Genomic DNA, 72,089 nt, shown 5'->3' on the forward strand with positions numbered 1-72,089 from the left:
TTCTCCATTGGCACCTCGGCTATTAATTTATAGTTGTTTTTCTTGTCACGTATAACACATGTTTTATCTTCGAAGAGTAAAGAGTATCCGTGCTCCATCATTTGACCAACACTTAGCAAGTTACTTGCTAAGCTTGGTACTAGAAGAACGTCATTAACAGATCGAGTGGCGTTATTAGTTTGAACAGTAATTGTACCTTTGCCTTTAGTGTCAACAAGCGCTCCATTCCCTAGTTTCACGCGGGACTTTACGGACGTGTTGATACTATCAAATAACTTTTCATCTCCTGTCATGTGGTTGCTGCACCCACTGTCGATCAACCAAGTATCGTCCCTCTGTTTATTTGCGACATGGCAGGCATAGAATAACTGATTTTTGTTCTCCGGTATATCTTCACTTTCTTCCGTGAAGTTAGCTCGATGATTTTGTTTTAAACGACAATCTTTTTCAAGATGCCCAAATCTTTTGCAGTTATTGCATTGTGGCTTTCCTTTGTGAAAACAATCTTTCTCCAAGTGGTTTGTCCTTTTGCAAATACCACATGGAGGGTATCTTTTTCTTTTCGGATCGAACCCGGTTCTGGGTTTTTCTCCTCCTCTCGAATTTTCTTCAAGATTTCTTTTCCCTCCATTGTTTGATTTTTGAGACCGTAATTTGAGTTTAGACTGAAAGGCACTTTCAAGTGAGTTTTCACTACGCCGACTCAGTCTAGCCTCATATGCTTCAAGAGAGCCAATTAGTTCTGGTACCAACAAAGTCTCGATGTCTTTCGACTCTTCGATAGCAGTAATGACATGATCGTATTTTTCGGTCATACTGATAAGTATCTTTTCTACGATCCTTTTGTCAATTATATTATCTCCATAGGCTCTCATTTGATTTACTATTTCTTTGATTCTAGAATAGTAATCTTTAACGGTCTCGGTCTTTTTCATATTTAAATTTTCAAAATCTCGTCGTAGAGTTAGTAGTTTGACTGATCTCACCTTGGCATTTCCTTGAAATTCTTCTTGAAGGATTTTCCACGCCTCTTTGGCTGTCGTAGCTCCCATGATTCGTGGAAAGATAGACGGTGTCAAGGCTTGTTGAATATAGCCTAGAGCAGCAGCATTTCTTACAACATTTTTGTTGTATTTTTCTTGTTCTTCCGCAGACAGAGTTTCGACGTCTTTTGGAGTTGTAAACCCGACTTCGACAATATCCCACAAGCTTTGTGCTTGGAAATATGTCTTCATTCGGATACTCCAAAAATCATAGTTGTCGCCATCAAAGATGGGGACGGAAATATTATATGCACCAACGGTAGTCATGGTGTACTCGAACAAACGCCCAACACGGCTCTTGATACCACTTGTTAGAATTGTTATAGTTTTAGATTAATTGGAACTTGATTAGTTTTAATTTATATGTTATATAAAAGTGATGGGTATTATTTATATGTGATAGATGAGGGGTAGTCTTTGTAAATAAGAGAATATGAAGCAGATTTAGAGAAATGAGTTTTATTGATTTGAGATCTCTTGTGTACATCCATTTGACATCCAACACCTATTTATAGCATACATATGTCGGTGTAATTTTTTCTAGTAATTTCTTAACTAGCTAAATCTAGTTTCTTCTAGCTAGTATTTGTAATTAAATATCTATTACATTAGAAAATATTTAATGTTACTAATTATTTCTAGTATAATCTAGAAAAACATTATATTTTAACATTTTCCGTTACCGGATTCAGAGCGGGGATCATGGGTGGGAGGAACTCTTATCGTCTAGACAAGGATGTATGGTACTTTAAAGTTCAAAACAGTAAGAATAACGACGAACGGCGATCCATTCCTGTCCCCTACAAGACGGATAAACTACGGGAATCTACTATGTTCTATATTACTAATCTACCGGAGAGAACCGATAAGAAAGATTTTTGGCGTTTATGTCAATCCCATGGAGACACGGTCGATTCACGTTTCATATAAGCATTCAAACTTGGATAGGTGATTCGTTCAAACATGAAAATAGAATGGCTAGCGTATTGTCTTCAATCTAGGTAGATGATGTACGTTTGTTTGCTTTTGTTGCACGTTTTGATCGTGGAAAATCTGATGATAATGTTAAGGGGAACAAGGAGAGTGGTTTGCTGAAAAACGGGACTGTGGTGGCCTTTCTTCTTAAAGTATCTTCAATGCATAAGGATGAAGGTTCTTATGCTAGCAGGGTAAAAGGTTTTGGTTCGGTTGGTAGCAAAACAAAAGCTATTCCTTTGGTTACCTTGGAGGAACAACATTTGGCGCAGATTTCTATTCCCTTGGAATCTGTGTTGATCAAGTTTAAGGATGTAGGTACCTTGGGAAGCTTACGCACTGTGTTAAAAGAGGAAGGTTTGTGTATGTTGATCTACAAAACGTAGGTTTTGTTAACTGTCTACTCGTGGAACTTTCGCAGGGGCGAGTTTACATAGACACCCGTGGGGTTACGAGACACCACTAGTTTGAAAATTTTTAGTAGAAAATACCCGTTAAATTGTATAGGTCACCATTAAATTTAATTGGAGGACCCCATATATTTTTCAAATTTATAGATATTTTTTTAATTAAATTGTGTAGGACACTACTAAATTTACCTACTTGGAGCCCATATATCATTCGAATTTGTAATTTTTTAAAGGTAAACTACCACTAAAATAACATTCAAATATCATTAATGCTGAAAAAAATTCGGGACCCCATTAAGTCGTAATTCTAGAATCGTCACTGAACATTCGGTTTTAACTAAATAAGGTGATCCAATTCTCTTTCTTTCTCACATGGCGATTTGAGCGGGAAAAGTTGTTACAAAATTCTTCATCCATTTTTACCATTTTTTTTTAGCAAAGCAAGCCTAAATTGAGAGGCGAGCTTCATTGTAGATTCAATTTTGCTTTTCCTTCATTATTTTTCATGATCTCATGAATTGATCATGTCCACAAAACCTAGAAAATCATCCCGTAAGGGCAAAATTCCTGAAAAATTTGGGGATTCAGTGCATGATCTACATAAAAAGAATATTGAACACAACAAGAAGAATGAATTGAAGTAAATTGATGTATCAATTGAATCAAATGAAGCTTTTGGGGAAGAGAGTACCGTAGTTACAGAATTTGAGATCTGCACTCATGGGGCTCCTGAAAATGACATCAGGAATGTAAGTAAAGGAATTGTTGATACTCTGAATGATCATCAAAGCATGAATTCTCATGCAAATGTTCATACTGCATATAATACTAAAAATACAAAGAAATCTGTTTATGCTAGTATTGTGAAAAATAAAAGGGATAATGATAACAGTGAAGATGTTCTCAATAGTGGTATGGATGTTTGGTATGGAGAATGTATTGGCTAATGAATTCGAGGGGATGGATGATAGTATTTTATCTTAGATCAATGATGATGAATAAAGAGCTTAAGATACCAACATGAAATATTATAGGTATGAGCATTTTAGATAAACAATTTGAAGTGAAGAATTTAATAAAGGATGAAAATTTAGGTATATATGTTATACTGGAAACACATTTAAAAAGGAAAAGTATTCAAAAAGCATGTTCAAATGTTTTTAATAATTGGAAATGGCATTCCAATATTATCCACAGCCCTAATAGTTGTAGAATTATTGTGGGTTGGGATGATAATAAAGTGAATGTGATGTGTATGATCAGTTGTACTAAGTAAGTCATTTTTTGCTTGGTGGAAGTGATTGGCACCTATAGGAAGTTCTACTGTAGTTTTGTTTATGCCTGCAACAAAGGAAAAGAAAGATTCGCATTACGGAAAGAGCATGAAGTGCAGAAAAGAATACCAATAAATCACCATGGTTTCTTATGGGGGATTTTAATGTTACTAGAAGCCTGAATGAACACTCATCTAGTTGCTCTCAACTTACAGAAGACATGCAGGAATTTAATGAGTGTATTAATAAGATTGAGGTGGATGATATAAACAGCTCTGGTTTTCAGTTTACATGGACCAAATCTCTAAAAAAATCCAAATTGTGGGACTCTGAAAAGCTTGACAGAATTATGATTAATGCTGAAGTCATGAACAGTCTTCCTCAAACCCATGGTGTATTCTTACCTTTTATTACATCTGATCATAGTCCTGCTATTCTAATCATTCAAGATAGTATTGTTTGTAAGTCTAAATCATTTAGGTTTATGAATTATATTACTGAAAAGAGTGAATTTTTGCAAGTAGTTGAGAATGGTTAGAATTATTATATGTTGTTGGGTGTGATATGAGCTGTTTACTTAGGAAGCTTAAAGATTTGAAAAAAGATTTGAAGAATTTAAATTGGAAGAATGGGGATACTTTTATTAGAGTCAATAAGATTAAACTTGAGCTGAAAGATATTTAAGCTAAGATTGATGCTGATCCACAGAATTCCAGTCTCAAAGATAGGGCTACTAAGATTCTTAATGAATATGAAGAGGCAAAACAAGAAGAATTCTTGATCCTGTAACAAAAAACAAAGATCAAATGGCTTAATGAAGGTGACAAGAACACTAAATACTTTCACAAGGTATTGAAAAGTAGAAAACAAAAGTCTAGAATTGAGAGCATCTGCAATGATAATGGTGAAGAAATCTATGGTGATGAGGTGGCTGAGCAGATTGTTAACCATTTCAAGAATTTTTTTGGGTAAAGCAGAGAATGTTAAGCCATTTGAAGATTTCGTAAATATATTTTCAGTGACTCTAAATAATAGTGAAGCTGTTGATATGATTAAAGAAGTAACAAATGAGGAAATTAAAGAAGCTTTATTGGATACTGATAGTGAAAAAGCAGCTGGCCTAGATGGGTATACTTCCCATTTTTTTCAAAAAAATCATGGTGTATTGAGGGTAATGATGTTTGCAAGGCTATCAAAGAATTTGTCATGACTGATGAATTACAGGGGGAGTCAACTCTACTTTGATCTCCTTAATTCCAAAGATTGAAACACCTAATAAAGTGTCTGACTTCAGACCAATTGCCTGTTGCAATGTTATTTACAAAACCATTAGCAGAATGTTGGTTAACAGAATGAAAATAGGTCTGGAAAACCTTGTCAGTATTAACCAAAGTGCATTTATACTTGGAAGAGCTATATGGTCACTCAAGAACTTTTAAAAGGTTATAACAAATAGAATGGCCCTAAAAGATGTGCACTTAAGAATGACCTTCAAAATGCATATGATACTGTGAGCTGGAGTTTTTTGGAATATGTTTTAACCAAAATTGGATTTCATGAGAAAATGGTTGGGTAGATCATGAAGTGTGTTACAACTACAAAATTCTCAGTATGTGTTAACAATTAAATCAAATGATACTTTAGTGGAGGAATGGGTTTAAGGCAAGGTGATCCCATTTCACCTTATCTTTGTACTCTTGTTATGGAAGTCCTAAATTAATTTTGGCAGATAATATCAAGAAGAACCCTGAGTTCAAGTATCATGTGGGATGTAAGAGTATGAAACTTACACATATATGTTTTGTTGATGACTTAATGGTTCTATGTCATGGAGACATTAATTCACTCAAAGTCATCAAGCAGGCTTTGAAAGGGGTTAGTCAAGTTTTTGGTCTTTTGCCTAATATGAACAAAAGCATTTTGTTCTTTGAAAGTGTAAACATTGGCCTGCAACAAGAAATCACTCAATTACTTCCTTTTAAAATAGGCAAGTTGCCTGTCAAATACCTTGGTGTGCCTCTATTAGCTAAAACATTGGGAATTGCAGATTGTAAAGAAATCGTTGATAAAATCAGGATGAGAATTGATAACTGGAAGAATAAACACTTATCTTATGCAGGAAGATTGCAACTCATTGCCTCTATTTTATCCTCTATTTACATATGTTGGGCATCTGTATATATATTCCTTCAAAATACTGTGAAGGAGATTGAAAAAAATACTTAAAGGGTTCATATGGTGCCAAGGTGAGTGTGCTAAAGGGAAAGCTAAGGTAGCTTGAAAGATTGTATGTACCCTTAAAAATCAAGGGGGATCGGGTCTGAAACCATTGAAAGAATGGAATGATGTTTTGTAGCAACTCTAGAAGATGATTGAAAGAAGAGACTCATTATTGTTTAATTGGGTGAACATGGTTAAACTTAAAGGAAAAACAATATGGGAGATTGAAAGTAAACAAAGTGACACTTGGGGTTGGAAACATCTCTTGCTCATGAGGGATAGAATTAAGGATCATTTGTATGAAGACAATGGTGGTATGGTCAAATGGATCACTAATAATGGTAAAATGGTTCCTTACAGAACTTGTCAAGTATGGAAGGATCTTAGAGCTGTTAGCCAAATTGTGCCATGATATCATGTTATTTGGTTCTCACAGGAAAATTCTAAGCATGCATTTATTACATGGTTAACCATTTTGATAGGCTTACTGTAGTGACCCGAACTTTTCCATGTTTATATATATTAATTGAGATTGATATTTACATGATTTAATGTTTCCAACATGTTAAGCAATCAAACTTGTTAAGACTTGATTAATTGAAATATGTTTCATATAGACAATTGACCACCCAAGTTGACCGGTGATTCACGAACGTTAAAACTTGTAAAAACTATATGATGACATATATATGGATATATATATATATAGTTAACATGATACTATGATAAGTAAACATATCATTAAGTATATTAACAATGAACTACATATGTAAAAACAAGACTACTAACTTAATGATTTTTAAACGAGACATATATGTAACGATTATCGTTGTAAAGACATTTAATGTATATATATCATATTAAGAGATATTCATACATGATAATATCATGATAATATAATAATTTAAAATCTCATTTGATATTATAAACATTGGGTTAACAACATTTAACAAGATCGTTAACCTAAAGGTTTCAAAACAACACTTACATGTAACGACTAACGATGACTTAACGACTCAGTTAAAATGTATATACATGTAGTGTTTTAATATGTATTTATACACTTTTGAAATACTTCACTACACTTATCAAAATACTTCTACTTAACAAAAATGCTTACAATTACATCCTCGTTCAGTTTCATTAACAATTCTACTCGTATGCACCCGTATTCGTACTCGTACAATACACAGCTTTTAGATGTATGTACTATTGGTATATACACTCCAATGATCAGCTCTTAGCAGCCCATGTGAGTCACCTAACACATGTGGGAACCATCATTTGGCAACTAGCATGAAATATCTCATAAAATTACAAAAATATGAGTAATCATTCATGACTTATTTACATGAAAACAAAATTACATATCCTTTATATCTAATCCATACACCAACGACCAAAAACACCTACAAACACTTTCATTCTTCAATTTTCTTCATCTAATTGATCTCTCTCAAGTTCTATCTTCAAGTTCTAAGTGTTCTTCATAAATTCTACAAGTTCTAGTTACATAAAATCAAGAATACTTTCAAGTTTGCTAGCTCGCTTCCAATCTTGTAAGGTGATCATCCAACCTCAAGAAATCTTTGTTTCTTACAGTAGGTTATCATTCTAATACAAGGTAATAATCATATTCAAACTTTGGTTCAATTTCTATAACTATAACAATCTTATTTCAAGTGATAATCTTACTTGAACTTGTTTTCGTGTCATGATTCTGCTTCAAGAACTTCGAGCCATCCAAGGATCCGTTGAAGCTAGATCTATTTTTCTATTTTCCAGTAGGTTTATCCAAGGAACTTAAGGTAGTAATGATGTTCATAACATCATTCGATTCATACATATAAAGCTATCTTATTCGAAGGTTTAAACTTGTAATCACTAGAACATAGTTTAGTTAATTCTAAACTTGTTTGCAAACAAAAGTTAATCCTTCTAAATTGACTTTTAAAATCAACTAAACACATGTTCTATATCTATATGATATGCTAACTTAATGATTTAAAACCTGAAAACACGAAAAACACCGTAAAACCGGATTTACGCCGTCGTAGTAACACCGCGGGCTGTTTTGGGTTAGTTAATTAAAAACTATAATAAACTTTGATTTAAAAGTTGTTATTCTGAGAAAATGATTTTTATTATGAACATGAAACTATATCCAAAAATTATGGTTAAACTCAAAGTGGAAGTATGTTTTCTAAAATGGTCATCTAGATGTCGTTCTTTCGACTGAAATGACTACCTTTAAAAAAATGACTTGTAACTTATTTTTCAAACTATAAACCTATAATTTTTCTGTTTAGATTCATAAAATAGAGTTCAATATGAAACCATAACAATTTGATTCACTCAAAACGGATTTAAAATGAAGAAGTTATGGGTAAAACAAGATTGGATAATTTTTCTCATTTTAGCTACGTGAAAATTGGTACCAAATCTATTCCAACCATAACTTAATCAACTTGTATTGTATATTATGTAATCTTGAGATACCATAGACACGTATACAATGTTTCGACCTATCATGTCGACACCTCTATATATATTTCGGAACAACCATAGACACTCTATATGTGAATGTTGAAGTTAGCTATACAGGGTTGAGGTTGATTCCAAAATATATATAGTTTGAGTTGTGATCAATACTGAGATACGTATACACTGGGTCGTGGATTGATTCAAGATAATATTTATCGATTTATTTCTGTACATCTAACTGTGGACAACTAGTTGTAGGTTACTAACGAGGACAGCTGACTTAATAAACTTAAAACATCAAAATTGTGACGACCCGGAAATTTCCGACCAAATTTAAACCTAACCTTTATATGTTTCCGACACGATAAGCAGAATTTGTAATGTTGAATCTCAAAAAGTTTGGAACTACATTCATGTAATCAATTACCCTTTGACCGTGTTTGACGATTCACGAACAATTATGTGTATATAGATATGTATATATAATATATAATAACTGAAAACATAAACAAAGTATTTGATATATATGATACTTTACATGAACGTATTTGTTTCGATATATTTATCGACAGAATTAAGAGATAATATCAAATGATTGAATTATCAGATACATTATGATATGATTACGGGCCAATGTTATGAGGTCCACTGTGATTTAAGAAATCTATTCTTTTTGACAATATTCGCAAAATGGTAAAGTGATCTATAAGTAAGAACGTGGAGTGTAAATAACTTAGATGTTGGATATCGACAAGTTAAGTAACTCGACATTTTTCATTAAGATGATTTCACACGTTTATTAAACCTTTGGACTTTATCCCATGCTTCACCAACAGACTGTAATTTAAAAACTTGAAACCTATTATGAATATATATAATTCTACTTTTCTAAAATATTTTATGATATAACGATTTAAATTAATATTAAATATATTTATTCGCGTATTATACGTACATAGTTTTATACTTTTACTATACTTTAACTTTACCTTTACTTTACTTTTACTTTACTTTTACTTTCACTTTAATAATTCACTTTAATAATTCATACTTTAATAATTCATACTTTAATAATTCACTTTAATAATTCATACTTTAATAATTCACTTTAATAATTCATACTTTAATAATTCACTTTAATAATTCAAAAATCTATTATAAATAGAATTCAATAGGTTTCAGTATTTCATAGAAACTTGAAAATATATTTCTCTAAACTCTCTCAATCGAATTACATATATATATTTACTTAGTATTATTTCAAGATATTATTAGTATACATAAAATACTACGACGGAGTTATATTCAGACGATTTCAAAATAAGTTTTCAAACGGGATAGAGCTAAGGAAATTATGGGTTATAGCTATGGAGGTTATGGGTATTGTTATAGGGCATTGCTCGTGAGGTCAACCTAACGTTTATCATTTTCGTTGCGTCTACGTACTTTCCTGCAATATTGAATCACAATATTGATACGTGAGCATTCATATCTTATTTTTTTTATATTCATAGTGTATCCCTGACTAGTGCTCGAGTATATATGATTATGCATGTTTGTATGCTTAGTTTCGTCGTTAAATAGTTTATGATAAATCACGAATTTGATACATATGCTACTGAGATAAGGTATATGATATGCATGTCGTTAAAAAGCTAAAGAAAAATTAATAACTTTTCATTTAGAAATCGTGTGGGTTCGATGAACGGATTAAAAGATATGGCCAACTGAATTATTATTAATTTTAATATTATTATTAAAACTATTATTATAATTGTTATCAGTTGATGTTATTACTAAAATTATCTTTATTACTAAAAATTAATATTTTTATTGAAACTGTCATTTTATTATTTGTATCATTATTATTATTATCAATATTAAAATATTATTTAATCAAATAAATATGCGTACAAAGATATTTTTAACACAAGTAATATAATTACATTAATAATACATACCACTATATTTTTATGATATCAAGTGAATTTTATAAATTTTTATTACTTGAGATATATAAAAGTATATTTTTTATCATATATGAATTTAAATATAAATTTTTATTTATTAATAAATGACTTATATTATTTAGTATAATAAGATCTGATAAATATATTTAAATATATAAAACGACTATATATAAGTTATATAATAAACATGTATAGATTTTGGAAGTCATTTTGGGTCAAGCTGACTTTTGTTGACTTTTGCATGTCGGTCTCGAGCATTAGGATTGCGATACACTACGACTTGACCTAAATTGTTAGACAGATATTGACCAACATATAAATATATATACTTAATATAGGTTCGTGAATCCGAGACAAACCCTGCACTTGTTCAGTTCCGTCATATACATAATTGCTACGAAATACAGTATTGTGAGTTTCATTTGCTCCCTTTTTAATTGCTTTTGCAATATATATTTTTGGGCTGAGAATACATGCGTTGTTTTATAAATGTTTTACGAAATAGACACAAGTACTAAAACTAATTCTACGTGGGTTTAAACCAGAAATATACCCTTAGCTTGGTAACATTAAACTACTTGTCTATGTACGGTAGGCGCGAATCCTAAAGATAGATCTATTGGGCCTGACAAACCCCATCCTGACTATGGGATGCTTTAGTACTTCGAGGTTATATTAAACACACCTGATCTGGTGTACTTAAGAGGGTAAAACATGAACGTTAAGGCTTGTTACCGGGTGCCTACAACTTATAGAATACTTTTATACACTTGCGAGTGTACATATATTTATAAACGGAAATCTTGTGGTCTATTAATATATTGAAATGATTGATATGATAAACCTATGAACTCACCAACCTTTTGGTTGACACTTTTAAGCATGTTTATTCTCAGGTATTAAAGAAATCTTCCGCTGTGCATTAGCTCATTTTAAGGATATTACCTGGAGTCATTCATGACATACTTTGAAAGACGTTGCATTCGAGTCATTGAGTTCATCAAGATTAATATTAAGTCAATTATAGTTGGATGTAATATGAAATGGTATGCATGCCGGCAATTTTTGATGTAAAGAAAGTTTGTCTTTTAAAAACGAATGCAATGTTTGTAAAACGTATCATATAGAGGTCAAATACCTCGCGATGTAATCAACTATTGTGAATCGTTTATAATGTATATGAACGGATCCTTTCAGTTGGTATCAGAGCGGTGGTCTTAGCGAACCAGGTCTTGCATTAGTGTGTCTAACTGATAGTTGTTAAGATGCATTAGTGAGTCTGGACTTCGACCGTGTCTGCATGTCAAAAGTTTTGTTTATCATTTTTAGTCGGAAATCATCTACTTACCATCCTTAGGAAATTACCTGCTTATCATTCTTAGTCTAGACACGTCTTGCTGCATTGATTGCATGAATAGGGTATAGACAAAATTCATATCTTAGCGTATCTGCTAAATCATATCTTATCGTATCTATTACCGTAAACTTTGCCTGACATATTTCGTAAATTCCTCCGTAATCTATGAAATCTTTTGATCTATATATATATATATATATATATATAGATATTCTATGTAGTTAGAATACCACCCGATAGCCGGAAAATCATTTCGTATCAAAAAAATCCTTTATCAAATCGTACGAAATGGAATTCGTCATCAGTTCAAGTTCCTCGGATTCCGAAATGGAATCCCACTCAAGCTCCGAAAGCAGTGTGACTGGAATGGATCAACCAATCAGCCATCATCTATTTTGGATGAATTGGGGATGGGTTCGTAGCCTCCTTAATCATTGGAGACAAGAAGAAGGCGATCCTTTCCATCCACCACATTGCCCTCTTGGCAATGAACCTGAAGCACTTACCGGCGAACCTGTCCGAAACACCATTTTCTCTCTCATTTCCAGAGTATCTCGTCATGATTATATACTACACCAAATTCTAGATCTTATTTATCCGCTCGTCCAAACCGACAATCACCCCGGTGTAATAGAAGAAGTCAACGAGCTTCGCGCTCGGGTAGTGGCTTTGGAGAATATGGTGCAAAGGTTACAAACACCAGCAGCAGCACCAGCAGCATAACCAGTACCACCATCAACAACATCAACAGTACCATTACCACCACCAACAACAACCGCATCACAAACCTCAACTTCACAATCTGTCCCATGAGCATCGACGTCATACGCCATGTAGATACCAAGGAATACCACAACGATGAAGTACTGATTCATAACTTCATTGGGAAAACATTCTACGACGATTATGTAATTTCTAAAGTTTAGAAATTATCTATGCTAGCCTTAACAATAAATCAAATGAGTTTAATTTAATATTAACTCATTAAATCTATATTATATCTGAAGAAATATACACATATATATTTCCATAAAGACTGTAATAAAATTCTTTTGTACAAAATATTAATTGTGAATTTTTTTTAACGGGTAGGTAATACCCGAGAGATATATAAATTCACAATTAATATGTTACATTCTTCAAATCTGATTCAGCAAATCATCCATTATACTCCCTACTTTCACAACAATATACATTCTTTTATAGAAATCAAAACAACCATACTCATTCAAAATCTAATTACATATTCTGATTTTGAAATCTCAGAATTCGATTCAAGATATAACCGAAATCATCACTCTTATATTTCTACATCTTTCAAAACTATACTTTGACTTCAAAACTGTCCTAGAACCTCATTTCTATTCATGGAACTCACAAAAATATTTGTATCATTCAAAATCTTAGAACATCATATGTATATTAACAATTACAATATGTGTTCAAACACTTCGAAATTATTAAAGACATGCGAGATGATGATCCAACCACACATTACCCACTGCCATGCACCTGAAAAGCTCTCGAAACCAAAGTTATAATTTAACACGTATCCGTGTCAGATCCTTTGATATTTATTACCAAATATAATTTTTCAATCTCTTTCCAAAATAGACAGTTTTGTCATAGCTTCAACAAATCACCTTCATTTGTTTATACGAATAAACCTTATTATAACAATTACCCCTTCATCATTGTTACCGGAGAACCTTTCATATCTCGCCACATTGGCAGTAAACTTATCAAAAACTTCATTAACCTTCGACTTAAGCCTCTCCGAAAAGCCACTATACTTATTCATTAAAACCCCATCATGTACTCACCTACATCCTGTAACAATAATTATCACACCAACTACTGGGAATTAGCAATCAGTATTTTGAATTTCGCTACAATTTTACGTCAAAAGTTATATGTATACATATAACGTCTATCTCCTAGACTTACATACTTCGAATGTGAATTTTCTGAAAAACATCCCAAACTATGAACTAGTTCTCCGGAATTGGAAAAATGCCGATGAAGCAGCAAAAACTGTAAACGACTTTAACAGTCAAAAGTTTGATGATAAAGAATAGTATGGTGGTAAAGCTGAGAAAAAGAGAAGGTTTGAAACTGGAAAACGGATTGAGCAGACCATGAAGGAGGCTGTGGACAAATCACAAAGACTAAACCTGCCTTCAAAGGATCCAAATGATTCAAAGTCTACTGAAATAGTTAGCAAACACCTTACTTCTTATTCTAAACCTTCACAGACAAATCTTCTTCATCATCCATCTATGTTAAGAATTCTAAGATATTATCGTATCTTTTATTATAAATATCTTCGATATTCCTGAAGATATTTTCACAACTATTCTTATCCAAAATCTTCTATCTATTCGCAATATCTGCGTTACAACATAAAAAGAAACTGTGTTAGTTTCTAAATTCTGAAGAAAAAAAAAATTCGAATTTAAAATGGAATGTTTTTGAAGTAGTATTGGGAACTGAAGCATGAGTTAGTATAATATAATGACACTTGATCAATGTGATTATATTACAGTAAGTCATACTGAGTTTCTAATGGAACGTGATGATTCACAGAACATACCGTCATCATGTACTATTTACACGACTCTTACATTCTACCCAATTTCCAAACATATTAAGAACATATCATCTTGATAGCTCTATATTTTAGGATATTCTGGTAATTTGCCAAGTCAAGATCGTGCCATTACGATTTTCTTCTTGGAACATTAACTATGTTCATCCAAAAATCATATCTACAAATTCTGGACCATTATCCGCTTGACTTAAGGTCGGGAAGAGAAAACGAAAGCATGAAGCTCCGAAATATAATGGAGAATATAAAGCCCGATAACAACCCCGAAATTACAAACCTTGTATATCAATGCGTATAGCAATATAAAGACACGGGAGGATGAAAAACACAATAACCCCAAGGTAATGGTAGAAGAAAATAACTTCCTCCGGTGGTAGATGAAAAAGAAGAATGACAGATATGAAAGTTAAGAGTATATCAAGAATCAATACTGGATGAAGCATATTAACGAATGCTTTAAAGTATGAATTGGGGAGAAAGACTAGAAGGTGTGAGCTGTGGAAATAAAGAAACGAAGGGGCGGATTTATAGTAAAATATCAGACAGAGAAATCGAGACAGATTATCGCATTTAATCAAATAAGATCCTGATTTCCTTAATCGCCAAAGAACCAAATCTTATTGCAAAGATTTTCTTTAAATTCCATGAATTTCGGAAATCAATCATAACTACGTCATCGGTTAAAACGAATATACGTTTACTCATTTCACTCTCTTGCGATAGCTTCACTTATACTCTTCGCGTAATCAAATTGTTTTATCTATATTACTCAATGATGATAAAACTCTATTCATCAACTCATATTCGTCATGAAAACATTTTTAAAGTTAGCCATGACGACCTCGATCAAATTTCGGGACGAAATTTCTTTAACGGGTAGGTACTGTGACGACCCGGAAATTTCCGACCAAATTTAAACCTAACCTTTATATGTTTCCGACACGATAAGCAGAATTTGTAATGTTGAATCTCAAAAAGTTTGGAACTACATTCATGTAATCAATTACCCTTTGACCGTGTTTGACGATTCACGAACAATTATGTGTATATAGATATGTATATATAATATATAATAACTGAAAACATTAACAAAGTATTTGATATATATGATACTTTACATGAACGTATTTGTTTCGATATATTTATCGACAGAATTAAGAGATAATATCAAATGATTGAATTATCAGATACATTATGATATGATTACGGGCCAATGTTATGAGGTCCACTGTGATTTAAGAAATCTATTCTTTTTGACAATATTCGCAAAATGGTAAAGTGATCTATAAGTAAGAACGTGGAGTGTAAATAACTTAGATGTTGGATATCGACAAGTTAAGTAACTCGACATTTTTCATTAAGATGATTTCACACGTTTATTAAACCTTTGGACTTTATCCCATGCTTCACCAACAGACTGTAATTTAAAAACTTGAAACCTATTATGAATATATATAATTCTACTTTTCTAAAATGTTTTATGATATAACGATTTAAATTAATATTAAATATATTTATTCGCGTATTATACGTACATAGTTTTATACTTTTACTATACTTTAACTTTACCTTTACTTTACTTTTACTTTACTTTTACTTTAACTTTAATAATTCACTTTAATAATTTATACTTTAATAATTCATACTTTAATAATTCACTTTAATAATTCATACTTTAATAATTCACTTTAATAATTCATACTTTAATAATTCACTTTAATAATTCAAAAATCTATTATAAATAGAATTCAATAGGTTTCAGTATTTCATAGAAACTTGAAAATATATTTCTCTAAACTCTCTCAATCGAATTACATATATATATTTACTTAGTATTATTTCAAGATATTATTAGTATACATAAAATACTACGACGGAGTTATATTCAGACGATTTCAAAATAAGTTTTCAAACGGGATAGAGCTAAGGAAATTATGGGTTATAGCTATGGAGGTTATGGGTATTGTTATAGGGCATTGCTCGTGAGGTCAACCTAACGTTTATCATTTTCGTTGCGTCTACGTACTTTCCTGCAATATTGAATCACAATATTGATACGTGAGCATTCATATCTTATTTTTTTTATATTCATAGTGTATCCCTGACTAGTGCTCGAGTATATATGATTATGCATGTTTGTATGCTTAGTTTTGTCGTTAAATAGTTTATGATAAATCACGAATTTGATACATATGCTACTGAGATAAGGTATATGATATGCATGTCGTTAAAAAGCTAAAGAAAAATTAATAACTTTTCATTTAGAAATCGTGTGGGTTCGATGAACGGATTAAAAGATATGGCCAACTGAATTATTATTAATTTTAATATTATTATTAAAACTATTATTATAATTGTTATCAGTTGATGTTATTACTAAAATTATCTTTATTACTAAAAATTAATATTTTTATTGAAACTATCATTTTATTATTTGTATCATTATTATTATTATCAATATTATTTAATCAAATAAATATGCGTACAAAGATATTTTTAACACAAGTAATATAATTACATTAATAATACATACCACTATATTTTTATGATATCAAGTGAATTTTATAAATTTTTATTACTTGAGATATATAAAAGTATATTTTTTATCATATATGAATTTAAATATAAATTTTTATTTATTAATAAATGACTTGTATTATTTAGTATAATAAGATCTGATAAATATATTTAAATATATAAAACGACTATATATAAGTTATATAATAAACATGTATAGATTTTGGAAGTCATTTTGGGTCAAGTTGACTTTTGTTGACTTTTGCATGTCGGTCTCGAGCATTAGGATTGCGATACACTACGACTTGACCTAAATTGTTAGACAGATATTGACCAACATATAAATATATATACTTAATATAGGTTCGTGAATCCGAGACAAACCCTGCACTTGTTCAGTTCCGTCATATACATAATTGCTACGAAATACAGTATTGTGAGTTTCATTTGCTCCCTTTTTAATTGCTTTTGCAATATATATTTTTGGGCTGAGAATACATGCGTTGTTTTATAAATGTTTTACGAAATAGACACAAGTACTAAAACTAATTCTACGTGGGTTTAAACCAGAAATATACCCTTAGCTTGGTAACATTAAACTACTTGTATATGTACGGTAGGCGCGAATCCTAAAGATAGATCTATTGGGCCTGACAAACCCCATCCTGACTATGGGATGCTTTAGTACTTCGAGGTTATATTAAACACACCTGATCTGGTGTACTTAAGAGGGTAAAACATGAACGTTAAGGCTTGTTACCGGGTGCCTACAACTTATAGAATACTTTTATACACTTGCGAGTGTACATATATTTATAAACGGAAATCTTGTGGTCTATTAATATATTGAAATGATTGATATGATAAACCTATGAACTCACCAACCTTTTGGTTGACACTTTTAAGCATGTTTATTCTCAGGTATTAAAGAAATCTTCCGCTGTGCATTAGCTCATTTTAAGGATATTACCTGGAGTCATTCATGACATACTTTGAAAGACGTTGCATTCGAGTCATTGAGTTCATCAAGATTAATATTAAGTCAATTATAGTTGGATGTAATATGAAATGGTATGCATGCCGGCAATTTTTGATGTAAAGAAAGTTTGTCTTTTAAAAACGAATGCAATGTTTGTAAAACGTATCATATAGAGGTCAAATACCTCGCGATGTAATCAACTATTGTGAATCGTTTATAATGTATATGAACGGATCCTTTCAAAAATATATTAAAAGTGTTGTAAATATATTTTGAACATACTTTGATATATATGTATATATTGTTATAGGTTCGTGAATCAACCAGTGGCCAAGTCTTACTTCCCGACGAAGTAAAAATCTGTGAAAGTGAGTTATAGTCCCACTTTTAAAATCTAATATTTTTGGGATGAGAATACATGCAGGTTTTAAAAATGATTTACAAAATAGACACAAGTACGTGAAACTACATTCTATGGTTGAATTATCGAAATCGAATATGCCCCTTTTTATTAAGTCTGGTAATCTAAGAATTAGGGAATAGACACCCTAATTGACGCGAATCCTAAAGATAGATCTATTGGGCCTAACAAACCCCATCCAAAGTATCGGATGCTTTAGTACTTCGAAATTTATATCATATCCGAAGGGTGTCCCGGAATGATGGGGATATTCTTATATATGCATCTTGTTAATGTCGGTTACCAGGTGTTCACCATATGAATGATTTTTATCTCTATGTATGGGATGTGTATTGAAATATGAAATCTTGTGGTCTATTATTATGATTTGATATATATAGGTTAAACCTATAACTCACCAACATTTTTGTTGACGTTTTAAGCATGTTTATTCTCAGGTGATTATTAAGAGCTTCCGCTGTCGCATACTTAAATAAGGACGAGATTTGGAGTCCATGCTTGTATGATATTGTGTAAAAACTGCATTCAAGAAACTTATTTTGTTGTAACATATTTGTATTGTAAACCATTATGTAATGGTCGTGTGTAAACATGATATTTTAGATTATCATTATTTGATAATCTACGTAAAGCTTTTTAAACCTTTATTGATGAAATAAAGGTTATGGTTTGTTTTAAAATGAATGCAGTCTTTGAAAAACGTCTCATATAGAGGTCAAAACGTCGCAACGAAATCAATTAATATGGAACGTTTTTAATCAATAAGAACGGGACATTTCAGTTGGTATCCGAGCGTTAGTCTTAGAGAACCAGAATTTTGCATTAGTGTGTCTTATCGAGTTTGTTAGGATGCATTAGTGAGTCTGGACTTCGACCGTGTTTACTTGAAAAATGATTGCTTAACAAATTTTGTTGCAAACTATATATTTTTAACATGTGAATATTATGTGATATATTAATCTCTTAACGCGTTTGATATTATGTGATAGATGTCTACCTCTAGAACAAGTCCCATTGACTCACCTAATAATAATGAAGAGTTAAATGTAAATTGGAATGATTCGTGGACTGATTCACAAGTTCCCGAAGAGGAACCGGAAGAAGAGTCGGAACCGGAAGAAGAATCGGAACTGGAAGAAGAATCGGAACCGGATGAAGAAATAGAACCGGTGGGGGAAATAATAAAACGGCTAAGTAAAAGAAAATCCTCAACCAACCGACCAAGGTTAATTATGGTCAATGGTGTTTCCGCCAAGGAAGCAAAATATTGGGAGGATTACCAATTCTCCGATGAATCGGATTCCGACGAGAATTCCGATGATGTTATAGAAATTACCCCAAATGAATTTAAAAAGGCAAAAGAAAATAATAAGGGAAAGGGCATAAAAATAGAGAAATCTAATTCCAACCCCGATGAACTTTATATGTATCGTCAACCCCTGAAGTCCTTAAGTTGTAACAATGACCCGGGAACCTCTAAACCACCAGGTTTTTCTAAACCAATGTGGAAAATGACGGCTCGTATTAGGGGAACATCATATATCCCTAGAAACTTGGCAAAACGAACCAAAACCGAAGAAGAAGAAACAAGCGAGTCGGAATAAGATAGTTGTATTCGTGTGGTGTAATATATGTAATATAGTGTGCTTATGCTTTATGATATATGTAAAAATTGCTTGTATTAATAAGTATTTTTTTTTATGAATCTAACTCTTGTCTATTTTACAGTATAAAAATACAAAATGAATAGACAACCTAACATTTTAAGAGACCTACCCGGAGACATGATTGATGAAATCTTGTCTAGAGTCGGTCAGAATTCTTCGGCACAACTATTTAAGGCGAGATCAGTTTGTAAGACATTCGAAGAACGTTCCAAGAATGCCTTGGTTTATAAAAGGCTTTCGTTCGAAAGATGGGGGATATCACATTGGGAAATCCATAAGTTACGATGTGTTTACTTTGACGCATATATTGCGGGGAACCCAAATGCTATTTTACGCAATGGGTTAAGAAATTATTTTGACTCAATATATCCGAATATTGGACTTCGTGATTTAGAAAAAGCGGCTAACATGCAACATAAAGAAGCATGTTAGGCTTACGGATTAGTAATGTTCGCTTCTCACCAAAGTGAGAACAAGAACATCGGGCTACAACTATTAAACAAAACGTTCCCACAAGTGACGGAGTCGGTAATTGGGGTAAGAAATGAGGTTTTTAGATTGTTACGGGACTGTTGGACATTACGTAACCCTCGTCCCTTTGACGACGTTACAACACGCTGTCTTATCAACGGCCATAATGGTTATGTTCCACAAGACCAAGGATGGGAAGTAATCCTAGTAAAACCAGAATGCATGACTTGTTTCTGGACGTATGAATTACGTGTCTTTATTGCCTTTGCTGAACGACTTGTGTACTAGCTAGAATTATCTTCACAACCATCTTGTATCAAATTTATTGTGTGCTATATTTCATGCTATATGTAAAATAAGCGGTATTGTAAGTTTGTAAAATATTGTGTAAAAGTTTGAACGCGAAATATTATTATAATCAGTTTTTCATATAGAATTGTAGTAGTTGAATTGTATATTAGCTACTAAGTATGAACTTAACGGGTAGGTACTACCCGAATTTAAACTTATAAAATGCTAATATGAAGAAAAAGCTTTTATAAATGAGTTCATATTATGCTACGAAATACTATTAACTACTCTTAATATTCTGTATGATTAACTTGTTCCATTTGACTATTTTGAAGGAAATGGCACCGACTACTCGACACACCGTGAATATGAATGAAGAGGAATTCCGTACTTTTCTAGCTTCAAACATAGCCGCAGTACAGGCTGCGCTACATACCAACAATAACCTTGGATCTAGCAGTACAGGAAATCGTGTAGGATGCACCTACAAAGAATTCACTGCCTGCAAACCTTTGGAATTTGATGGAACCGAAGGACCGATCGGATTGAAACGGTGGACCGAGAAGGTTGAATCGGTGTTTGCCATAAGTAAGTGTACTGAAGAGGACAAAGTAAAGTACGCTACGCATACCTTCACAGGTTCTGCGTTAACATGGTGGAATACCTATCTAGAGCAAGTGGGACAAGACGATGCGTACGCACTACCGTGGTCAGCATTCAAGCACTTGATGAACGAGAAGTACCGTCCCAGAACCAAGGTCAATAAGCTCAAGACAGAACTTAGAGGGTTACGAACCCAAGGATTTGATATTACCACGTACGAAAGACGATTCACAGAATTGTGCCTATTGTGTCCGGGAGCATTCGAAGATGAGGAAGAGAAGATCGACGCGTTTGTGAAAGGATTACCGGAAAGAATCCAAGAAGATATAAGTTCACACGAGCCCACCTCCATACAACAGGCATGTAGAATGGCTCACAAACTAGTGAACCAGATTGAAGAAAGAATTAAAGAACAGACTGCTGAAGAGGCCAATGTGAAGCAAGTCAAAAGAAAGTGGGAGGAAAACGGTGATAAGAATCACCAATACAACAACAACAGCAATTACAACAATTATCCCAACAATCGCAACATCAATCGCAACTACAACAAACGGCCCAACAACAACAACAACAACAACAATAACAACAACAACAACTACAACAATCATCCCAACAACAATAATAACCGCAACAACAACAACAATCAGAAGCAGCTATGCCAAAGGTGTGAAAAGTATCACTCAGGGTTCTGCACCAAATTTTGCAACAAGTGTAAAAGAAATGGTCATAGCGCGGCGAAATGTGACGTCTACGGACCAGGGGTTAATAGAACGAAAGAAACAAATGGTGTCGGAACGAGTAATGGCGGAGCAAGTAGTGTCGGAGCAAGTTATGCCAATATAGTTTGTTATAAATGTGGAAAAACGGGCCAAATTATTAGAAATTGCCCGAACCAGGAGAACACGAATGGACAAGGCCGCGGAAGAGTTTTCAATATTAATGCGGCAGAGGCACAGGAAGACCCGGAGCTTGTTACGGGTACGTTTCTTATTGACAATAAATCTGCTTACGTTTTATTTGATTCGGGTGCGGATAGAAGCTATATGAGTAGAGATTTTTGTGCTAAATTAAGTTGTCCATTGACGCCTTTGGATAGTAAATTTTTACTCGAATTAGCAAATGGTAAATTAATTTCAGCAGATAATATATGTCGGAATCGAGAAATTAAACTGGTTAGCGAAACATTTAAGATTGATTTGATACCGGTAGAGTTAGGGATTTTTGATGTGATAATCGGTATGGACTGGTTGAAAGAAGTGAAAGCAGAGATCGTTTGTTACAAAAATGCAATTCGCATTATACGAAAAAAAGGAAAACCCTTAATGGTGTACGGAGAAAAGGGCAACACGAAGCTACATCTTATTAGTAATTTCAAGGCACAAAAACTAATAAGAAAAGGTTTCTATGCTGTTCTAGCACACGTCGAGAAAGTACAAACTGAAGAAAAGAGCATCAATGATGTTTCCATTGCAAAAGAATTTCCCGATGTATTTTCGAAAGAATTACCGGGATTACCCCCACATCGATCCGTTGAATTTCAAATAGATCTTGTACCAGGAGCTACACCAATAGCTCGTGCTCCTTACAGACTCGCACCCAGCGAGATGAAAGAACTGCAAAGCCAATTACAAGAACTTTTAGAGCGTGGTTTCATTCGACCAAGCACATCACCGTGGGGAGCTCCTGTTTTGTTTGTCAAGAAGAAAGATGGTACATTCAGGTTGTGTATCGACTACCGAGAGTTGAACAAACTTACCATCAAGAACCGCTACCCACTACCGAGAATCGACGACTTATTTGATCAACTACAAGGCTCGTCTGTTTATTCAAAGATTGACTTACGTTCCAGGTATCATCAAATGCGGGTAAAAGAAGATGATATTCCAAAGACTGCTTTCAGAACACGTTACGGTCATTACGAGTTTATGGTCATGCCGTTTGGTTTAACTAATGCACCAGCTGTGTTCATGGACCTTATGAACCGAGTGTGTGGACCATACCTTGACAAGTTTGTCATTGTTTTCATTGATGACATACTTATTTACTCAAAGAATGACCAAGAACACGGTGAACATTTGAGAAAGGCGTTAGAAGTATTGAGGAAGGAAGAATTGTACGCTAAGTTTTCAAAGTGTGCATTTTGGTTGGAAGAAGTTCAATTCCTCGGTCACATAGTGAACAAAGAAGGTATTAAGGTGGATCCGGCAAAGATAGAAACTGTTGAAAAGTGGGAAACCCCAAAAACTCCGAAACACATACGCCAGTTTTTAGGACTAGCTGGTTACTACAGAAGGTTCATCCAAGACTTTTCCAGAATAGCAAAACCCTTGACTGCATTAACGCATAAAGGGAAGAAATTTGAATGGAATGATGAACAAGAGAAAGCGTTTCAGTTATTGAAGAAAAATCTAACTACGGCACCTATATTGTCATTGCCTGAAGGGAATGATAATTTTGTGATTTATTGTGACGCATCAAAGCAAGGTCTCGGTTGTGTATTAATGCAACGAACGAAGGTGATTGCTTATGCGTCTAGACAATTGAAGATTCACGAACAAAATTATACGACGCATGATTTGGAATTAGGCGCGGTTGTTTTTGCATTAAAGACTTGGAGGCACTACTTATATGGGGTCAAAAGTATTATATATACCGACCACAAAAGTCTTCAACACATATTTAATCAGAAACAACTGAATATGAGGCAGTGTAGGTGGATTGAATTGTTGAATGATTACGATTTTGAGATTCGTTACCACCCGGGGAAGGCAAATGTGGTAGCCGATGCCTTGAGCAGGAAGGACAGAGAACCCATTCGAGTAAAATCTATGAATATAATGATTCATAATAACCTTACTACTCAAATAAAGGAGGCACAACAAGGAGTTTTAAAAGAGGGAAATTTAAAGGATGAAATACCCAAGGGATCGGAGAAGCATCTTAATATTCGGGAAGACAGAACCCGGTATAGGGCTGAAAGGATTTGGGTACCAAAATTTGGAGATATGAGAGAAATGGTACTTAGAGAAGCTCATAAAACCAGATACTCAATACATCCTGGAACGGGGAAGATGTACAAGGATCTCAAGAAACATTTTTGGTGGCCGGGTATGAAAGCCGATGTTGCTAAATACGTAGGAGAATGTTTGACGTGTTCTAAGGTCAAAGCTGAGCATCAGAAACCATCAGGTCTACTTCAACAACCTGAAATCCCGGAATGGAAATAGGAAAACATTACCATGGATTTCATCACTAAATTGCCAAGGACTGCAAGTGGTTTTGATACTATTTGGGTAATAGTTGATCGTCTCACCAAATCAGCACACTTCCTGCCAATAAGAGAAGATGACAAGATGGAGAAGTTAGCACGACTGTATTTGAAGGAAGTCATCTCCAGACATGGAATACCAATCTCTATTATCTCTGATAGGGATGGCAGATTTATTTCAAGATTCTGGCAGACATTACAGCAAGCATTAGGAACTCGTCTAGACATGAGTACTGCCTATCATCCACAAACTGATGGGCAGAGCGAAAGGATGATACAAACGATTGAAGACATGCTACGAGCATGTGTTATTGATTTCGGAAACAGTTGGGATCGACATCTACCGTTAGCAGAATTTTCCTACAACAACAGCTACCATTCAAGCATTGAGATGGCGCCGTTTGAAGCACTTTATGGTAGAAAGTGCAGGTCTCCGATTTGTTGGAGTGAAGTGGGGGATAGACAGATTACGGGTCCGGAGATTATACAAGAAACTACCGAGAAGATCATCCAAATTCAACAACGGTTGAAAACCGCCCAAAGTCGACAAAAGAGCTACGCTGACATTAAAAGAAAAGATATAGAATTTGAAATTGGAGAGATGGTCATGCTTAAAGTTGCACCTTGGAAAGGCGTTGTTCGATTTGGTAAACGAGGAAAATTAAATCCAAGGTATATTGGACCATTCAAGATTATTGATCGTGTCGGACCAGTAGCTTACCGACTTGAGTTACCTCAACAACTCGCGGCTGTACATAACACTTTTCATGTCTCGAATTTGAAGAAATGTTTTGCTAAAGAAGATCTCACTATTCTGTTAGATGAAATCCAAATCAACGAAAAACTTCAATTCATCGAAGAACCCGTCGAAATAATGGATCGTGAGGTTAAAAAACTTAAGCAAAACAAGATAACAATTGTTAAGGTTCGATGGAATGCTCGTAGAGGACCCGAGTTCACCTGGGAGCATGAAGATCAGATGAAGAAGAAATACCCGCATCTATTTCCAGAAGATTCGTCAACACCTTCAACAGCTTAAAATTTCGGGGCAAAATTTATTTAACGGGTAGGTACTGTAGTGACCCGAACTTTTCCATGTTTATATATATTAATTGAGATTGATATTTACATGATTTAATGTTTCCAACATGTTAAGCAATAAAACTTGTTAAGACTTGATTAATTGAAATATGTTTCATATAGACAATTGACCACCCAAGTTGACCGGTGATTCACGAACGTTAAAACTTGTAAAAACTATATGATGACATATATATGGATATATATATATATATATATATATATATATATATATATATATATATATATATATATATATATATATATATATATATATATATATATATATATATATATATATATATATATATATATATATATATATATATATATATATATATAGTTAACATGATACTATGATAAGTAAACATATCATTAAGTATATTAACAATGAAATACATATGTAAAAACAAGACTACTAACTTAATGATTTTTAAACGAGACATATATGTAACGATTATCGTTGTAAAGACATTTAATGTATATATATCATATTAAGAGATATTCATACATGATAATATCATGATAATATAATAATTTAAAATCTCATTTGATATTATAAACATTGGGTTAACAGCATTTAACAAGATCGTTAACCTAAAGGTTTCAAAACAACACTTACATGTAACGACTAACGATGACTTAACGACTCAGTTAAAATGTATATACATGTAGTGTTTTAATATGTATTTATACACTTTTTAAAGACTTCAATACACTTATCAAAATACTTCTACTTAACAAAAATGCTTACAATTACATCCTCGTTCAGTTCATTAACAATTCTACTCGTATGCACCCGTATTCGTACTCGTACAATACACAGCTTTTAGATGTATGTACTATTGGTATATATACTCCAATGATCAGCTCTTAGTAGCCCATGTGAGTCACCTAACACATGTGGGAACCATCCTTTGGCAACTAGCATGAAATATCTCATAAAATTACAAAAATATGAGTAATCATTCATGACTTATTTACATGAAAACAAAATTACATATCCTTTATATCTAATCCATACACCAACGACCAAAAACACCTACAAACACTTTCATTCTTCAATTTTATTCATCTAATTTATCTCTCTCAAGTTCTATCTTCAAGTTCTAAGTGTTCTTCATAAATTCTACAAGTTCTAGTTACATAAAATCAAGAATACTTTCAAGTTTGCTAGCTCACTTCCAATCTTGTAAGGTGATCATCCAACCTCAAGAAATCTTTGTTTCTTACAGTAGGTTATCATTCTAATACAAGGTAATAATTATATTCAAACTTTGGTTCAATTTCTATAACTATAACAATCTTATTTCAAGTGATAATCTTACTTGAACTTGTTTTCGTGTCATGATTCTGCTTCAAGAACTTCGAGCCATCCAAGGATCCGTTGAAGCTAGATCCATTTTTCTCTTTTCCAGTAGGTTTATCCAAGGAACTTAAGGTAGTAATGATGTTCATAACATCATTCGATTCATACATATAAAGCTATCTTATTCGATGGTTTAAACTTGTAATCACTAGAACATAGTTTAGTTAATTCTAAACTTGTTCGCAAACAAAAGTTAATCCTTCTAACTTGACTTTTAAAATCAACTAAACACATGTTCTATATCTATATGATATGCTAACTTAATGATTTAAAACCTGAAAACACGAAAAACATCGTAAAACCGGATTTACGCCGTCGTAGTAACACCGCGGGCTGTTTTGGGTTAGTTAATTAAAAACTATGATAAACTTTGATTTAAAAGTTGTTATTCTGAGAAAATGATTTTTATTATGAACATGATACTATATCCAAAAATTATGGTTAAACTCAAATTGGAAGTATATTTTCTAAAATGATCATTTAGACGTCGTTCTTTCGACTGAAATGACTACCTTTACGAAAACGACTTGTAACTTATTTTTCCGACTATAAACCTATACTTTTTCTGTTTAGATTCATAAAATAGAGTTCAATATGAAACCATAACAATTTGATTCACTCAAAACGGATTTAAAATGAAGAAGTTATGGGTAAAACAAGATTGGATAATTTTTCTCATTTTAGCTACGTGAAAATTGGTAACAAATCTATTCCAACCATAACTTAATCTTGTATTGTATATTATGTAATCTTGAGATACCATAGACATGTATACAATATTTCGACCTATCATGTCGACACATCTATATATATTTCGGAACAACCATAGACACTCTATATGTGAATGTTGGAGTTAGCTATACAGGGTTGAGGTTGATTCTAAAATATATATAGTTTGAGTTGCGATCAATACTGAGATACGTACACACTGGGTCGTGGATTGATTCAAGATAATATTTATCGATTTATTTCTGTACATCTAACTGTGGACAACTAGTTGTAGGTTACTAACGAGGACAGCTGACTTAATAAACTTAAAACATCAAAATATATTAAAAGTGTTGTAAATATATTTTGAACATACTTTGATATATATGTATATATTGTTATAGGTTCGTGAATCAACCAGTGGCCAAGTCTTACTTCCCGACGAAGTAAAAATCTGTGAAAGTGAGTTATAGTCCCACTTTTAAAATCTAATATTTTTGGGATGAGAATACATGCAGGTTTTATAAATGATTTACAAAATAGACACAAGTACGTGAAACTACATTCTATGGTTGAATTATCGAAATCGAATATGCCCCTTTTTATTAAGTCTGGTAATCTAAGAATTAGGGAACAGACACCCTAATTGACGCGAATCCTAAAGATAGATCTATTGGGCCTAACAAACCCCATCCAAAGTACCGGATGCTTTAGTACTTCGAAATTTATATCATATCCGAAGGGTGTCCCGGAATGATGGGGATATTCTTATATATGCATCTTGTTAATGTCGGTTACCAGGTGTTCACCATATGAATGATTTTTATCTCTAGGTATGGGATGTGTATTGAAATATGAAATCTTGTGGTCTATTATTATGATTTGATATATATATAGGTTAAACCTATAACTCACCAACATTTTTGTTGACGTTTTAAGCATGTTTATTCTCAGGTGATTATTAAGAGCTTCCGCTGTCGCATACTTAAATAAGGACGAGATTTGGAGTCCATGCTTGTATGATATTGTGTAAAAACTGCATTCAAGAAACTTATTTTGTTGTAACATATTTGTATTGTAAACCATTATGTAATGGTCGTGTGTAAACAGGATATTTTAGATTATCATTATTTGATAATCTACGTAAAGCTTTTTAAACCTTTATTGATGAAATAAAGGTTATGGTTTGTTTTAAAATGAATGCAGTCTTTGAAAAACGTCTCATATAGAGGTCAAAACCTCGCAACGAAATCAATTAATATGGAACTTTTTTAATCAATAAGAACGGGACATTTCACTTACTACATAGGACAAACTGATGAAATGGTTTCCAAACCAAAGCTTTAAGTGTGATCTCTGTGGAAAATGTGAAGATTCAACTAAACCCCTATTCTTTGAGTGTGACTATTCAAAAATAGTGTGGTTTGAGTTAAAAAAGAATCTTTTGTTTAGAAGTTTTCCTGAAAATTACTCTTGCTGATTATCCTTTCAGGATCCAAATTTGAGATGTAATCAACCGAATTACTGTTGCTGCTGTTGTGTATCATATATGGCAAAAGAGGAATTGTAGAGTGTTTAAAGGAAGGAAAAGTAAATATGATGAATTGGTGATGTATATTGAAGATGTTATAAAATTGCAATTAACAACCCTAAAAGTGAGGGGGACGAATGCTATCTTGAAAGCAGCTAGAATTTGGGGCTTGGAGCTGGATGGAGGTCGATTGTCTCTTAAAGAAAGGAACCCTAATTGTGGTTGTAAAGATACTGATGGAATTGATTGATAGAATTGAGTACTTGTTTAGTACTACGTTTAGTGTTGATTGTATGTATTATTTTGTCTGTTTGGGTGATGGATATTCCCTGCCCTTTTATAATGTTTTGTGATTAATAAAACAGATCATTAAAAAAAATACTGTCTACTCGTGTTCATGAATTAGAAGGGATTATTGATGCTGGTGATTTAAATGATGATGTACTTTTTGAAAGGATGGATCTGATACACGAGCTTGAGAATATTGAAAACGTTGAAAATGCCAACATTGTTCAAAAAGCAAGAGTCAAATGAGATGCCGAAGGGGATGAGAACTCCTAGTTTTTCCACAGCCTCTTGAAACATCGCCGAAGTACTCAAAATGGTGTGGGGTGTTACGATAAATGGAGAATAGATCACGGACCCGACTAACATTAAATCTGCCTTTTTTTTCTTTTTATGAACAAAAATTCGCTAGAGTCCACCAACATGCGTCTGGTACATCTTTTCATCATGCGGTGCTGGTTTCTACAGAAGATAATTCGATGCTAGAAGGCAATGTTACCAAGGAGGAGATTAGCCGTTGTGTGACATTGTGGTAGCAATAAAGCCCCCGATCCGGATGGTTTCACCTTCGCGTTTATCAAAAATATTGGCCATTGTTAAAATCAGAATTGTTGTCCACGATTCGTCTGCTTTTGAAGATAAAAGAATGCTCAAGGTTCGACTTCCGCCTTCATTACTTTAATTCCTAAAATCTCTAACCTTTCATTTATTATGGATTACGGGGGCCGATATCCTTAAAAGGAGTGATGTAAAAAATTATAAGGAACGTTTTGGAAAATCGTATGGCAGTGATAGATTAAATTATTTGCAAGGATCGGTCAACATTTATTTCATGCAGACAGATTTTGATGGGTCATTGATTCTCAACGAAATAATGGAGTGGTATAAAAGGAAGAAACATAAATTATTGATTTTTAAAATGGATTTCGAGAAAGCTTATGACACGAACAATTGAATGTTTTTGGAGCAAATGCTTGCAGCTATGGGATTGGGTGCACGTTAGAGGTCTTGGATCAACATGTGTTTACAATCGAGCCATATTTCTATTCTTGTTAACGGAAGTCTAAGGACGGATTTTGAGTTGCGATTAGGGCTTAGACAAGGAGACCCATTTAGGGGGTAAGTATTTGGTTTGAAACCGTTTTACTCGAAAACCAAACCGAAACCAAACCGGAAAAATCCGAACTGAATTTGAAAACGGTTTTCTGATCCATTCAAACCGAAATCGAATTTGAATTCGATTTTCGATTTTGGAAATTCTGAAATCGGTTTAACCGAAAACCGATTTCAAAATAATTATATATTTAATTTGTATATTTATGTTTTTATGTCATTATAATTTGAGATTCAATCAATAAAATATGTTCTCACCATATGACGATTTTGGTAGCTCACATTACAATTATGTTACTCAAATTATCATGTTCTTTTTCTTAATAACAGAAGCAGTGAGCGTCATAATTAAGTTGTAAATATTAATAAATCATCGAATTCCTGATAATTTAATAGTACGTCATTGTTTTAGGTTATAAAAAACTAAGACATCAGTAACACCACAATTAAATTACCATCGTTCTTAGTTTTTTCATAATATTCGGTTTTAACCAAAAACCGAACCGAATCCGAATTTGAATTCGGTTTTCGGTTCGGTTCGGTTTTAACTTTAAATTCGGTTTTTGATTCGGTTTTCGGTTTTGCCCAAAAAAAATTCAAAACCGAATACACCGAACCGAATAAACCGAACAAATCGGAAACAGAACTGATGAACACCCCTAGACCCATTGAGTCCTTTTCTCTTTTTAATTATTATGGAAGGTTTACACATCTTAATTAATGAAAGTGTGTAATCAGGAAATATTCGCGGAGCCACGGTTGGGATCCCACATGTAAATGTTTCTCATTTATTCTATGAAGATGATGCAATTTTTATATCCAAGTGGGGGTTTGTGAACCATTCCAATATTCTACAAATCCTTGATACATTTCACCGGTATTCTGGATTGGAGATAAACATATATAAGTCTCAAGTGTATGGCATCGACAATTCTGATTCTGATTTGGATATGATTGCGCATCAATCAGGTTGCGCGAAAGGTGAATTTCCTTTTATTTACTTGGATCTTTCGATGGGTGTAAACATGAATCGTATTGCTAATTGGAACCCGTTAGTCGGTCGTTTCAAACAAAGATTGTCGGGGTGGAAAGCTAATTTATTATCTATTGGTGGTCATCTAACTCTTGTCAAAGCGGTTTTAGTTAGTCTTGAAATTTATTACCCATCGCTTCCTTAAGTGCCCATGAGCCATTATCAATGAGCTAATGTATTATCAATTGGTGGTCGTATGCACACAGCCATGCTCTCTCCAAAAAAACCACTCAACCTCACCTTTTTCCCAATTCCACCAATAACGTATCTTTTTTTTCTTCAAAATCCCGCTTTTCCAAATGACAATCCTCCATAGCCGGCATCTTATTACTCGTTACCACAACCCATTTTGGGCAATTTCAATCAACATATATAACTTGTTCCCACATGTCCACTCCCTGGTTGTTCTAGGTCGGCGATCGAGAAGGAAACTGTTAATTATGGACGTTGTCGGTCTCAACCTTCACACCCTATTTTCGGTGAGCCCTCCCAGAAACCTTGTTTGGTTCAATCACCTAGGCTTAGTTCCGACAATACAATCCATGGTTGCACGATTTTTGTGGGTTGATTAGAGAAGTGTACTCGAAATATGCTTGTTTCAACTTTCGGTAAGACCATATGTTAAAGGTAAGTGTAATTGTTGTGGCGTTGTGGGGGAAATTTTTGCTAACGTGGCATTGTTGTGGCATGGAGGGAGTGTTGTGGTGAATGTTGTGTTGGCATTGTTGTGGCATGGAGGGAGTGTTGTGGTGAATGTTGTGTTGTGATGTTGTGAAGTGTTGTGAGTGATGTGTTAAAATATAATTGGTAGTTGAGTAAAATAATATTGTATTTAAAAACAAGAAAAAAAGGTGATCGGTTGCTTCTTCGTTGTGGCTTTCGTGGTGTGCCCCTACAACATCACAATAATTTCCACCACAACGGCCCCATAAAGCCCGTTGTGGCTGTTGTCGAACAACAATTGAGGCTCGTTATTGAAATGTCCCGTTCTTATTGATTAAAAACGTTCCATATTAATTGATTTCGTTGCGAGGTTTTGACCTCTATATGAGACGTTTTTCAAAGACTGCATTCATTTTAAATCAAACCATAACCTTTATTTCATCAATAAAGGTTTAAAAAGCTTTACGTAGATTATCAAATAATGATAATCTAAAATATCCTGTTTACACACGACCATTACATAATGGTTTACAATACAAATATGTTACAACAAAATAAGTTTCTTGAATGCAGTTTTTACACAATATCATACAAGCATGGACTCCAAATCTCGTCCTTATTTAAGTATGCGACAGCGGAAGCTCTTAATAATCACCTGAGAATAAACATGCTTAAAACGTCAACAAAAATGTTGGTGAGTTATAGGTTTATCCTATATATATCAAATCGTAACAATAGACCACAAGATTTCATATTTCAATACACATCCCATACATAGAGATAAAAATCATTCATATGGTGAACACCTGGTTACCGACATTAACAAGATGCATATATAAGAATATCCCCATCATTCCGGGACACCCTTCGGATATGATATAAATTTCGAAGTACTAAAGCATCCGGTACTTTGGATGGGGTTTGTTAGGCCCAATAGATCTATCTTTAGGATTCGCGTCAATTAGGGTGTCTGTTCCCTAATTCTTAGATTACCAGACTTAATAAAAAGGGGCATATTCGATTTCGATAATTCAACCATAGAATGTAGTTTCACGTACTTGTGTCTATTTTGTAAATCATTTATAAAACCTGCATGTATTCTCATCCCAAAAATATTAGATTTTAAAAGTGGGACTATAACTCACTTTCACAGATTTTTACTTCGTCGGGAAGTAAGACTTGGCCACTGGTTGATTCACGAACCTATAACAATATATACATATATATCAAAGTATGTTCAAAATATATTTACAACACTTTTAATATATTTTGATGTTTTAAGTTTATTAAGTCAGCTGTCCTCGTTAGTAACCTACAACTAGTTGTCCACAGTTAGATGTACAGAAATAAATCGATAAATATTATCTTGAATCAATCCACGACCCAGTGTATACGTATCTCAGTATTGATCACAACTCAAACTATATATATTTTGGAATCAACCTCAACCCTGTATAGCTAACTCCAACATTCACATATAGAGTGTCTATGGTTGTTCCGAAATATATATAGATGTGTCAACATGATAGGTCGAAACATTTTATACGTGTCTATGGTATCTCAAGATTACATAATATACAATACAAGTTGATTAAGTTATGGTTGGAATAGATTTGTTACCAATTTTCACGTAGCTAAAATGAGAAAAATTATCCAATCTTGTTTTACCCATAACTTCTTCATTTTAAATCCGTTTTGAGTGAATCAAATTGCTATGGTTTCATATTGAACTCTATTTTATGAATCTAAACAGAAAAAGTATAGGTTTATAGTCGGAAAAATAAATTACAAGTCATTTTTGTAAAGGTAGTCATTTCAGTCGAAAGAACGACGTCTAGATGACCATTTTAGAAAACATACTTCCACTTTGAGTTTAACCATAATTTTTGGATATAGTTTCATGTTCATAATAAAAATAATTTTCTCAGAATAACAACTTTTAAATCAAAGTTTATCATAGTTTTTAATTAACTAACCCAAAACAGCCCGCGGTGTTACTACGACGGCGTAAATCCGGTTTTACGGTGTTTTTCGTGTCTCCGGGTTTTAAATCATTAAGTTAGCATATAATATAGATATAGAACATGTGTTTAGTTGATTTTAAAAGTCAAGTTAGAAGGATTAACTTTTGTTTGCGAACAAGTTTAGAATTAACTAAACTATGTTCTAGTGATTACAAGTTTAAATCTTCGAATAAGATAGCTTTATATGTATGAATCGAATGATGTTATGAACATCATTACTACCTTAAGTTCCTTGGATAAACCTACTGGAAAATAGAAAAATGGATCTAGCTTCAACGGATCCTTGGATGGCTCGAAGTTCTTGAAGCAGAATCATGACACGAAAACAAGTTCAAGTAAGATCATCACTTGAAATAAGATTGTTATAGTTATAGAAATTGAACCAAAGTTTGAATATGATTATTACCTTGTATTAGAATGATAACCTACTGTAAGAAACAAAGATTTTTTGAGGTTGGATGATCACCTTACAAGATTGGAAGTGAGCTAGCAAACTTGAAAGTATTCTTGATTTTATGTAACTAGAACTTGTAGAATATATGAAGAACACTTAGAACTTGAAGATAGAACTTGAGAGAGATCAATTAGATGAAGAAAATTGAAGAATGAAAGTGTTTGTAGGTGTTTTTGGTCGTTGGTGTATGGATTAGATATAAAGGATATGTAATTTTGTTTTCATGTAAATAAGTCATGAATGATTACTCATATTTTTGTAATTTTATGAGATATTTCATGCTAGTTGCCAAATGATGGTTCCCACATGTGTTAGGTGACTCACATGGGCTGCTAAGAGCTGATCATTGGAGTGTATATACCAATAGTACATACATCTAAAAGCTGTGTATTGTACGAGTACGAATACGGGTGCATACGAGTAGAATTGTTGATGAAACTGAACGAGGATGTAATTGTAAGCATTTTTGTTAAGTAGAAGTATTTTGATAAGTGTATTGAAGTCTTTCAAAAGTGTATAAATACATATTAAAACACTACATGTATATACATTTTAACTGAGTCGTTAAGTCATCGTTAGTCGTTACATGTAAGTGTTGTTTTGAAACCTTTAGGTTAACGATTTTGTTAAATTTTGTTAACCCAATGTTTATAATATCAAATGAGATTTTAAATTATTATATTATCATGATATTATCATGTATGAATATCTCTTAATATGATATATATACATTAAATGTCTTTACAACGATAATCGTTACATATATGTCTCGTTTAAAAATCATTAAGTTAGTAGTCTTGTTTTTACATATGTAGTTCATTGTTAATATACTTAATGATATGTTTACTTATCATAGTATCATGTTAACTATATATATATCCATATATATGTCATCATATAGTTTTTACAAGTTTTAACGTTCGTGAATCACCGGTCAACTTGGGTGGTCAATTGTCTATATGAAACATATTTCAATTAATCAAGTCTTAACAAGTTTGATTGCTTAACATGTTGGAAACACTTAATCATGTAAATAACAATTTCATTTAATATATATATATAAACATGGAAAAGTTCGGGTCACTACAGTTATTACCCGTAACATGTAGTCTAAGGAAGGTGAGATCGTTGAGGTTAAATTCTGGTTGGATAGGAGTGTCAGATAGGAGGTACGCCTTTGTGTCTTACTCGAATGAAACTGGTTCCCTTTCGGCTGTTACCAATTTGAATGGGTCGAACTTATTTGGTCAACCAATTTATGTTGGCTGGCCAAAGCGTAAAGTTGGTGTTGCTTCTTCTGGACATAGAGTCATTCTTAAGGCTAATCTTTCACCGAATAATTTGGTTGTGGACGCTCTTGATAGATTTGTGATTTATGTAGATTTGGTTCCTTTGGATGCCGATAAGCTCAATCGTTTTCTTAGCAGCTGTAAGGTTACAGTCTCTAACTACTGCTCATTTGGTCTTTTTGGTGTTGTTTTTGTTTGTTTAAATTGTGATGATGTTTATCGTATTTTGGGGTAATCAAATGAGTATATTGTGTTTGCTGCTATGCACGGTCTTGCAAATAAAAAGGAAGTGTTCTTTAGGTATGTTTGATGAAGATTAGGGGTGGGTCCCATTCACGTACGCCTCGTCCTCTACTGTTACAATGATTGCAACTTTGTTTGGGGAGGTTGTGTTGGTTGCAAGTTATTCGGATGGTTTGGGTGAAGTTGGCTCTTTTTGTGTTTTTATTGAATCCTCTAAGGTCAAGCACATTCATGAACTTGTTGATGTCATTTTGGAGGCGAAAGATGGTAGTGTTGAGGCACAAGTGCGGGTTAATGAAGTTACTGATATTGCTAATTAAATAGGGATTGTAATTTAGCTTGGCCATCTGATGAGTGGATTTTGACTGTTAGTCGGTCTATTTTGGAGGTATTGGATGTACCCGTTGGTGACGGTGGAGCTGTGATCATGGAGAAGGAGCTCGTTACACCTGTTCGTACTCTGTCCGTTGCTTATTCAAAACATTATGATACGTATAAAGTTTGTGGCCAAAATTCGGTTTGGGTCATTTGATGGGGTTGATTTTCCTGTAAGCAGGTCAGATTCTGATGCTCGTGTGTTTTGGCCAACTTCAGACAAGGGTAACTTTTCTGCTGCTTCTACTACTTGTTCAATTGGGTCTGTACCAGGATGTGGGCCGAAGGTTGGTGTAACACCCCGTTTTTCTCCGTACATGATATATAGGTGTATTGTGTGGGTACGACTAGAGCTTGAAGGATTTGAGACGTGTTCGGGTGTTAAAGTCTTGTACGCGGGAGAAGGGTTCAGGTCGAGCTTTGGGTCGCGGCACGACAAACGAGGCCGTGGCGCAGCATTCTACTGAAACAAAGATCAGAAGTTAGGTTTCAAATGATCCCAGACTTAGTCAAATATTGCGGCGCGGCAAACTGCACGAACTGGCACCAGATTCTTGTAATATTAAATGAAGTTCAAGGGCAATTTGGTCTTTTTGTATTTGAGCAAGATTTGAGGATTTAACCTCATCCATTCATTTCATTTCTCATTTTAATTTCCCTTTTCTTTTCATTTTTCCTCTCAAACTCAAACACCCAATTGGATTCAAAAGGATTTTTGAAAAGGAAGGATCGGGAGTTGATCTTTGGCGTAGTTGACAAGTTTGTTCTCCTCGTTCTTATCTACACAGTGATACTAGTGGTAAGCTCTAACTCCGAAATTCGTTTTTGTGTTCTTCATTCAATTTTGGGGCTTTTGATTGTATGATTCATAGATAAAACCCATTTAGTTGTTAATTGGAGATTAACACCAATATTCGGGTTTATTGTTGTTATTGGCGGGTTTTGGGCTTGGTGTACAAGTTCATGCTTGTGAGACTTGCAATTTGGGTGAAATCACTAGCATTTAGTGATTATTGAGATGTTGGAAGCAATTAGGGTTCATGGGGTTGACTAATTTTGACTAGAGCCAAAATTAGGGTTTGATGATGATTTTGACCCGATTGTTGATTTAATAAGGTTTATAAACTTAAAATGGATTAAGTGGAAGTATAAACCCGAGTTAAATGTGTTTTGGTGTCAAGACTTGTAAATTGTGAGATTTTGACTTAATTGGTCAAAATTAGGGTTTTGGTGTCAAAATGGGTGAGACACGTGTTTAACACTTGTGTTCGGGTTTAATTAGCATATTAGGACCATTATCACTTGTGTTAGTGATTATTGGTTAGTTTGGGCGCGGTTTGTACTTGGAGGTGCATTTGGGTCGAATTTGCACTAAGTGTCAAATTGGGTTGGTTTGTAAATCCAATCTAAGTGTGTTGTTGAATTTGTGATAATGGATTAGGTACTTTCCATTGACGAGTTGCGGATTACTTGGAAGCATTTCTTCAAGGCGACAAGGTGAGTGTTAATATCCTATATGCATATGTATGTGTAGGATGGGTGCGGGTCGGGTGAAGGGGTTCTCGCTTATAGAGCTCGCTTCTCGTATAGGTGAAATTGTTGGACTTGTGTATAGGTCCAATTGGCATGGTTGTGCGTTTTGGTTGACCACTTTGGCGAGGTGCACACTTTGTGTGTACGTTATCACATGGGCGTGTGAAGTGGACTTATATAACCCCAATGACGAAGGGTTAATATAGTGAGTGGAATACTTATATGCGTAGATATATAATGTATTTATTTGTGTAGCGTGAAATGTGAAGTGTCGATGTGCTAAGACACCACGTTCACGTGACGAGTGAAGTGTCGATGTGCTAAGACACCACTCAAAGTAGTATGACGGGTGAAGTGTCGATGTGTTAAGACGCCACCCGGGGTGAAGTGTTGATGTGTTAAGACGCCACCCGGGGTGAAGTGTCGATGTGTTAAGACACCACTCGGAGTGAAGTATCGATGTGCTAAGATGCCACTCCAGGTAAGTTGAAGGGTGAAGTGCCGATGTGTTAAGGCGCCACTCGAGGTGAAGTATCGACGTGTTAAGATGCCACCTCAAGTAAAATGAAGAGTGAAGTGTCGAAGTGTTAAGACACCACTCGGGGTGAAGTATCGAAGTGTTAAGATGCCACCCGTGGGGTTAGTGTACGAAGTGTTAAGTGCACTAATGGTTGTTATGAACATCGATGACTTGTTTCGCGAAGTCATTCCCTTGCGAAGATTTGGTTAACCATGGTTATTGTGTTGTAAGCGTAAGCAAATTATGTTATTCGATATATATATATATATATATATATATATATATATATATATATATATATATATATATATATATATATATATATATATATATATATATATATATTGTATTGTATACATATAATGTTGTATTGTCGTGATGTAGCTAACCCTCCGGGTGTAGCTTATTGGCTTTGCTCACATCGTTGTTGGTGAACTTATATTTTGATGATGTATCTTTAGCTCGTTGCTTAGTGATCTTACGGTATGCTTAGACTAGCTTGCCTTTATGCTTGGATGCTCCGGTATGCGGTATTTGGTTTGTGTGGCGTGTCCCTTTTATGCGTATATATGTATGTAGTATATTCTCACTCACTAAGCGTTAGCTTACCCTCTCGTTGTTGATATTTTTATAGGTTCGCATGCTTGGCGGCTCGGGTAAGCTTGGGGATTAGAGATCTTGGCTAGGTTGCTTAGAATATCTTGCTTTTGTACTTGATTAGGATTTGGGTAGCGTAGTCCCAAATCACCATGCTCGATTTTGGTTGGAAACTAAACTAGTCGGGTCGTGTATGTCCGTTTGGACAATTAATCAATGTATTAAATGTTTTAAGGTTTATTAAACCTTCTATTGTATTAAAGATGTTTATGGAAACACAATTGGGACCTAAAGTATTATTTAACGCGTATTAAAAGGAAAAAATTTTATGGGCCGGTTTTAATACGGGTTGGGTCGTTTCAAGTGGTATCAGAGCATGGTCTAATCGATTTAGGTGACTTGAGATAGGTGCCTATACTTAGACTTTTGTGTGTGCTTATTTGTTGCGGGACTTGTAGGATTACGGGTCAGAACAGGTTATAGTTAGTGCCTTGTTTGTAGGTGGACTAACTAGGATTTTTGGCTTGTGTTGTGATGCTATTCCCTTGCGTGTGTTTATATCGCGTGGAATTGTCGTTGTGTTGGTTATATTATCGAGCGAGGTGGTCGTTGTACTAACGAGTTGAGACGACGTGTGGGCGTAATAAGGACTTGCAAACCTTATTACGGGTGCAAATCGTGTCTAACAAGTGATGTACTACGAATGTTTAGCAAGATGGGGCGGTGTTGTGCATGTGCTTTTATACGTTCATGGTCTAATCGCTTTGCATTCCTTAGAATGGCGACGGGAAATGGGATCGAGACGAACGACGCTGAGTTTAACGCTAGAGTTGCGGCAGCCGTTGCGGAGCAAATGAGTGTGTTTCGAGAAGAAATGGATAGGAAGTATTCCGAATTTCGGGGTAGTAGTGAAATGGAGCGTTGTCTTAAGAGCTTCATGAGGACTAAAGCCCTGATGTATGACGGGAAACCGGATTCTTTGGTAAGCACAACTTGGATCTCGGATGTCGAAGGGTGTTTTCGTACTATTGAATGCCCTCCTGAGAAGAAGACGAGACTCGCTACTAGTTTGTTGCGAGGTAGGGCAAAGGATTGGTTGGATGGTAAGATTGATCTTGTCGGTGGTGAACCGTTTATGGCGTTATCGTGGGACGGATTTAAGAAGGAATTCTTCGAGGAGTTCCGGACTTCAGCCGATTTGTCGGAAATGCGTAATGAGTTGCGAAATTTGCAACAGGGTTCTATGGATTTGAATACTCTCAAGATGACCTTTATGGCGAAGGCTCGTTTTTGCCCGGAGTATTTGGGGAATGATAATTTGTTGATGCAAGATTTCTATCGAACCTTGAATGATGACTTGAAGAATAAGATTAGCCGGGGTCACGCGAAATCGTTTGCGGAATTATTCACCGTGGCTAGAGGTTTCGAGTCGTATACGCGATCAAAGATTGGTGAACCTTCAAGTGAGAGAAGGGTTGTTTCGTATGGTGGTCCGAGTAAGAGGACTAAGGGTCCGAGTGTGAGCACGGGTGGTACGCGGACGGGTATACCGGATTCTAGTGCACCTAGATGTTACAATTGTGGCATGAGGGGTCACAAGTCTTGGGAATGTTCGGTACCAAAGGGTGATGGTATGGTGTGTTTCAATTGCAAAGTAGAAGGACATCGTAAGTCGGAATGTCCCAAGTTAGCGGGGACGGGTGCGGTAAGGAGACGTTAAGGTACGTTTCGTTTTAATAAATATGTCCTTTGATTATTTATTAAGTGCCGTTGAATTTGAGTTTGTTAAATGCATTGTGTTGTGCATGTTATTGTTATGGGTGACGTTCCTAATGGAAGTACCCTATGGTGACATTTGATTGTCGGGCGAAGGGCGTAAGACTTGGTGCAACCAAGCATTCCTTAGTATTTGGGAAATGTTTCTACCAAACCATGGAAATGGGTTTTGGTGTTCGGTCGTTAAGCGCGTGCTCGCTTTTAGGTTGCAGTTGATGAACCATGAGGTTCGACGTGTGGGATGAAACCCGAGAAATCGAGTGTTGATCTCGATGCATGTTGGTAAAGGAGTCTACGTAACGCGACATTAGGTGCCTCTTTTATACCTACTAGCGTGGTGTTCGACTCCGATTGTGTTGTGGTTACATTGTACTTAGGGTACTGGAGTGAAACCCTTAGGTACATGAGTAACTAGGTGGAAATTGACAAACTAGAGCAATTGGATGATTGCGAGGGTGTGATTTGTGTAATCGTGGTACACTTTTGTTCGAAGTGTTTAAGGATTGATTGAAATCCTTCGTGTGCTCAAGGCTGGAGAAAGATATGGTGATGGGTCGTGTGAGCCCAATGGTTTGTAAAGTCTACCTTTGGTAGCATTGTACGGTTGTACGAGCCGTGAATATGGGACGTAGATCCAAGTGGGGGAGTTACACTCCCGCACGAGGGAGTTTTAGTGTGAGATTTCGGATGATGCTTTTGGTAGATCCGTAAAATGTTGTCGAGACCTGGTTTTGGTCAATTTGTGGTAGATTACAATTTCAGATAAATTGTACTTATGGTTTGGATTTGAATTATCACCGAGGTGGTAATGTGGTAAATCTCGTAGAGACATAATGGATGTGTTTGGTGAGCAAGGTGAAATCCTTCGGTTAAGGGAGGTGTGTGTCGGATTCTCTTCTAGAGAATTATTGTTTTGTGCCTATGTTTGATATAGATGGTTCTTGCTCGAGTGTGTGAATGGTTAGTGGTATCCGTTAGGATTCACTATGGCGTAGCAGAGCGCGATGTTACGCTACTCGTCGTTCGAGGCCAAAAGGGCGTTGATTGATGAAGCATGACTTTCGGAGTCCGCTGACTTCATCATGGTATTGGTGATTGATGAAGCATGACCTTTAGGGTCCGCTGACTTCATCATGGGAGTATACGATTGGTGGAGCATGACCTTCGGGGTCCACTGACTTCATCATGGGCGTAGTGTTATATCGGTGAAGCATGACTTTCGGGGTCCGCTGACTTCATTCGGTGTCGAGATTGGTGAAGCATGACCTTCAGGGTCCGCTGACTTCATCATGGTAGTGGATCGCGTGTGTTTTCGTCCAGCCTTCGGGTTGTGTGATATGTCGGTTGTTTTATACACCGATGGTGGGGTCGTAAGGACCATGATGTTTGATCTATTGGTTGTTTGATACACCAATGGTGGGGTCGTAAGGACCATGTTGTGGGAACTATCGGTTGTTTTATACGCTGATGGTGGGGTCGTGAGGACCATGTTTTATGATTAGTGATGCGATAGCCGTGTTTCGCTCACGTGTTGTTACGGGTGTGACAATAGTCGATTTTGTACACCTTGAGATTCGCGTTTCCATAGTCGTTTTGGGCGCTATCGGTTTTAGCCGTTAGATTATGATGTTACGGTAGTTGCGTATTGGTCGTATTGTGCACTACAAGGGATGTTTAGTGATTGGTGTTATCCGTAAGGATTCGTTTGGTTCGGTCTTCATCGTTTCGGATTGTTGACCTTAGGTTGAGACTTGGTTGTTTTTAGCGTCGTACTCGGTAAGGATATGCTAAGGAATTGATATCTCGGTACGAGATTGGTTGAATTTCCCGATGTGAGGGATTGAGCAAGTTTTAGTGCTCGGATTGTGGAATTGATAAATCGCGGGTGACGCTTTAGTTGTCGAAGGCAATTCATTAGGAAGAATTGCTTAGGAAAGTCGGTTGAGACTTATGATTGAGGACCGTGAAGTGTGGTCCGTTTGGGTTCGTGACTAGGATCACGAGGACGTGATCGGATTTAAGTGGGGGAGAGTTGTAACACCCCGTTTTTCTCCGTACATGATATATAGGTGTATTGTGTGGGTATGACTAGAGCTTGAAGGATTTGAGACGTGTTCGGGTGTTAAAGTCTTGTACGCGGGAGAAGGGCTCAGGTCAAGCTTTGGGTCGCGGCGCGACAAACGAGGCCGCGGCGCAGCATTCTACTGAAACAAAGATCAGAAGTTAGGTTTAAAATGATCCCAGACTTAGTCAAATGTCGCGGTGCGACATTTAAGGCCGCGGCGCGGCAAACTGCACGAACTGGCACCAGATTCTTGTAATATTAAATGAAGTTCAAGGGCAATTTGGTCTTTTCGCATTTGAGCCAGATTTGAGGATTTAACCTCATCCATTCATTTCATTTCTCATTTTAATTTCCCTTTTCTTTTCATTTTTCCTCTCAAACTCAAACACCCAATTGGATTCAAAAGGATTTTTGGAAAGGAAGGATCGGGAGTTGATCTTTGGCGTAGTTGACAAGTTTGTTCTCCTCGTTCTTAGCTACACGGTGATACTAGTGGTAAGCTCTAACTCCGAAATTCGTTTTTGTGTTCTTCATTCAATTTTGGGGCTTTTGATTGTATGATTCATAGATAGAACCCATTTAGTTGTTAATTGGAGATTAACGCCAATATTCGGGTTTATTGTTGTTATTGGCGGGTTTTGGGCTTGGTGTACAAGTTCATGCTTGTGAGACTTGCAATTTGGGTGAAATCACTAGCATTTAGTGATTATTGAGATGTTGGAAGCAATTAGGGTTCATGGGGTTGACTAATTTTGACTAGAGCCAAAATTAGGGTTTGATGATGATTTTGACCCGATTGTTGATTTAATAAGGTTTATAAACTTAAAATGGATTAAGTTGAAGTATAAACCCGAGTTAAATGTGTTTTGGTGTCAAGACTTGTAAATGGTGAGATTTTGACTTAATGGGTCAAAATTAGGGTTTTGGTGTCAAAATGGGTGAGACACGTGTTTAACACTTGTGTTCGGGTTTAATTGGCATATTAGGACCATTATCACTTGTGTTAGTGATTGTTGGTTAGTTTGGGCGCGGTTTGTACTTGGAGGTGCATTTGGGTCGAATTTGCACTAAGTGTCAAATTGGGTTGGTTTGTAAATCCAATCTAAGTGTGTTGTTGAATTTGTGATAATGGATTAGGTACTTTCCATTGACGAGTTGCGGATTACTTGGAAGCATTTCTTCAAGGCGACAAGGTGAGTGTTAATATCCTATATGCATATGTATGTGTAGGATGGGTGCGGGTCGGGTGAAGGGGTTCTCGCTTATAGAGCTCGCTTCTCGTATAGGTGGAATTGTTGGACTTGTGTATATGTCCAATTGGCACGGTTGTGCGTTTTGGTTGACCACTTTGGCGAGGTGCACACTTTGTGTGTACGTTATCACATGGGCGTGTGAAGTGGACTTATATAACCCCAATGACGAAGGGTTAATATAGTGAGTGGAATACTTATATGCGTAGATATATAATGTATTTATTTGTGTAGCGTGAAATGTGAAGTGTCGATGTGCTAAGACACCACGTTCACGTGACGAGTGAAGTGTCGATGTGCTAAGACACCACTCAAAGTAGTATGACGGGTGAAGTGTCGATGTGTTAAGACGCCACCCGGGGTGAAGTGTCGATGTGTTAAGAAGCCACTCGGGGTGAAATGTCGATGTGTTAAGACACCACTCGGAGTGAAGTATCGATGTGCTAAGATGCCACTTCAAGTAAGTTGAAGGGTGAAGTGCCGATGTGTTAAGGCGCCACTCGAGGTGAAGTATCGACGTGTTAAGATTCCACCTCAAGTAAAATGAAGAGTGAAGTGTCGAAGTGTTAAGACACCACTCGGGGTGAAGTATCGAAGTGTTAAGATGCCACCCGTGGGGTTAGTGTACGAAGTGTTAAGTGCACTAATGGTTGTTATAAACATCGATGACTTGTTTCGCGAAGTCATTCCCTTGCGAAGATTTGGTTAACCATGGTTATTGTGTTGTAAGCGTAAGCAAATTATGTTATTCGATATATATATATATATATATATATATATATATATATATATATATATATATATATATATATATATATATATATTGTATACATATAATGTTGTATTGTCGTGATGTAGCTAACCCTCCGGGTGTAGCTTATTGGCTTTGTTCACATCGTTGTTGGTGAACTTATATTTTGATGATGTATCTTTAGCTCGTTGCTTAGTGATCTTACGATATGCTTAGACTAGCTTGCCTTTATTCTTGGATGCTCCGGTATGCGGTATTTGGTTTGTGTGGCGTGTCCATTTTATGCATATATATGTATGTAGTATATTCTCACTCACTAAGCGTTAGCTTACCCTCTCGTTGTTGATATTTTTATAGGTTCGCATGCTTGGCGGCTCGGGTAAGCTTGGGGATTAGAGATCTTGGCTAGGTTGCTTAGAAGATCTTGCTTTTGTACTTGATTATGATTTGGTTAGCGTAGTCCCAAATCACCATGCTCGGTTTTGGTTGGAAACTAAACTAGTCGGGTCGTGTATGTCCGTTTGGACAATTAATCAATGTATTAAATGTTTTAAGGTTTATTAAACCTTCTATTGTATTAAAGATGTTTATGGAAACACAATTGGGACCTAAAGTATTATTTAACGCGTATTAAAAGGAAAAATTTTTATGGGCCGGTTTTAATACGGGTTGGGTCGTTTCAGTCGGTGATAACTTCGGCCGGTTATTAATGGGATTAGAAAAGGGTTTGTGCTAGGGTCAAGGGTTACGACTACTGCTTCTGTTTCTGGGAAAAATTCAGTTCAAAAATTTAATTCATTGAAGGATGTTGATCATAACGAAGCAGAGAATCTTGTTGATGTTAAGTCCACGTTTGATGATATCTGGGTTATACAGACAAAGAAGGATAAGGGTATGAAGAAAGATGATGTCGTTAATCGGAACGTTGTTAGGGATGAAGTTGTTGATGGTTTTAAACCGGTTTTCAAGTTGGTTTTGTGAATTCCGATACTGTCGTGAAGGTTGCGAACTTGCTACTATCTCGAATACTGAATGCTGATGTGAATGTGACTGCTATTACTGTCTCGAATACTGAATGTTGATGTGAATTTGAGTGTATTTCAAGGCCGTCGAAGAGAGTTCATAAGAAGAAACAACAGGATGACCTTGTTGAGATTTTTTGCCCTCGTGGTAATGATCATAAAGGACCGACCACCAGGTAACTTTTAGCTAAAATAATCGATCCCAGCTCATTGTCCATCAATCCATGTTCTGTGTAATCATTAAGGACAAGGTATTTGTCGAGGAGGTTAAGATTAGAATTGGAAAAGGGTCGGAGGTGGTCAAGGTGGACAAGGGTCTAGGAGAAACACGAGTGACAGCAAGGGGAACTAATCTGGTTCTGTAGCTTTGTTCTTCCTTTAGTTTTGTCTGTTTCGTGCTAGTTTTTGATTCTTCTTTTGCATTGTTTAGGATTTGTATATCTGTTTTAGTGTATGTTTGCTTTTGGTTTGAGTTTGTGTTATTGTAAGTGATTTGGTGTGGCTTGCTAGTGATAGCAGGTTGGGACACGTTTTCTACTTTTGAGTCCGTCTGTTTCATCGTTGTATCTTTGTTCGGTTAATTCATCTTTCGAAGGATTAATCTTTGTTTAGTAATAATCTTTTAGCCATATAAAAAAAGAACTCCAAAATATATTTCAGATGAGGAATAAATGATTAATGAAGAGTATATCTGACCACTCTCTTTTGTAGTCACAATTGGCACACTAATTATTTTTGAGAATAGTAAACATCTATACTTAATTGTTTTGGGTCGTTTCATGCATTGCCTTGGGTCGTTTCATGCATTGCCCAATCTCCCGACCCAACTATTTTACCACCTCTACTTGGGGCTACTACTCTCTCCGTCTTAAATCTATTCTCCCCAGACAAAAAACACTTAGTTTAAGAAAAAGTATCTGACACATGTAATTTTCTGTTAACTTTCCAGTTTTACCCCTTATTTTTTACTTATTATTTTGTCTTACATGTATAAAATAGGTGTACAAAAGAACTTTATCACATGATTCTTTTTCATTTATGGAAGTGGACAATTAATTTGGGACATTCATAAAACGAATAATGGACAATAGATATGGGACGGAGGGAGTATGTAATTAAATAAATAAGTTAACCCATATCCCTGTATGCAGAATCTAGTTTCTCGATGGAACTCTTATGAAAGTTGAAGTTCACCTCTACGTGGGGCCTACTTGTACAAAGTTCCTTTACGGGACACCCTCTTATGAAAATTACATTTGGTCAAGCAAAAAATCGTCTTGACTTAGATTGTATCCTAACCTCAGATTGAAGAATCTTCGGTTTGGGAATTGGGGTGGTGGTGGTGGTTGTTTCTTTTTTTATGAGCCTCCAAGATGAATCTTTTGATAGAAGGTTCAGTGCCCTACTTTAAAATAGTACCCACCTATTTATAGGCAAATACTAGAGTTATTGTTACCTGTGAGCACATGCTGAGGTAGCATTCCTTATTGGGCTTTAGTCAATCATTGAAAATTGAGCCCATATCATTAGCTACCACTTGTTCCAGAACCTTTTGGTCTGGAATCTTATAGAACCTTCTATTTTTATCCACTACTACTCCATGTCCTCCATATTTTATTGCAAGTATTATGGGATGCTCCACGTCATGCGTTGCACGCTCCTGGTAGCGTGACGTATATTATTACATTGCCTTCTTCATGTCCGTATTTTATCATAAGTATTCTAGGGATGCTCACGTCACGCGCCGCACGCTCCTGGTGGCATGACGTACGTGATTAACATTCAACTTTTGGGAAGTCAGAAGTTTATCACCCATATCCCCATATATTTTCTCTAACTGTCATTAGCTATCAACGACATTAGGAAGATGTAAAAAAGCAGGCCCGTTTTTATAAACGGTCGATACCAAGTAACAAATCACGTCCATGGCTCACTAGATCGTTTGAAAGGTTGTTGACGAGTTAAGTAAAAAGCGGAATTAACTAAATAGGAAGTTAAAGCTGGAAGTTTAGGGTGTTTTAACTGTTGAAGTTAACTAACAAGCGGATTTAACTAAATAGGTAGTTGTGATGCAAAGCAAATAAAATATTTGAAGACACCACCACCTATTTTATATAGCTGGATGTACCTATTGGCTCATTTATAGGTTTATAATGCACCTGTTGTAAGCATCAGATTGACTAAAATCACGATATCAAAATAAATCAACAGACTAATTGGATTAAAATGCAAGATTGAATAGCTATAATGACTATGTTTTTGACTTGCCTAGAGTCTTGAAAGAACATAACTTAACTAATATAATGATGATACAATGAATTTATCTAGGCAACACTTGGTTCAATCCACCCATGAGGGAGTAGAAGTCGTTTATCCTTGAAAAAATCCCCAAAACTTCCTTTCAAGTTGTCATCATCAAATGTGTGAAACCTGCGCGTTTCAAGAGAATAGAAAAGAATTGTGTTGTTTTCGGAATATGACTGATGAAAGTATACTTTGTTCTCCATTTTTGGTGTTGTAGCTTCAATGCATAAACATGTTGTTGCACTGACATAAATCGCATATTTTCCCAAGCTCTTTAGTTTCTCAAGTTTTGATGTAGATTGATTCAACTTGTGCACTTCAACGGATTTTTCAAACACGTCTACGGAAACTAGTAAAACATGTTGATCAGATTTTGTTAGGTAATATTTCATAGAAGGTTTAATATATGGAAGGTCCCACTCAACAGACTGCCATTCATAATCATCTTCTTTTGTGTGTCTGAAAACATAAAGCCGTCCGCGCATCAAAGCATACATATCTTGGCCATAGAATGTTGGAAAACAGAGCGATACTGAATAAAAATCGGTAAAAGCCAGTCTACGCCACGATTGTTCTCGACTAACATGGTGGATGTAAACTTGCATGTCACCTAAAGTTGTGATTACAACCACCATACAATCAGGGGAAGTTGGCGCTGCAGAGAAACAACATTTGTCTATAATAAGAGGATAGTTTCGACGCGGAAGCTTGCGTATATCACTTGTGAAGGGGTTAAAGAACATTAACTCTGATGTATTTTTAGACGTCAACAACCAGCCATACCGAGAACAATGTACTTGGAGAAAACCAACGAGTTCTTGTGATGTTCTTATGAAATACTTGTTACCTGACATCAGATCAGTGATAGTCATAATGTCCCGATCTGTGTCTATGACCATCGACCATGGTGATACTAAGGAATATGTCCTCTGTATTTCTGTTATGTTGCTCCATCGAATGACAGGTACTGCTGCTAAGTGTTTGCACGTTGCACGAAAGTTGAGGTAGTCGACATCACCACAAAACTTCATAATCAACTCCAATATATGAAACGGAAAACTAAATACGCACTCATCATTGACTAGCATATCATATTCCTTGTCCTTAGATTCAACACTTCACTTCATTTCTCCATGATCACCCTGTAACCTGCACAAATTTTGATATGAAACACTTTTGTTTGCTACATATGAATATGGAACATGTTTAAAAAAAGAGGTAGAAATCAATGAAAAGCAATACCTACATCCCGGCATGGACCAAACTGCATAGTTTGTAGGTGATAAATCTGTACGTGGCATAGAAGACATGGTGAGAGTTCTACTTCGAACATCATACAAATTTACAACTCTGTTCTTTTCACACATGAATAAATGAAAAACAGATCGTCACACGAACCTTTTAGAAAACCACACCGACTTGAAGCCCGCGGAATTTTGGGAATTGGTGGTTTTTTAACTAATGGTATTAGAATGATGACGACTTTCTTATCCCGCAATTCAATGTCGATATGAATGATTAAACTTTCACAAAAATGTCCAGACCTGGAAGAACTCAAAACGTATATTTTACCATTAAGATAAGTTGGACAAGCTAGAGAGTCATGGTCGCCTCCTGCGATATTCTTTAGTTGTTCATGATATGATATTTCTGACCAGTTTAACTTCTTACTTTTACGGTCTAATACGCAAAAAATAAATTTAGGCTGTTTTCTTGTGGTTAGCAGAAAGATTGAGTTTGTATCATCAGGAGGAGACGACAAACAACATTCTAAATCGTCTATATCTTTTCCATACCAAACCACCAAAGGCGGGAGTTGTATGATCTTACAAGTTTGGGGGTTCCAAAGAGACCAGATGATGTCATAATATTGTGGAAATTTGTACAGAATCACCCAACCATGAAAACATGCTAGAATACGATTCCCAATCAACTCGGGGATTCGACATCGATACTGCGACAAAGGGTTGTATATGTTGAAAAAAGTCTGCTCATGTGCTGTCTCCCCTTTGTAGCCCATGGGATGACCATCCAACCATGGAAACTTTGTATGTTGTGGAGGTAACTGATCAGATACTGAATCGCAATATATGTGTTTCTGATCCATCTAGATAACATGTTCATAATAAATGTAACAACATTATATTAGAACATGTATGATTGAAGAGTAAACAGCGTTGATTAATAAACACTACAATGGAACGTACAGTAAAAAAAAAAAAAAAAGATGATACATACATGCGCACAAAAGCAGTCTAAACAGATTTAATTACGAGAAACAATGCAGATAAGAATAATGTGCAGCTATATATAATAGGATTATGATATTTAATTTGGTTATATAAATCGCGGTGGTTGCATTACTAAGAGCCTTACTATAGTGCTATAAAGTATTAAGTATTATAAAGAAGAATTAGTGCGACTAAATTACATATGCGACTAAATTATATATGCGTCAAAACTCATAACTTTACCTCGAGAGAGATCGTAATTGGCAGGTTGTGAATTACACAGAAATTATTTACGGTGTGTTCTACGAAGAGATAAGGGAGTTTATTTTTGTTGTTTATATAGTTTAAGGATATTAGGGTTTTTATTTAGGTTAATTATCGGTGTATAATATACCTTGATTTAAACCAGAGTAAAAACTAAAAAGTCATCCTCCGCGCAATTGGATTCGTTATTTGATGCCTGTGTGAGGTCGCAAGGGACATCTTATGTAGATGTCGTCGTTAATAAATTTATGCATATAAAGTGTTTGACTAAATGTTTGACCAATATTTTTTTTAATTTTGTTACTTCATCCATCCATCTATCTATTTATTTATTTATTTATTTATTTATTTATTTATTGTGTTTGTTTTTAACCCTTTTCTTAGTGTTGGTAATGGAGGAGGTACAGTGAGAAAAAGAATACGAGTCATGCTTGCTGGCCTGGTCTGGTAACAAAATATGTTGCGAAAAGTATTCAAGAAACGTTCCTAATCGTGAGCTCGATACCACATCTCAAAATTGATATTCTAACAGCACTATAAGGATGTAGTTAACCTAAACCTATGTTGTAAGCTGACAACACTTGCATAAAAATGTTGGTTGTTCTGGTATTTCCCACATCCATCGTTTGGTCATAAATGGCAAACCATGTCAGACGGTGGTTTATGAGCACGATTAGATTTTTTAGGAGCGATTAGTATAAAGTCAGCAATGGGTGGATACCACTCGATGACGTCTTTATGGCGTATGAGTCGACGGTTGATTCGATGTTGTTGACTTGATTTACGACGGGTGATGAGGACGACATGATGAACAAAAAGAAGAAAAAAGGTTAAAGGAAACAATAAACTAACTTGCGGTGGTTTTTTGATTCGGAAAAAGCCCTTGAACGGAGAAGTTTTTGAGCGAAAGAGAAAATAGTAAAATTTGAATTTTTACTTGTTCTAAAAAAAATTATTTATAAACGGAATAATTCGGGCACCAATTTGGGGGTCAAACTAAGAACCATATACATGTCAAAATCTTGACGGGGAGAGGATGAAAAGACGCGGCTCACGATAGCAAAACCCTCTAACCGCTTCAATTTTGGTGCATGCCAAGGTGACAGCCTGGCCTGTCATGATGACCTGTTTATAACTGTTTCCAATGCCATCATGGCCAAGGTATGATGTGATGACGCATACACCGTATTTAATGCTCGCGTGCGTATCTTTGCATTTTTTTTTTTAAGGCGAAAAATTGAATTGTATTAATTGCAAAGCTCTTCATCGAAATAATGAAGATTCGATACAAGTTACAATGACGGAGACTTACTCGGTCTAGATTGACAAAATGAAAAAATACAATGCGAATAATTAAAAACAAAGTAAACTTGGATTGTGCTCCCACACGTGAGATTGATTGCCATTACAAAGATTGAGATTTGAAGCCCAAAGAAACGTCTTTAACTTGATGCTATGAATTAAAGCCGAGCGACAAGTGAACTTGACATTGAAAATGAAATCGTTACGGGCCAACCAAATCGCCCAAATAGTGGCGGGACCAATTAGCTTCCAATACTTAGAAGCTTTGATTCTCATTCCAAAAAACCAATCAAACGAGAATGCTTCTATTGAACCCGGAATAACCCAAGAGACATTCCACCAAGAGAATAATTCGGCCCATAATTTAAAAGACCATTTGCAATGTAACAAAAGATGGATGGTAGTTTCGGTGTCTTCCAAACACTAAATACACACATTCGCTTGAGAAGCCGGTAAAATATGTCTTTTAATGAGCACGTCTTTGACGGGAATACAATTGCGAATTGCAAGCCAATGGAACAACATGACTTTTGTGGGAACGCTATTGCCCCAAATAACTTTCGGCCAAGTAGGAATAATGACCCCGTTAGAATGAATCAAAGTGCAAATAGTGTCGGAGACCGAGAACACCCCATTAGATGAGACAGCCCATTTGATTTGATCCTCAACCAAATCATCAAACTCCACATGCGACAAAATAGTAGACAAATTATCAAGGCACATGGTGCAAGAAAGAGACAATGGGTGTACCAAGTTAAAATCCCATTTACAATGATTGGACAAAAAAGGATCAAAGGACCTAAATTTATTCACAGTAGCAAGCTTATCTCTACAAGATTCATAAAGAGTAGGGAATAAATCTTTAAAGAGTCGATCACTAGCCCATCTATCATGCCAAAATAAAATGCAAGCCCCATTTCCTACTTTCCATTTCTAAGCATTGGACCCAATGATACCTTTAAGAGAAGCATCACTTTGTAAATTAATCAAGTCCCTCCAAATAGGTGAGATTTGCAAAAGTAATAATGAGGAGTTATTGTTAATAAGTTTACCTTGGAATGAAGGACCAAAGGAACAAGAAACAATTGATTTCCAAAGACAAGGTTTATGACAATTGAAACGCGCCCACCATTTGCAAAGCATTGTAAGATTTTTGATACGAAGAGGGGTGACTCCCAAACCACCTAATTCTTTAGGTAAACAAACCGTGTCCCATTTTACAAGGCTAGTTTTCTTTTTTAAACAATCGCCACCCTAAAGAAAATTCCTTTGATAACGCTCAAGCTTCTTAGTGATAGCTAACGGGGCTTTGTAGATAACCATATAATGAAGGGGAAGGTTGGATATAACCGCGTTGACCATTACTAAACGACCACCAAACGAAAGGCATCTACCTTTCCACCCGGGTAGTTTCTTTTTGAATTTCTTGATGATTGGATCTCACATAGCACATTTGTTTGAAGTTAAACTTATCGGGATACCAAGGTATTCCATAGGAAAAGAACCTACTTTACAATCGAAAATAGCCAAATAAGAAACCATGTCCTCCTTAGAAACATGAATGCCATAAAGAGTCATTTTTATGGAATTCATTTGAAGCCCGGAAACTTGATAAAACAACCCCAATATAAACTTAATACGATTAAGTTCACATACACTTGGTTGGGCGAAAAAAATCGTATCATCCGCGAATTGCGAATGATTAATGACAAGATTATTAGCAAACCTACACCCCTTCAAGAAGCCATTACTCAAATCTCTTGAGAGAAGCTTACTCAATATTTTGGCAACAATGATGAACAAAAAAGAAGACAACGGATCGCCTTGTCTTAACCCCCGATCTAGTAATGCTTCACGTGAGGGTGAACCATTCACAAGAACCGAAAATTTGATATTTGAGATGCACGTTTTGATCCATGAAATAAACTTGAACCCGAAACCCATTCTATGAAGTGAAATGTCCCGTTCTTATTGATTAAAAACGTTCCATATTAATTGATTTCGTTGCGAGGTTTTGACCTCTATATGAGACGTTTTTCAAAGACTGCATTCATTTTTAAAACAAACCATAACCTTTATTTCATAAATAAAGGTTTAAAAAGCTTTACGTAGATTATCAAATAATGATAATCTAAAATATCCTGTTTACACACGACCATTACATAATGGTTTACAATACAAATATGTTACATCGAAATCAGTTTCTTGAATGCAGTTTTTACACAATATCATACAAGCATGGACTCCAAATCTCGTCCTTATTTAAGTATGCAACAGCGGAAGCTCTTAGTATTCACCTGAGAATAAACATGCTTTAAACGTCAACAAAAATGTTGGTGAGTTATAGGTTTATCCTATATATATCAAATCGTAACAATAGACCACAAGATTTCATATTTCAATACACATCCCATACATAGAGATAAAAATCATTCATATGGTGAACACCTGGTTACCGACATTAACAAGATGCATATATAAGAATATCCCCATCATTCCGGGACACCCTTCGGATATGATATAAATTTCGAAGTACTAAAGCATCCGGTACTTTGGATGGGGTTTGTTAGGCCCAATAGATCTATCTTTAGGATTCGCGTCAATTAGGGTGTCTGTTCCCTAATTCTTAGATTACCAGACTTAATAAAAAGGGGCATATTCGATTTCGATAATTCAACCATAGAATGTAGTTTCACGTACTTGTGTCTATTTTGTAAATCATTTATAAAACCTGCATGTATTCTCATCCCAAAAATATTAGATTTTAAAAGTGGGACTATAACTCACTTTCACAGATTTTTACTTCGTCGGGAAGTAAGACTTCGCCACTGGTTGATTCACGAACCTATAACAATATATACATATATATCAAAGTATGTTCAAAATATATTTACAATACTTTTAATATATTTTGATGTTTTAAGTTTATTAAGTAAGCTGTCCTCGTTAGTAACCTACAACTAGTTGTCCACAGTTAGATGTACAGAAATAAATAGATAAATATTATCTTGAATCAATCCACGACCCAGTGTATACGTATCTCAGTATTGATCACAACTCAAACTATATATATTTTGGAATCAACCTCAACCCTGTATAGCTAACTCCAACATTCACATATAGAGTGTCTATGGTTGTTCCGAAATATATATAGATGTGTCGATATGATAGGTCGAAACATTGTATACGTGTCTATGGTATCTCAAGATTACATAATATACAATACAAGTTGATTAAGTTATGGTTGAAATAGATTTGTTACCAATTTTCACGTAGCTAAAATGAGAAAAATTATCCAATCTTGTTTTACCCATAACTTCTTCATTTTAAATCCGTTTTGAGTGAATCAAATTGCTATGGTTTTATATTGAACTCTATTTTATGAATCTAAACAGAAAAAGTATAGGTTTATTGTCGGAAAAATAAGTTACAAGTCGTTTTTGTAAAGGTAGTCATTTCAGTCGAAAGAACGACGTCTAGATGACCATTTTAGAAAACATACTTCCACTTTGAGTTTAACCATAATTTTTGGATATAGTTTCATGTTCATAATAAAAATCATTTTCTTAGAATAACAACTTTTAAATCAAAGTTTATCATAGTTTTTAATTAACTAACCCAAAACAGCCCGCGGTGTTATTACGACGGCGTAAATCCGGTTTTACGGTGTTTTTCGTGTTTCCAGGTTTTAAATCATTAAGTTAGAATATAATATAGATATAGAACATGTGTTTAGTTGATTTTAAAAGTCAAGTTAGAAGGATTAACTTTTGTTTGCGAACAAGTTTAGAATTAACTAAACTATGTTCTAGTGATTACAAGTTTAAACCTTCGAATAAGATAGCTTTATATGTATGAATCGAATGATGTTATGAACATCATTACTACCTTAAGTTCCTTGGATAAACCTACTGGAAAAGAGAAAAATGGATCTAGCTTCAACGGATCCTTGGATGGCTCGAAGTTCTTGAAGCAGAATCATGACACGAAAACAAGTTCAAGTAAGATCATCACTTGAAATAAGATTGTTATAGTTATAGAAATTGAACCAAAGTTTGAATATGATTATTACCTTGTATTAGAATGATAACCTACTGTAAGAAACAAAGATTTCTTAAGGTTGGATGATCACCTTACAAGATTGGAAGTGAGCTAGCAAACTTGAAAGTATTCTTGATTTTATGTAACTAGAACTTGTAGAATTTATGAAGAACACTTAGAACTTGAAGATAGAACTTGAGAGAGATCAATTAGATGAAGAAAATTGAAGAATGAAAGTGTTTGTAGGTGTTTTTAGTCGTTGGTGTATGGATTAGATATAAAGGATATGTAATTTTGTTTTCATGTAAATAAGTCATGAATGATTACTCATATTTTTGTAATTTTATGAGATATTTCATGCTAGTTGCCAAATGATGGTTCCCACATGTGTTAGGTGACTCACATGGGCTGCTAAGAGCTGATCATTGGAGTGTATATACCAATAGTACATACATCTAAAAGCTGTGTATTGTACGAGTACGAATACGGGTGCATACGAGTAGAATTGTTGATGAAACTGAACGAGGATGTAATTGTAAGCATTTTTGTTAAGTAGAAGTATTTTGATAAGTGTATTGAAGTCTTTCAAAAGTGTATAAATACATATTAAAACACTACATGTATATACATTTTAACTGAGTCGTTAAGTCATCGTTAGTCGTTACATGTAAGTGTTGTTTTGAAACCTTTAGGTTAACGATCTTGTTAAATGTTGTTAACCCAATGTTTATAATATCAAATGAGATTTTAAATTATTATATTATCATGATATTATCATGTATGAATATCTCTTAATATGATATATATACATTAAATGTCTTTACAACGATAATCGTTACATATATGTCTCGTTTAAAAATCATTAAGTTAGTAGTCTTGTTTTTACATATGTAGTTCATTGTTAATATACTTAATGATATGTTTACTTATCATAGTATCATGTTAACTATATATATATATATATCCATATATATGTCATCATATAGTTTTTACAAGTTATAACGTTCGTGAATCACTGGTCAACTTGGGTGGTCAATTGTCTATATGAAACATATTTCAATTAATCAAGTCTTAACAAGTTTGATTGCTTAACATGTTGGAAACATTTAATCATGTAAATATCAATCTCAATTAATATATATAAACATGGAAAAGTTCGGGTCACTACAGTACCTACCCGTTAAATAAATTTCGTCCCGAAATTTTAAGCTGTTGAAGGTGTTGACGAATCTTCTGGAAATAGATGCGGGTATTTCTTCTTCATCTGATCTTCATGCTCCCAGGTGAACTCGGGTCCTCTATGAGCATTCCATCGAACCTTAACAATTGGTATCTTGTTTTGCTTAAGTCTTTTAACCTCACGATCCATTATTTCGACGGGTTCTTCGATGAATTGAAGTTTTTCGTTGATTTGGATTTCATCTAACGGAATAGTGAGATCTTCTTTAGCAAAACATTTCTTCAAATTCGAGACGTGAAAAGTGTTATGTACAGCTGCGAGTTGTTGAGGTAACTCAAGTCGGTAAGCTACTGGTCCGACACGATCAATAATCTTGAATGGTCCAATATACCTTGGATTTAATTTCCCTCGTTTACCAAATCGAACAACGCCTTTCCAAGGTGCAACTTTAAGCATGACCATCTCTCCAATTTCAAATTCTATATCTTTTCTTTTAATGTCAGCGTAGCTCTTTTGTCGACTTTGGGCGGTTTTCAACCGTTGTTGAATTTGGATGATCTTCTCGGTACTTTCTAGTATAATCTCCGGACCCGTAATCTGTCTATCCCCCACTTCACTCCAACAAATCGGAGACCTGCACTTTCTACCATAAAGTGCTTCAAACGGCGCCATCTCAATGCTTGAATGGTAGCTGTTGTTGTAGGAAAATTCTGCTAACGGTAGATGTCGATCCCAACTGTTTTCGAAATCAATAACACATGCTCGTAGCATGTCTTCAAGCGTTTGTATCGTCCTTTAGCTCTGCCCATCAGTTTGTGGATGATAGGCAGTACTCATGTCTAGACGAGTTCCTAATGCTTGCTGTAATGTCTGCCAGAATCTTGAAATAAATCTGCCATCCCTATCAGAGATAATAGAGATTGGTATTCCATGTCTGGAGACGACTTCCTTCAAATACAGTCGTGCTAACTTCTCCATCTTGTCATCTTCTCTTATTGACAGGAAGTGTGCTGATTTGGTGAGACGATCAACTATTACCTAAATAGTATCAAAACCACTTGCCGTCCTTGGCAATTTAGTGATGAAATCCATGGTAATGTTTTCCCATTTCCATTCTGGAATTTCGGGTTGTTGAAGTAGACCTGATGGTTTTTGATACTCAGCTTTGACCTTAGAACACGTCAAACATTCTCCTACGTATTTAGCAACATCGGCTTTCATACCCGGCCACCAAAAATGTTTCTTGAGATCCTTGTACATATTCCCCGTTCCAGGATGTATTGAGTATCTGGTTTTATGAGCTTCTCTAAGTACCATTTCTCTCATATCTCCAAATTTTGGTACCCAAATCCTTTCAGCCCTATACCGGGTTCCGTCTTCCCGAATATTAAGATGCTGCTCCGATCCTTTGGGTATTTCATCCTTTAAATTTCCCTCTTTTAAAACTCCTTGTTGCGCCTCCTTTATTTGAGTAGTAAGGTTATTATGAATCATTATATTCATAGATTTTACTCGAATGGGTTCTCTGTCCTTCCTGCTCAAGGCATCGGCTACCACATTTGCCTTCTCCGGGTGGTAACGAATCTCAAAGTCGTAATCATTCAACAATTCAATCCACCTATGCTGCCTCATATTCAGTTGTTTCTGATTAAATATGTGTTGAAGACTTTTGTGGTCGGTATATATAATACTTTTGACCCCATATAAGTAGTGCCTCCAAGTCTTTAATGCAAAAACAACCGCGCCTAATTCCAAATCATGCGTCGTATAATTTTGCTCATGAATCTTCAATTGTCTAGACGCATAAGCAATCACCTTCGTTCGTTGCATTAATACACAACCAAGACCTTGCTTTGATGCGTCACAATAAATCACAAAATCATCATTCCCTTCAGGCAATGACAATATAGGTGCCGTAGTTAGCTTTTTCTTCAATAACTGAAACGCTTTCTCTTGTTCATCCTTACATTCAAATTTCTTCCCTTTATGCGTTAAGTCAGCTGTCCTCGTTAGTAACCTACAACTAGTTGTCCACAGTTAGATGTACAGAAATAAATCGATAAATATTCTCTTGAATCAATCTACGACCCAGTGTATACGTATCTCAGTATTGATCACAACTCAAACTATATATATATTTTGGAATCAACCTCAACCCTGTATAGCTAACTCCAACATTCACATATAGAGTGTCTATGGTTGTTCCGCAATATATATATAGATGGGTCGACATGATAGGTCGAAACATTGTATACGTGTCTATGGTATCTCAAGATTACATAATATACAATATAAGTTGATTAGGTTATGGTTGGAATAGATTTATTACTAACTTTCACATAGGTAAAATGAGTAGTTTTTATCAATCTTGTTTTACTCGCCATTTCTTCGTTTCTAATCCGTTTTGAGTGATTCCAGTGGCCACGGTTTCGTATTGAACTTAAATTTATGAATCTAAACAGAAAAAGTATAAGTTTATAGTCGGAAATACAAGTTACAAGTCGTTTTTGAAAGAGGTAGTCATTTCCGTCGAAAGAACGACATCTTGATGACCATTTTGAAAAACATACTTTCACTTTGAGTTTAACCATGATTTTTGGATATAGTTTCATGTTCATAAGAAAAATAATTTTTCTAGAAGTATAGCTTTTAAATCAAAGTTCTTCTTAGCTTTTAATTATCCCAACCAAAACAGCCCCCGGTTTTACTACGACGGCGTATATCCAGTTTTATGGTGTTTATCGTGTTTCCGGGTTTTAAATCATTAAGTTAGCATATCATATAGATATAGAACATGTGTTTAGTTGATTTTAAATGTCTAGTTAGAAGGATTAACTTTATTTGCGAACAAGTTTAGAATTAACTAAACTATGTTCTAGTGATTACAAGTTTATAACGTTGAATAAGACAGCTTTTTATGTATGAATCGAATGATGTTATGAACATCATTACTACCTCAAGTTCCTTCGATAAACCTACTAGAAATGAGAAAAAATGGATCTAGCTTCAAAGGATCCTTGGATGGCTTGAAAGTTCTTGAAGCAGAATCATGACACGAAAACAATTTCAAGTAAGATTTCCACTCGAAATAAGATTGTTATAGTTATAGAAATTGAATTAAAGTTTGAAAATGATTATTACCTTGTATTAGAAAGATAACCTACTGTAAGTAACAAAGGTTTCTTGATCTTGGATGATTACTTGGAATGGATTTAGAAAACTTGGAAGTAAACTTGCAATCTTGGAAGTATTCTTGATTTTATGAAACTAGAACTTTTGGAATTTATGAAGAACACTTAGAACTTGAAGATAGAACTTGAGAGAGATCAATTAGATGAAGAAAATTGAAGAATGAAAGTGTTTGTAGGTATTTTTGGTCGTTGGTGTATGGATTAGATATAAAGGATATGTAATTTTGTTTTCATGTAAATAAGTCATGAATGATTACTCATATTTTTGTAATTTTATGAGATATTTCATGCTAGTTGCCAAATGATGGTTCCCCCACATGTGTTAGGTGACTCACATGGGCTGCTAAGAGCTGATCATTGGAGTGTATATACCAATAGTACATACATCTAAAAGCTGTGTATTGTACGAGTACGAATACGGGTGCATACGAGTAGAATTGTTGATGAAACTGAACGAGGATGTAATTGTAAGCATTTTTGTTAAGTAGAAGTATTTTGATAAGTGTCTTGAAGTCTTTCAAAAGTGTATGAATACATATTAAAACACTACATGTATATACATTTTAACTGAGTCGTTAAGTCATCGTTAGTCGTTACATGTAAGTGTTGTTTTGAAACCTTTAGGTTAACGATCTTGTTAAATGTTGTTAACCCAATGTTTATAATATCAAAAGAGATTTTAAATTATTATATTATCATGATATTATGATGTACGAATATCTCTTAATATGATATATATACATTAAATGTCGTTACAACGATAATCGTTACATATATGTCTCGTTTCAAAATCATTAAGTTAGTAGTCTTGTTTTTACATATGTAGTTCATTGTTAATATAATTAATGATATGTTTACTTATCATAATATCATGTTAACTATATATATAACCATATATATGTCATCATATAGTTTTTACAAGTTTTAACGTTCGTGAATCACCGGTCAACTTGGGTGGTCAATTGTCTATATGAAACCTATTTCAATTAATCAAGTCTTAACAAGTTTGATTGCTTAACATGTTGGAAACACTTAATCATGTAAATAACAATTTCATTTAATATATATAAACATGGAAAAGTTCGGGTCACTACAGTACCTACCCGTTAAATAAATTTCGTCCCGAAATTTTAAGCAGTTGGAGGTGTTGACGTATCTTCTGGAAATAAGTGCGGGTATTTCTTCTTTATCTGATCTTCTCGTTCCCAGGTGAACTCGGGTCCTCTACGAGCATTCCATCGAACCTTAACAATTGGTATCTTGTTTTGCTTAAGTCTTTTAACCTCACGATCCATTATTTCGACGAGTTCTTCGATAAATTGAAGTTTTTCGTTGATTTGGATTTCATCTAACGGAATAGTGAGATCTTCTTTAGCAAAACATTTCTTCAAATTCGAGACGTGGAAAGTGTTATGTACAGCCGCGAGTTGTTGAGGTAACTCAAGTCGGTAAGCTACTGGTCCGACACGATCAATAATCTTGAATGGTCCAATATACCTTGGATTTAATTTCCCTCGTTTACCAAATCGAACAACGCCTTTCCAAGGTGCAACTTTAAGCATGACCATCTCTCCAATTTTAAATTCTATATCTTTTCTTTTAATGTCAGTGTAGCTCAATTGTCGACTTTGGGCGGTTTGCAACCGTTGTTGAATTTAGATGATCTTCTCGGTAGTTTCTTGTATTATCTCCGGACCCGTAATCTGTCTATCCCCCACTTCACTCTAACAAATCGGAGACCTGCACTTTCTACCATAAAGTGCTTCAAACGGCGCCATCTCAATGCTTGAATGGTAGCTGTTGTTGTAGGAAAATTCTGCTAACGGTAGATGTCGATCCCAACTGTTTCCGAAATCAATAACACATGCTCGTAGCATGTCTTCAAGCGTTTGTATCGTCCTTTCGCTCTGCCCATCAGTTTGTGGATGATAGGTAGTACACATGTCTAGACGAGTTCCTAATGCTTGCTGTAATGTCTGCCAGAATCTTGAAATAAATCTGCCATCCCTATCAGAGATAATAGAGATTGGTATTCCATGTCTGGAGACGACTTCCTTCAAATACATTCGTGCTAACTTCTCCATCTTGTCGTCTTCTCTTATTGGTAGGAAGTGTGCTGATTTGGTGAGACGATCAACTATTACCCAAATAGTATCAAAACCACTTGCAGTCCTTGGCAATTTAGTGATGAAATCCATGGTAATGTTTTTCCATTTCCATTCCGGGATTTCGGGTTGTTGAAGTAGACCTGATGGTTTCTGATGCTCAGCTTTGACCTTAGAACACGCCAAACATTCTCCTACGTATTTAGCAACATCGGCTTTCATACCCGGCCACCAAAAATGTTTCTTGAGATCCTTGTACATCTTCCCCGTTCTAGGATGTATTGAGTATCTGGTTTTATGAGCTTCTTTAAGTATCATTTCTCTCATATCTCCAAATTTTGGTACCCAAATCCTTTCAGCCCTATACCGGGTTCCGTCTTCTCGAATATTAAGATACTTCTCCGATCCTTTGGGTATTTCATCCTTTAAATTTCCCTCTTTTAAAACTCCTTGTTGTGCCTCCTTTATTTGAGTAGTAAGGTTATTGAGAATCATTATATTCATAGATTTTACTCGAATGGGTTCTCTGTCCTTCCTGCTCAAGGCGTCGGCTACCACATTTTCCTTCCCCGGGTGGTAACGAATCTCAAAGTCATAATCATTCAACAATTCAATCCACCTACGCTGCCTCATATTCAGTTGTTTCTGATTAAATATGTGCTGAAGACTTTTGTGGTCGGTATATATAATACTTTTGATCCCATATAAGTAGTGCCTCCAAGTCTTTAATGCAAAAATAACCGCGCCTAATTCCAAATCATGCGTCGTATAATTTTGTTCGTGAATCTTCAATTGTCTAGACGCATAAGCAATCACCTTTGTTCGTTGCATTAATACACAACCGAGACCTTGCTTTGATGCGTCACAATAAATCACAAAATCATCATTCCCTTCAGGCAATGACAATATAGGTGCCGTAGTTAGCTTTTTCTTCAATAACTGGAACGCTTTCTCTTGTTCATCCTTCCATTCAAATTTCTTCCCTTTATGCGTTAATGCAGTCAAGGGTTTTGCTATTCTGGAAAAGTCTTGGATGAACCTTCTGTAGTAACCAGCTAGTCCTAAAAACTGGCGTATGTGTTTCGGAGTTTTTGGGGTTTCCCACTTTTCAACAGTTTCTATCTTTGCCGGATCCACCTTAATACCTTCTTTGTTCACTATGTGACCGAGGAATTGAACTTCTTCCAACCAAAATGCACACTTTGAAAACTTAGCGTACAATTCTTCCTTCCTCAATACTTCTAACACCTTTCTCAAATGTTCACCGTGTTCTTGGTCATTCTTTGAGTAAATAAGTATGTCATCAATGAAAACAATGACAAACTTGTCAAGGTATGGTCCACACACTCGGTTCATAAGGTCCATGAACACAGCTGTGCATTAGTTAAACCAAACGGCATGACCATAAACTCGTAATGACCGTAACGTGTTCTGAAAGCAGTCTTTGGAATATCATCTTCTTTCACCCGCATTTGATGATACCCGGAACGTAAGTCAATCTTTGAATAAACAGACGAGCCTTGTAGTTGATCAAATAAGTCGTCGATTCTCGGTAGTGGGTAGCGGTTCTTGATGGTAAGTTTGTTCAACTCTCGGTAGTCGATACACAACCTAAATGTACCATCTTTCTTCTTGACAAACAAAACAGGAGCTCCCCACGGTGATGTGCTTGGTCGAATGAAACCACGCTCTAAAAGTTCTTGTAATTGGCTTTGCAGTTCTTTCATCTCGCTGGGTGCGAGTCTGTAAGGAGCACGAGCTATTGGTGCAGCTCCTGGTACAAGATCTATTTGAAATTCAACAGATCGATGTGGGGGTAATCCCGGTAATTCTTTCGGAAATACATCGGGAAATTCTTTTGCGACGGGAACATCATAAATGCTCTTTTCTTCAGTTTGTACTTTCTCGACGTGTGCTAGAACAGCATAGCAACATTTTCTTATGAGTTTTTGTGCCTTCAAATTACTAATAAGATGTAGCTTCGTGTTGCCCTTTTCTCCGTACACCATTAAGGGTTTTCCTTTTTCTCGTATAATGCGAATTGCATTTTTGTAACAAACGATCTCTGCTTTCACTTCTTTCAACCAGTCCATACCGATTATCACATCAAAACTCCAAACTCTACTGGTATCAAGTCAATCTTAAATGTTTCGCTAACCAGTTTTATTTCTCGATTCCGACATATATTATCTGCTGAAATTAATTTACCATTTGCTAATTCGAGTAAAAATTTACTATCCAAAGGCGTCAATGGGCAACTTAATTTAGCACAAAAATCTCTACTCATATAGCTTCTATCCGCACCCGAATCAAATAAAACGTAAGCAGATTTATTGTCAATAAGAAACGTACCCGTAACAAGCTCCGGATCTTCCTATGCCTCTGCCGCATTAATATTGAAAACTCTTTCGCGGACTTGTCCATTCGTGTTCTCCTGGTTCGGGCAATTTCTAATAATGTGGCCCGGTTTTCCACATTTATAACAAACTACATTGGCATAACTTGCTCCGACACTACTTGCTCCGCCATTACTCGTTCCGACACCATTTGTTCCTTTCGTTCTGTTAACCCCTGGTCCGTAGACCTCACACTTCGCCGTGCTATGACCATTTCTTTTACACTTGTTGCAAAATTTGGTGCAGAACCCCGAGTAATACTTTTCACACCTTTGGCATAGCTGCTTCTGATTGTTGTTGTTGTTGCGGTTATTATTGTTTTTGGGATGATTGTTGTAGTTGCTGTTGTTGTTGTTGTTGTTGTTGTTGTTGTTGGGCCATTTGTTGTAGTTGCGATTGATGTTGCGATTGTTGGGATAGTTGTTGCGATTATTGTTGTAATTGCTGTTGTTGTTGTATTGGTGATTCTTATCACCGTTTTCCTCCCACTTTCTTTTGACTTGCTTCACATTGACCTCTTCAGTCTGTTCTTTAATTCTTTCTTCAATCTGGTTCACTAGTTTGTGAGCCATTTTACATGCCTGTTGTATGGAGGCGGACTCGTGTGAACTTATATCTTCTTGGATTCTTTCCGGTAATCCTTTCACAAACGCGTCGATCTTCTCTTCCTCATCTTCGAACGCTCCCGGACACAATAAGCACAATTCTGTGAATCGTATTTCGTACGTGGTAATATAAAATCCTTGGGTTCGTAACCCTCTAAGTTCTGTCTTGAGCTTATTGACCTCGGTTATGGGACGGTACTTTTCGTTCATCAAGTGCTTGAATGCTGACCACGGTAGTGCGTAAGCATCATCTTGTCCCACTTGCTCTAGATAGGTATTCCACCATGTTAACGTAGAACCTATGAAGGTATGCGTAGCGTACTTCACTTTGTCCTCTTCAGTACACTTACTTATGGCAAACACCGATTCGACCTTCTCGGTCCACCGTTTCAATCCGATCGGTCCTTCAGTTCCATCAAATTCCAAAGGTTTGCAGGCAGTGAATTCTTTGTAGGTGCATCCTACACGATTTCCTGTACTGCTAGATCCAAGGTTATTGTTGGTATGTAGCGCAACCTGTACTGCGGCTATGTTTGAAGCAAGAAAGGCACGAAATTCCTCTTCACTCATATTCAAGGTGTGTCGAGTAGTCGGTGCCATTTCCTTCAAAATAGTCAAATGAAACGAGTTAATCATATAGAATATCAAGAGTAGTCAATAGTATTTCGTAGCGTAATATGAACTTATTTATAAAAGTTCTTTCTTCATATTAGCGTTTTATACTCTTTAATTCGCGTAGTACCTACCCGTTAAGTTCATACTTAGTAGCTAACATACCATTTCAACTACTACAATTCTATATGAAAAACTAATCACAACAAAAAAAAAAATATCATATTCAAACCTTTATACAATAACTTGCAAACTTACAATACCGCTATTTTACATATAGCATGAAATATAGCACATAAAACTTTGATACAAAGTAGTTGCGAAGATAATTCTAGTTAATAAATAAGGCGTTCAGCAAAGGCAACAAAGACACGTAATTCATACGTCCAGAAACAAGTCATGCATTCTGATTTTAATAATACCACTTCCCATCCTTGGTCTTGCGGAACGTAACCATTGTGACCGATAGTATGACAACATGTTGTAACGTCGTCAAAAGGGCGAAGGTTACATAATGACCAACAGTCTCGTAATAACCTAAAAACCTCATTTCTTACCCCAATTACCGACTCCGTCACTTGTGGGAACGTTTTATTTAATAGTTGTAGCCCGATGTTCTTTTTCTCACTTTGGTGAGAAGCGAACATTACTAACCCATAAGCATAATATGCTTCTTTATGTTGCATGTTAGCCGCTTTTTCTAAATCATGAAGTCCTATATTCGGATACATTGAGTCAAAATAATTTCTTAACCCGTTGCGTAAAATAGCATTTGGGTTCCCCGCAATATATGCGTCAAAGTAAACACATCGTAACTTATGGGTTTCCCAATGTGATATCCCCCATCTTTCAAACGAAAGCCTTTTATAAACCAAGGCATTCTTGGAACGTTCTTCGAATGTCTTACAAACTGATTTTGACATAAATAGTTGTGCCGAGGAATTCTGACCGACTCTAGACAAGATTTCATCAATCATGTCTCCGAGTAAGTCTTCTAAAATATTGGGTTATCTATCCATTTTGTGTTTTTATACTGTAAAATAGACAAGAGTTAGATTCATAAAAGATACTTATTAATATAAGCAATTTTTACATATATCGTAAAGCATAAGCACACTATATTACATATATTACACCGCACAAATACAACTATCTTATTCCGACTCACTCGTTTCTTCTTTTTCGAACTTGGTTCTTTTTGCTAAGTTTTTAGGGATATATGATGTTCCCCTAATACGAGCCGTCGTTTTCCACATTGGTGTAGAAAAACCTGGTGGTTTAGAGGTTCCCGGGTTATTCTTACAACTTAAGAAATACGGGTGTTGACGATACATATAAAGTTCATCGGGGTTAGAATCAGATTTCTCTATTTTTATGCCCTTTCCCTTATTGTTCTCTTTTGCCTTTTTAAATTCAGTTGGGGTAATTTCTATAACATCATCGGAATCCTCGTCGGGATCCGATTCATCGAAGAATTGGTAATCCTCCCAATATTTTGCTTCCTTGGCGGAAACACCGTTGACCATAATTAACTTTGGTCGGTTGGTTGAGGATTTTCTTCTACTTAACTGTTTTATTATTTCCCCCACTGGTTCTTCTTTCGGTTCCGATTCTTCTTCCGGTTCCGATTCTTCTTCCGGTTCCGACTCTTCTTCCGGTTCCTCTTCGGGAACTAGTGAATCAGTCCACGAATCATTCCAATTTACATTTGACTCTTCATTATTATTAGGTGAGTCAATGGGACTTGTTCTAGAGGTAGACATCTATCACATAATATCAAACACGTTAAGAGATTAATATATCACATAATATTCACATGTTAAAAATATATAGTTTCCAACAAAATTTGGTAAGCAATCTTTTTTTTTTCCAAGTAAACACGGTCGAAGTCCAGACTCACTAATGCATCCTGACAAACTCGATAAGACACACTAATGCAAAATTCTGGTTCTCTAAGACCAATGCTCTGATACCAACTAAAATGTCCCGTTCTTATTGATTAAAAACGTTCCATATTAATTGATTTCGTTGCGAGGTTTTGACCTCTATATGAGACGTTTTTTCAAAGACTGCATTCATTTTTAAAACAAACCATAACCTTTATTTTATAAATAAAGGTTTAAAAAGCTTTACGTAGATTATCAAATAATGATAATCTAAAATATCCTGTTTACATACGACCATTACATAATGGTTTACAATACAAATATGTTACATCGAAATCAGTTTCTTGAATGCAGTTTTTACACAATATCATACAAACATGGACTCCAAATCTTGTCCTTATTTTAGTATGCAACAGCGGAAGCTCTTAGTATTCACCTGAGAATAAACATGCTTTAAACGTCAACAAAAATGTTGGTGAGTTATATGTTTAACCTATATATATCAAATCGTAACAATAGACCACAAGATTTCATATTTCAATACACATCCCATACATAGAGATAAAAATCATTCATATGGTGAACACCTGGTAACCGACATTAACAAGATGCATATATAAGAATATCCCCATCATTCCGGGACACCCTTCGGATATGATATAAATTTCGAAGTACTAAAGCATCCGGTACTTTGGATGGGGTTTGTTAGGCCCAATAGATCTATCTTTAGGATTCGCGTCAATTAGGGTGTCTGTTCCCTAATTCTTAGATTACCAGACTTAATAAAAAGGGGCATATTCGATTTCGATAATTCAACCATAGAATGTAGTTTCACGTACTTGTGTCTATTTTGTAAATCATTTATAAAACCTGCATGTATTCTCATCCCAAAAATATTAGATTTTAAAAGTGGGACTATAACTCACTTTCACAGATTTTTACTTCGTCGGGAAGTAAGACTTGGCCACTGGTTGATTCACAAACCTATAACAATATATACATATATATCAAAGTATGTTCAAAATATATTTAAAAAACTTTTAATACATTTTGATGTTTTAAGTTTATTAAGTCAGCTGTCCTCGTTAGTAACCTACAACTAGTTGTCCACAGTTAGATGTACAGAAATAAATCGATAAATATTATCTTGAATCAATCCACGACCCAGTGTATACGTATCTCAGTATTGATCACAACTCAAACTATATATATTTTTTGGAATCAACCTCAACCCTGTATAGCTAACTCCAACATTCACATATAGAGTGTCTATGGTTATTCCGCAATATATATATAGATGGGTCGACATGATAGGTCGAAACATTGTATACGTGTCTATGGTATCTCAAGATTACATAACATACAATATAAGTTGATTAGGTTATGGTTGGAATACATTTATTACTAACTTTCACGTAGGTAAAATGAGTAGTTTTTATCAATCTTGTTTTACTCGCCATTTCTTCGTTTCTAATCCGTTTTGGGTGATTCCAATGGCCACGGTTTCGTATTGAACTTAACTTTATGAATCTAAACAGAAAAAGTATAAGTTTATAGTCGGAAATATAAGTTACAAGTCGTTTTTGAAAGAGGTAGTCATTTCCGTCGAAAGAACGACATCTTGATGACCATTTTGAAAAACATACTTTCACTTTGAGTTTAACCATGATTTTTGGATATAGTTTCATGTTCATAAGAAAAATCATTTTTCCAGAAGTATAGCTTTTAAATCAAAGTTATTCTTAGCTTTTAATTATCCCAACCAAAACAGCCCCCGGTTTTACTACGACAGCGTATATCCAGTTTTATGGTGTTTATCGTGTTTCTGGGTTTTAAATCATTAAGTTAGCATATAATATAGATATAGAATATGTGTTTAGTTGATTTTAAAAGTCTAGTTAGAAGGATTAACTTTATTTGCAAACAAGTTTAGAATTAACTAAACTATGTTCTAGTGATTACAAGTTTATAACGTTGAATAAGACAGCTTTTTATGTATGAATCGAATGATGTTATGAACATAATTACTACCTCAAGTTCCTTAGATAAACCTACTAGAAATGAGAAAAAATGGATCTAGCTTCAAAGGATCCTTGGATGGCTTGAAAGTTCTTGAAGCAGAATCATGACACGAAAACAATTTCAAGTAAGATTTCCACTCGAAATAAGATTGTTATAGTTATAGAAATTGAATTAAAGTTTGAATATGATTATTACCTTGTATTAGAAATATAACCTACTGTAAGTAACAAAGGTTTATTGATCTTGGATGATTACTTGGAATGGATTTAGAAAACTTGGAAGTAAACTTGCAATCTTGGAAGTATTCTCGATTTTATGAAACTAGAACTTTTGGAATTTATGAAGAACACTTAGAACTTGAAGATAGAACTTGAGAGAGATCAATTAGATGAAGAAAATTGAAGAATTAAAGTGTTTGTAGGTGTTTTTGGTCGTTGGTGTATGGATTAGATATAAAGGATATGTAATTTTGTTTTCATGTAAATAATTCATGAATGATTACTCATATTTTTGTAATTTTATGACATATTTCATGCTAGTTGCCAAACGATGGTTCCCACATGTGTTAGGTAACTCACATGGGCTGCTAAGAGCTGATCATTGGAGTGTATATACCAATAGTACATACATCTAAAAGCTGTGTATTGTACGAGTACGAATACGGGTGCATACGAGTAGAATTGTTGATGAAACTGAACGAGGATGTAATTGTAAGCATTTTTGTTAAGTAGAAGTATTTTGATAAGTGTCTTGAAGTCTTTCAAAAGCGTATGAATACATATTAAAACACTACATGTATATACATTTTAACTGAGTCGTTAAGTCATCTATAGTCGGTACATGTAAGTGTTGTTTTGAAACCTTTAGGTTAACGATCTTGTTAAATGTTGTTAACCCAATGTTTATAATATCAAAAGAGATTTTAAATTATTATATTATCATGATATTATGATGTACGAATATCTCTTAATATGATATATATACATTAAATGTCGTTACAACGATAATCGTTACATATATGTCTCGTTTCAAAATCATTAAGTTAGTAGTCTTGTTTTTACATATGTAGTTCATTGTTAATATACTTAATGATATGTTTACTTATCATAATATCATGTTAACTATATATATAACCATATATATGTCATCATATAGTTTTTACAAGTTTTAACGTTCGTGAATCACCGGTCAACTTGGGTGGTCAATTGTCTATATGAAACCTATTTCAATTAATCAAGTCTTAACAAGTTTGATTGCTTAACATGTTGGAAACACTTAATCATGTAAATAACAATTTCATTTAATATATATAAACATGGAAAAGTTCGGGTCACTACAAACAGAGATTCAAAAAACGCCACTGTGAACTCCTTAACAACATCAGGGTCATCTGACCAAACATTATCGATCATCATACCTGCAATATAAGAAGATTTCAGCCGTATACGAGAGACGATGTGAATGAAAAGAGTGTTTTTATCACCTAATCGCAGCCAATTAAAACGAGAATGTAAACGCCTCTTTGATTCAATACGAACAGATAATTCTTTTTTTCTTTTTTTGAGAGCAACCAGATCGAAAAATTCTGAATTAGATAAATCACGCTGTTGAAAACACGTCTTCAGTGAATGAATATTACCTTCGACAATTTTAAGGTTGACTTCATCATTATCTTGATGGGATGAACTCCACAGTTTCATATCCGCCTTTA

General features: G+C 35.1%; 2 protein-coding genes across 2 annotated transcripts; one reads left to right on the forward strand and one right to left on the reverse strand.

The window, feature by feature from the left end:
* The first annotated feature begins 3,853 nt into the window (after positions 1–3,853).
* On the forward strand, positions 3,854–5,928 carry LOC139842088 (uncharacterized). Its single transcript, XM_071832264.1, has 3 exons — positions 3,854–4,235; positions 4,722–4,830; positions 5,412–5,928. Exons 1-3 carry the CDS (start codon positions 3,854–3,856, stop codon positions 5,926–5,928), a joined length of 1,008 nt encoding a protein of 335 aa, XP_071688365.1.
* A 42,635-nt stretch (positions 5,929–48,563) lies between these two features.
* Positions 48,564–49,631, reverse strand: LOC139842089 (F-box/kelch-repeat protein At1g57790-like). Its single transcript, XM_071832265.1, has one exon. The coding sequence runs from the start codon at positions 49,629–49,631 to the stop codon at positions 48,564–48,566; it is 1,068 nt and encodes a 355-aa protein (XP_071688366.1).
* Between the last annotated feature and the right edge of the window lie 22,458 nt (positions 49,632–72,089).

The sequence above is a fragment of the Rutidosis leptorrhynchoides genome, chromosome 4, assembly GCF_046630445.1.
Source record: "Rutidosis leptorrhynchoides isolate AG116_Rl617_1_P2 chromosome 4, CSIRO_AGI_Rlap_v1, whole genome shotgun sequence".
Classification (NCBI taxonomy): domain Eukaryota; kingdom Viridiplantae; phylum Streptophyta; class Magnoliopsida; order Asterales; family Asteraceae; genus Rutidosis; species Rutidosis leptorrhynchoides.

Bases quoted from the DNA above. Each gene is read 5' to 3' on its own strand.
- LOC139842088 (XM_071832264.1), top strand. From the start codon at position 3,854: ATGGGGGATTTTAATGTTACTAGAAGCCTGAATGAACACTCATCTAGT. The intron at 4,236-4,721 runs GTTAGAATTATT...ATATATTTTCAG, and splicing joins TTTGCAAGTAGTTGAGAATG to TGACTCTAAATAATAGTGAA. The intron at 4,831-5,411 runs GTATACTTCCCA...TTGTTATGGAAG, and splicing joins AAAGCAGCTGGCCTAGATGG to TCCTAAATTAATTTTGGCAG.
- LOC139842089 (XM_071832265.1), bottom strand. From the start codon at position 49,631: ATGCTAGTCAATGATGAGTGCGTATTTAGTTTTCCGTTTCATATATTG.